At 39.2% G+C, this 56,433-nt stretch overlaps 1 protein-coding gene across 3 annotated transcripts; it reads left to right on the forward strand.

Annotated features, from left to right (window-relative positions):
* The first annotated feature begins 358 nt into the window (after window positions 1-358).
* On the forward strand, window positions 359-20,279 carry VWA3A_1 (von Willebrand factor A domain containing 3A). Of its 3 annotated transcripts, XM_051210708.1 has the most exons (10): window positions 359-1,642; window positions 1,677-1,982; window positions 2,016-2,149; window positions 4,126-4,174; window positions 5,437-5,630; window positions 6,370-6,933; window positions 8,458-8,644; window positions 9,273-9,361; window positions 10,299-10,448; window positions 20,115-20,279. In XM_051210708.1, the coding sequence occupies exons 2-10, from the start codon at window positions 1,757-1,759 to the stop codon at window positions 20,136-20,138; spliced, it is 1,617 nt and encodes a 538-aa protein (XP_051070726.1). In that variant the 5' UTR covers window positions 359-1,642; window positions 1,677-1,756; the 3' UTR covers window positions 20,139-20,279. The 3 variants fall into 3 exon arrangements, with proteins under 3 accessions (XP_051070726.1, XP_051070725.1, XP_051070727.1); XM_051210707.1 differs by lacking the exon at window positions 20,115-20,279 and having other exon boundaries at window positions 359-391; window positions 1,490-1,642; window positions 6,370-8,644; window positions 10,299-19,300; XM_051210709.1 differs by having other exon boundaries at window positions 1,490-2,149; window positions 4,126-5,630.
* The last annotated feature ends 36,154 nt before the right edge of the window (window positions 20,280-56,433 follow it).

The raw sequence follows: 56,433 nt of genomic DNA on the forward strand, positions 1-56,433 counted from the left end.
AATGTTGTGCGAAATTAGGAGTGAAAACACTTTCTACCAAGGGATATTTGATAATGCGTTATCCATCATACTTATACTTCACATCACATCTAAGATGAATGGCCTACCAAGTCATAGAATTAAAAGTTAGTGTAATGTCGTTTGTCCTAATGTGAAGTAGTCTCAGATCCTCATGAAGAAACAAGCAATCGTCATACTACCCAACGCTTTTCATCGTCAGGAAAAAAGAAACTCAGAATACACCTGTGAGACCAAGTCATGTACGCCCATTAAATAGATTGATGACCGCAACACATGCAAGTCAACCTCTTCCTAAGTTTCGAGGAACATGACAAAAAGTTTTAGGTTAGTAGTTTGAGTATGCGTCACAGGCGGGCTTTCTAATATTAATGTGAGGATGTGCCGGTCATCGGTCCAGACGTTATTTCTCCTCTTCGTGTATATTGTTTTCCGTTCTTTGAATATACGATCAAACTTAAGGCCTTTTAGTCCGTGGAGCAGTGACAATGTTTTGTTTATAGTCCAAACTACCGGACATATGAGTTGATGGCTTCAAACTCTTCGAATTCAGGTTAAATGCTTCAGTTTGGCAGTAACGGACCATAATTTGTCTTCAGAACACATTATTTTTAGTTTCTCACAAAGGTTCAGCTCTTCACAAGCTCAGGGAGTGCATATCTAAAGAAGGAAATTTTAATCCCGCAGAGTGTTAAGTACTAGTCCCATGGGTAGATTTGGCTTAAAAATTCTCCTATTGTAGTAATAAAGTACAAAGATAAGAATCTGAATATGTTTGGCCACATGACACTACTTAGTAAGCGTTTTCTCAGTCAGTTCGCGACTTGTTTCTTTGATTGATTTCACCGTGTGGATAGTTCTTTATTACGTTGTCCTAATTAGTTTAATATAACTAGCTAGCTATCATGGCTCTTGTAACTGATTTTTTGCCTGCAGTTGTCTCGCGTGTGTACTTGTAAGACGAGTGGCCATATTTTCCATTTTGTTCTCACGGTTAGTTAGTCGAGATTTTCCCTGTATTGCTCCAGTACGTTGAACTCAGGTTGGTCCATTATTGTATTTTACTTCGAAAATGTTAAGAATGAGGATGCTTCACTGATTTTTAAGCAGTAAACGACAGGTTTCATGTTTATCCACTGAATGTTTCTCTTGACAGACTATAAAAGACTTCGTTACTAGAATATTTAGCTATTTGTGCAAGCAATATGTAGCCTCGAAGTTAATCCCCTGACAATCTAAGACGGTCCCAATGGGCGGTTAGGGTGTATGCATAACATCAACTACGGTGTCATCGGTACTCAATGTTTCTCCATATATATTCATGCCTCGTAATATAATAAAACTTAAGTCTGAACTATCTTGGTGACTCGCTTTTAGTAACTTTCCAAAGTAGTGGATTTTCAACATAAAGTTTGCGGTTTCAAATCTAGTTCCCAGTATTGAGCGTTAAATAGTTTATTTTTATTTCCAGGGAAAACGTGGAGTCACGAATTACTGATAAAAGTAAATACCGGCCAGCTAATTAACTGCCTAATAGAATATGTACTAGATTCTCACTTAAAGCCCGATGAGGCAGAGGAAGGAGAGGTCAACGATTTGTCTGACCAAGAAGATAATGTCTCAGGTATGAGGTTTAATAATGACTTAGTCGTCTTCAGACTTTTCGAGTAATAGCGGTTCATCAAAGTCTTACAACAACCCATCACCAAAGCATGGAGATGAGAGCTGTACGTCAGAAATGTCACAAAACGGGGGATCATCACTTTCTACGCTAAATATACCATCAGTACATCATATCCAGTCCCATAAAAGTAGACCTGTCAAAATAACGGATACTGCCAATGTGTCAAAGAAAACAAATACAAGTCCTGCTAATACCAAATCAGAAGTTCGTGGTCAAACTTCGTCTCATGAAAACCAAACAACTAAGTTGCAGTCTATAGTCAATTGTGCTAGGGCTTCAGGTAAGAATCTACAGCATTCAAAATATCCTTTAGGTCCACAAATATTGTCGGAGCAGGTTGAACCATTTCATACCTCAATGTCTGTTAAGTCAACTAAACATCTTCAGGGTCTACGGGACTTAGAAAAGGTGCAGCTACAGATGCAACTAGAGGTTGCAACTAATCAAGTAAACTGATATCATTTTAAACGTTTCCTGTACTGATATACATCTAGGTTTTACATACGATGTTTTCACCTATTTAATTTATTGCATTGCACTTATAGTATCTTCGCCCTCTGAAGACATTACTCTTCAACCACCTGCGATTTCGTTACATGTGTTTGCTTATCACTAAAGGGATGACAGTTACAAGACCTGGACCTGGTCTCATGAAAATAAACGAAACTAGAAAGGAGCAAGCTACGCAATCATAGTAACATAAAGCAGAATCATTTGGCATAAAACCCGATACTTTAATAGCATCTGTAACGCCTCGCAACAACCTTTAGCACATAAATAAGACCAGTGAATCTTGATGATTCCCTGATTAATGGACGTGTAAAGGTCAATTTCCTCTATATCTGACTCCAATAAATAGTGTCGCGTTAACTGAGTATTTACGCAGGCTAAATCTCCAATAGTATGGATTTACTCGAGATTATTCAAAAGCCCGAAACGCCAGTTGTAGAGATAGTTTATTGTTGATGATTAGTAAACGTCTTCAAGTGCACAGATAGCAAGCACGCAGAGAATAGTGTGTGTTGAAAATCCATATATACTTATGAGTGTTAGTCGATTGTGGAGAATAGATAAAGATTAATGTACAGACATGTGCCCAATTGGACCCCCACAATTTTACACAATGGATTAAATGTCTAAATTACAGCGAGTAGACAAATAATGAAATAATTGAGTGGGCTTACCACAGATGCTTTGAAACTTGTGTGGTCGGATTTAAAACACAGGCGAAGGCAAGTTTGCACTTGATTTTAAGCTTGAGTGATGATCGCTGGTATCCATTCGTAAGGGCACTATCAAGGGGACAATCGTTAACAAGGGAGACCGTTAAGAAGGCACATATTTAAAAGGGCGAGTATTAAAAAGGAAAATAAAATTTCTAAGAGTCTGAAATTTAGTCGGTTTACCATTTGTTCTTTTGACTCTACAATCAACCGTAAATGTAGTTCTCTATACATTCAATAGAGGTCTCAACAAAATTCAATGAAACGTTTACATTCAATGAATAATGTAATCTTTTAAACTTAGTAACAATTCGTTATTCTTATTATCTTAGTCATGCCATCCTATACATCTATTTCAACCAGCGGAGCTGAGAATTTATTGGCCTGCCAAATGAATAATATAAGGTTCATATTCATATACTGTTCATACTAGATAGGAAAATAGCGTTTGACTCCTGTTCGAGCGACCTTGTGACATTGCCCATCATATCAAACCGTGACAAATCGATAAATTACTCCGCTATAGACTTTCTATTCGACCTTACTAAGGTTAACAAATATTTTATGAATAAGAATAGCTTATTCAACAGTTGCTGTGGTATCAGACACTATGTGATCTAATGATACTAACTAGCTACCCAAACCAAATAATTTAGGGCAGAGTTCCTAATTGCGGCCTGTACGTCAAACCCCTCAGTCAAATATTCTACTAGAATTGATACGTTCGTTATCTGATATTTTGTAGACTGACCTATTTTTCCTTGAAAGATTCATCAATAACACAGTCTCTCCTAATAAGCATCCTTTGTAGCAACATAGGGTTCGGGATTCGTGTGTCTTTCCAAACTGCTGATTCCGTACTGTTGCATCAGCGTCCCGATTGAATATATACCATAGAGTAGTTGAGCACGTCAGCTATGTGGTCGGTAACTTTATTTTTGTGTATTGAACTTCTGGCCACCTAGGGAATTCAGTTTTCCTCCACGTGGTTGTACGCAAATCTATAATTTATATGTACTTTTAATTGAATGTTTCATTTTCATATTAAAAAATATTTTAAAGCATTTATTTTGGTGATTACCAGTATTCGGTGTTTTAGATTAAATTTTTAACCATGTGTGACAGGATTTTACGGTGTATTATAACCGAAGGCTACTACACATCCTTCAATTCATCAACTCCATTTTCTATCCATTTCAGAATGAACATAATCATACTTCTACTCCCTATCCCAGTTCCTCTCAACAAGGTATGTGCATTTTTAAGCTTAATTTTTGCGAGCGTTTTATCTTTTCTGCTGTTGTCTTTTATAAAGGCAACTATAAATTTAATTATGTGTACCTGAAGGCAAGAGAAACTCAGTGACAAACTGGCATTTACAACCAGACACAAATTGTTTTTAGCTCATTAATATTCATGTTTAGCTCTTTAGATTTGAAGCTAGATTTGAATACCTACCCGAGATATATGAACTAAACAATTGAAAACCTTTAATATATTTCATCATCTTATCATCATAACAATAGCTTTAGATGCATATATACTGTCATAAATATCGGTAGACTGAAGCCCCATCCAAATTCTCAGTTTATTGCTTCCTTACCCTTTAAGGCATGTACGTGTTAATACATAATAGTTTCTTTCATAACGTTTCTGTTAAGTTTTTACATACATATTTCCTGTTTTTGATAAAATGGACTAGTAACTGATGAAATTGTCGAAGGTATTCGGTTTTAAAACCTTGTCAAACCAGCCTGGATGTTTTTTAAATTCTCTAGTAAGTGAATGAAATTAACTTACGTATCATGTTATTGCCATTTCGAGTGACCATCTTATACCTAGTAAAACTAAAATCTAATTTTGCACAATATTTAAACTGTTGGTTCTAATACACCATAGTTAGGCTTCTACTATAGACCACAATTGCACCGCCGACTACATAGAATATCCGTTGCTAATAGAAAACCTTTTTCCTTTCCTTTCATTTGCCTTTGTTATCTCCATTTCCATAGTTTACACAGCCTTTTACTTTGGAACCATTGTTAGCTTCGCTAAATTGCGTACTGTTGCAAAACGTGATAATTTAATCCTCTACGTCTATGAGTTTTGTATGTTCTGTTCCTCGTGTCTTAAATTATGCCGTCTCCTAGGATTATCGTCGCTTCAATACTCAAACGTTATCGTCGACAGTTTGTTATACTCAAGTATTTAAGTAATAGAAAGTCTTACAGTTCCTTTTTTGAGAGTTAAGTTTCGGGGAATACTGTATACACTGCATGGCTTATTTGTTCCCAAATATTTATTTTATCTCATCACTTATTATTTCTTGATAAAATATAAAATCATGTTGAGTGTTGGTGTTCTTTTTCTTGTTTCATCACCTGGAGAATTTAGGTCTGATAACAAGTTTGCATATGTATTTAAGTGATAAATGAAATTCATTTGTGGGAGCTGTAGTTATTTCAGTATATTGCACTTATAATTAATATTATTTTTATCCATAAAATACAGTACATCAGAGTGTGTTTCCTGGTTTTGTCCCTGGTGGGACATCAAAACTAGCACGAAATTCTGTGCAAAGGGTTGCTTCTGTTAAAGCTGTTTCCGAAAACATTAACGGTGATAATCGTTTTGGTTTGTCCGGCTCTTGGCAGGTAGCCATTCCTCCTTCATCTGCATTAGGTTCTCAACAAGAAATTGAAAAGGTAAGAACCGCTCATCATGTTATGTATATATTTTTGGATTTTTTAAATAAACCATACGTCACTGTTGTTTTTTGTTTTATTACAATAGTGTGTAAAATGGTATTAGGGCTAGATTATCGTTTTAATTTTGTAACTTGATTGGTTCAACATCATAATAAATCAGTTAATTCAACACATAAATTCCAAAACGAAATTTTATGTAAAATTCGATCTGATATGATAAGTTTGACTACAAACTGTTTAAATACTGGGGAGTCAATTAATTTCAATTTATCAGTTTCGATTGTTTGTTTAAACTTGTTGATAAAATTTTAATTTCCAAACTTAAATACATATAAAAATGTTCGAAATTTAAGCATGTGATAGTATTCTAGCATCGATTAGGATAAATCGCTAAAGTTAGTGAGCCTTTTAAAACCTATGTTCTAGTTTGTGATCCAACAATGAATACCTTCAGCTTTATACAGAACCAACCACTAAACGTTCCATTGTCGGTTTGTAGACTGTCAACTCACCATAAAAATAATAAGTCGCCTTTTCACAAACTAGTTAAGCTTTTAAAAATCATGCTACCTAATCAAATAAGTTGTAATTGGGCTATACTCTTACAGATCCAGTTTGTTTATTCTATGCATTTTGTGTGCTACTTTATTTTTCATCTGCCTAATATGTATGTTTACTTCGTTAGCCCTTGGCTATCAGGAGTTATTGAGGGTATATTGTAATTTATTTAATTCAGATGCATATGATGTATCAGAAAGCCTGTCAACTTTATCAGCGTGCTGTAGCTACTATTGGATCAACACCTAATGTCAGCATCCAACCCCCACCTTTCGGCACTCCTATTGGTTCTCCTCCTTCAATATCTCTCCAATCATTTCCACCGACTCTGATGCCTGTTACTGCCGTTGAACGTCCAGCATCTGTGTCTCCGTCCAAATTCATCCCGGCGTCTCAACTTCCTCATGACGTTCTCAGAGATGTACCTAATCAATGCATTGGTCAAAATCCTCATACACCGGCAATTATTCCTAATCACGCACAGTCAGCTAGTATACAGACTGCTTATTCGATGGCATATTCTTCCGCCTATCAAGAGACTTTAAAGTTTATGTCTAATAATACCGGGAGTAACTTAGCCCCTAATACACAGGAATACACATCTCAGTGGCATCGCTATTTTAATCACTATCTGAATTATTATTTACAAGTTCATAATTATACACCTACGCTATCTAGTGAACAACAACCAGTTTTCTTCCCTCCCACTGGATTACCACCTCCCCCTAGCATTGCATCCTCTGTAAGTTGCAGTTTTGTATATAAACGCTGCGTTATTCTACCCGTGATATATATATATATATATAGACCTTGATAATTCATCAGTGTTGTGTCTTAACGATTGATCTATATCATTTGCTAAGTTTGCCAGTCAGAGTTGTGGTATTTTCTCTACCCACGCCTAATATTACGTTAATGACCGTCTTAGGTTTTGACCAACGCTATAATGCGTTCTAACCAACACAATTCGTCTTGAGCTAACGTATTTTAACTCTTACTGATTCTCCAATATGCATCGTTTGCTATCCCTAACCCTAAGTCCAAAGGGAAAACGAGTCAAACTATTATATCATATTCCAACCATCACAACTCAGGAATTATCCCAAGCATTCATTGGCTTATACACACAAGGAATTGGGTTGCAGTGCACCATAAAATAAAAAAAATCGTAGTTTAAACACGTGCCAAAAGTGGCAGTGAAGACGGGCAAATTGTAGGTAGTCGATTGATAACAGTTTAGGAATAATTAGACGTATGGCGATGGTTAGTGAGTCAAATGGAAGTTTACAATAAGCATAATATAGATATGCAATTATACAGTCATCTACTTACTGTACAATAAAAATATGAACAATAATAGTTCGAAAAACAGTCCCGAACCTCATGTTTTAATGTTTACTTCACTGCAAGACTAAGCAACCGACTATAGTTGTTGTTTTCCATCAACTAACATCTTTTGTGCCGTCTTAGGAAGCTTTTCCACATTTGTTCAATTCAAGTTGAACCATCATTTTCCCTCCGTTGCTGCTTCGACTTTAAATAAATGCCATTTTACTTTTAAACATTGATTAACTGCATTTGGTCCTTTTTCTTTAATTTTAGCAAAATATATTTGACAGTTTCGAACTTTCTAGGCGTATGATTTAACATAAAAAATTCTGCCAGATTATAACATCAAAAAGTGTTATTGTTGTGTAATAATTCTGTTATTACTTGTTAAGCGTATAGTACTTTTTGACGTATAACTATGAATTTTTGCTTAATGATAAGTCATAAAATTAGTGATGATTTGGTGATTTATGCACTCAAATTTCAGTCATAAAATCATAGGTCTAAGTCTTATCCCTTCTATTTCGCTACAGTAACCACTTTCTGTTTATAGTTTCCAAAAGCTCCAAGTACAGGAATTGGTAATTGATTACTAAGTTGCATTGCCTTATTTCTTTATTCCTTGTCTACATATGAAAGTTAAAAAACTTTCCATTACGCTTAATATGAAAATGATTTAGTATTTTTCCGTGCCCTATTAATTCAAGACTGAAGCCCAGTTCTTAACCATTTTTTTCCTTTCCAAGTGAGCTCATCTTATTTATAAGATAAATTATTGTTCCTATTACGAAGATGTACTATGTTTATTGATTTTTACATCACCCAGAATACCACCGTTCAAAATAATTAAGATATTGAATTAATTCAACCTATCATATGTACTTGATGGTTCTTTACATTCAGTTGTCACGATTAAGTATATTTTATTTCTTTACAGTGTGCCAATGATCTAGTTTTTCAATCTAAGCGAGATTTTCATAACCATCATGACTCTAAGCGCCTATGTATATCGTCTAACGAGGGTCTTCATCGTATTTCTACTGTACTCCATCCTGAACATTCCAATCGCTCTAGTTCCCCATCTGATTCAAAAAATGTAACAAACGATGGATCAAAAAGCGATCGTAAGTGATTGAAATTGATCCAAATATAGTGCTCTAGCTTTTATATGTATATAATTTTGAAACTGAGTTTACAATGCCAATGAAAACAATATAGCCTTTGGAGTAGATCATTTTACCTAGAAACAGCATAATGGATGATCTTTATTGTATGTAAAGATTATATATTTTCCCAACAATTCTTTATTTTATTGACTCAATTCTCGTGTTGTCTCATTTATCATTATGGAGGTTATTATTACCCACTAGAGTTTACCCATTTTTGCTTGAATAAGACGAAAGTTGTTTCGGCGGTGAAAATATGTGATTGAATTATATCACAAGTTAACTTTTATTGGAATTCGTGTTCATTTAATTCGGACCCTTTAATGCATTGATAATCTTCATTACAAAAGTTGAATACTCTAAATTTGTCGAACAGTTTCAAGTAATAACGAAGTTTTTTTCAAATAAGTTGATGAATAATTATTGTAATTTAACTGCTATTACCTGGGTCACAGACTCTATACATAATATATTATTCTTCAGGGTCTGGTTCACCTAAACCCTTTTCGTGTTAAACTAATACCTCCCAGTCGTTATATATAATCATATATTTGAGTATACTTTCGACTTCCATTTATTTTCGTAGTATCCTCGTCAAAGTATTTATGGATAAGCAATCTCCCTCAAGGTGTTCGAGCAGTAGATATTAAAGAAATGTGTGCACCATACGGAAAAGTAAGTTGTTTGTTGATACTGTAGTCTTATTGACTGCGTCTTTTATCGATAACAATTACTGCTTTCTTAGAATCTAAACTTAGTAACATTTGAACTGCAGTTCTTATTTGAAGTAATTGATAAAACGGAAAAAGAAAACTGCATAATGGTCGTAAATATTCTTTAATTATGTGTTTATCAATTATCTGATTAATATTTCATGTGGTTTAGGTCATTAAAGTCAAACGAGTACGGTTTATTACGTTCAGGATGTTTTATACTTTTAAAATTATCCATCAACCAATGTGTTGTCACACTTTCGTATAGCCAATTAATTTCCCGTAACAAGCATTTTTTTGTTATTGACTCTTACGTTACCCTAAAGACTGTTAATCACACTGTACAGGAGTAGTGGGCTAGTAGTTAAGGCGTTCGATTTTCAGCTATTAAGCCAAGTACTTGGTCACAGCTGTTGCTCCTGCTTCAGTTCAGGCAGCCGAGTGGTATCAATAGCCCTCACAATTAGAGTGTACCTCATACACAAGTGCCTTAGTGAATGAGTTAATTCAAAAATGTTGAGTCGTCAATGGACTTCGCTTTCTAAACTACTAAGTGAGGCTTAAATCTGATGAATAACGGAAGTTATATATATATATATATATATATATATATATATATATATATATATATATATATATATATATATATATATATATAAACACAAGATATTTAAACAGTATTGTTTTGATTGTATAGATCGGTTACACTTACCATCTGATGATAAAAGGCGAATATGATCATTTAATGTCTTGTGCATTTGGCAGCCTGGCTGCTTTTTGCTAACAAGCATCATTTGAAATCATATGATTACAGCCTTACTGATGGTTACTTTTAAACATAATTTTGTTTTATGTACGTTAAAATGTAAATAAGGTTCTCAACGTGGATTTTTTTCTAGGTTCAAACAATAAAAATAGTAGGCAGTAAAAAGAGTAAACCCCCATCTATTTACGCTTATCTCATTATGGAGACTTCGGAGGCCGCAGTCCGTCTTATAAAAGCCTTACAAGGTGTGAGGTTCTCTGGAAATGAATTGAAGATAAAACAAGTATGTACTGTCTTAAATTTAGTATTTGATTTATCCCTTTTTCAACACTAATGGAACATTCATGAATTCATTGGTTATCTTGACCAAACCTAATAATCAGTATTATGATTGAGTCCGTTTCATATCAGGGGCCATTATGGAATTTCTAATAGTCCTTCAAATCTTTTAAAACCAATACAAAGAATTCTGTCAAAGTTGTGAAAACTATTTACAAATCTGATTATACATTAAGCCAATCGGGACTCAATGAAAATTTTTCTGAGATTGTACTATTTCAGATAGTCGCTAAATTCGGTCCTTAGTGAATGTTCGAATATATCTCAAAAAGAAAAGTTTGTGGTGTAAAGTTTCTGTTGATAAAAAACCTATTGAAAGGGAATTTTTCCAGTCTATTCGTCACTTTACTAAATGTCTAAAAGGAAATTTTAACTATACTGAGATCTGAGCAATAGTTTGGGTTAAAGGTTCTTAATGCATATTTGAACTACACCTCAAGGCTCAGTGAAGCGAAAATAAATGTTTATTTTATAAGAGTGTGCGGAAACTAATCTGCATCAAAAGTATATTAGAAATCTTTACTTCGATTTAAAGTTCGATATAATTGACTGACTCAAACGTTATGCGCTAAATCAAATTGATTCTCTAAATTTATATATTAATGAAATTTTTAAAAAATGTCAAGAAAGTTGATGCTATTGAAGAACCTCCTGGTAACTTAAAGGAACGATTTTTGAACCATGTTAAGATGATGGTTTATACAGGAAAAGTAAAACCTAAACAAACAGATTCCAGAAATAAAATTCCCATCTCGGTATATACGCAATTTTTCCACTGTTAATCTCAATAATATTGAGTTAAAAGCGTTATCATTAGGGCCAAAGTTTTGTGACTTAAAAAACAGTTAGTAAAATTGACGTTGAAATTGAAATTGAAAACCTTTATGTCCAAACTGCAGTCAGTAATTCCATCAAAAGATTATTATTTTATTTTTATTTTAACACATAGATATTTGTACAAGGAGGCACCAAATACATATGCACCACACAAATCTCATTTGATTTCTATAAGGGCTGTGATACTCCCCGGGTGCCCAAACCGAAGCAGGTGGTTTTCTTAGGGGGCCACACCCGGAGCCTTCGACCTGAAGGTCTGATCCACAAAACAGTGGAGTATCGTCAGGAGATGCAGTCTTATGGAAGCCGGTGGCCAGCGATTGGTTCTAAGGCCATTTGTTCCTTCAGGGTACTGCAGTCCATGTGCACCATTGGCTTGGAATTAGGGTTTTCCAACTCCTCTAGGTGGACTCTCCATGTCCACCAACCCGGTTAAAGCACCGGACATTCGCTTTTCGTCCTCTCAATTTCGTAAACAACACCCGTGGTGCGAGAAGGCAGTGAGTAGAGGCTATATACGCGTGGCCATGTGAGAGCATTTCGAGAGGGAGAGCGGACTCTCCCCACTCTCGGCCGTACCAGGGCATTTGGGGGCACCTAAATGATAAGCATAATTCGAAGATGATTTTGACAAAAAGTCACAAGCAAAGTTTACGGAAACATGAAACTGGCGTCAAGTTTTTGATCACGAATCCAGACAAAGGTCATGGTTTATTGCTAATGGATAAAAGCGACTGTTTGAACAGAGTGAAGGCCGTTTTAAATGATAAGAGTAAATTTCCGAAACCGGTAATTAAGAGTAGTACGATAAACAGGATTGAAAGATAACCAATAGAATTATTGAAACAAATTAAACAAAAAGGTTTTATTTCAGAAAAGGTGTTGGGAATGTTGAGACCTACAAAAGAAATAACACCAATATTATATAATCTGTCAAAAATATATCGAGGTGACTTGTCCTGTTGTGGCTAATTTCCTCTATATCTGACTCCAATAAATGATATCCCGTTAACTGAGTATTTAAGGTAGGCTAAATCTCCTAGTAGAATTATGGATTTACTCGAGATTATTCAGAAGCCTGAACATCAGTTGTGGAGATATTTTATTATTAAAGATAAATAAAATCCTCAAGCGTACAGCGAGCAAGCACGCTGTGAAACCAAGAGCGTGTGTGTGTGTGTGTGTGTTAAAAATCCATATATATTTTTGAGTGTCAATCAAGTGTGGATAAATCATTGATTATGTGTATGTTACAACCAATACTTACTTACTTACGCCTGTTACTCCCAATGGAGCATAGACCGCAGACCAGCATTCTCCAACCCACTCTGTCCTGGGCCTTCTTTTCTAGTTCCATCCAATTCTTGTTCATGTTTCTCATATCTATTTCCATCTCCCGGCGTAATGTGTTCTTTGGTCTTCCTCTTTTCCTTTGGCCTTGAGGATTCCATGTGAGGGCTTGTCTTGTGACGCAGTTGGGTGCTTTTTTCAATGTGTGTCCTATCCACTTCCAGCGCTTCTTCCTGATTTCTTCCTCCACTGGGATCTGGTTTGTTCTCTCCAACAGTACGTTGTTGCTAATAGTGTCCGGCCAACGGATCCGAAGTATTTTACGTAGACAACTGTCAATAAACACCTATGTCTTCTGGATGATGGCTTTCGTAGTTCTCCAGGTTTCTGCCCCATACAGTAGAACTGTCTTGACATTTGTATTGGAAATCCTGACCTTGGTGTTGGTAGACAGTTGCTTTGAGTTCCAGATGTTCCTCAGTTGTAAATATGCTGCTCTTGCTTTGCCGATCCGCGCCTTCACTTCTGCATCAGATCCACCCTGTTCATCAATGATGCTGCCCAAATATGTAAAGGTTTTTACATCTTCCAAATCTTCTCCGTCAATTGTGATTGGATTGGTGTATTCTGTGTTGTATCGGAGAATCCTGCTTTTCCCTTTGTGTATATTGAGACCTATTGCTGCTGAGGCTGCTGCCACACTGTTCGTCTTCTCCTGCATCTGTTGTTGCGTTTGGGATAGAAGGGCCAGATCGTCTGCGAAGTCTAGATCGTCCAACTACATCCTAGATGTCCATTGTATCCAATGTTTCCCTTCAGACGTTGAAGTCTTCATGATCCAGTCGATCACCAGGAGAAAGAGAAAAGGTGCGAGTAAGCAACCTTGCCTGACACCAGTATTAACTTCGAACGACTCTGTCAACTGTCCTCCATGCACGATTTTACAGTGTAATCCATCATATGAATTCTGTATGATATTGACTATCTTCTGAGGTACGCCGTAGTGTCGAAGAAGCTTCCATAGTGTTGTTCTGTCCACGCTGTCAAATGCTTTTTCGTAGTCAATGAAGTTGATGTGGAGTGATGAGTTCCATTCAAATGATTGTTCCACAATCATCCGTAGAGTTGCGATTTGGTTTGTACACGATCTATCCTTACATAATCCTGCCTGTTGGTCACGAAGTTGGGCGTCTACGCAGCCCTTCATCCTGTTTAACAATACCCTGTTGAAGACTTTTCCCGGTATTGAGAGAAGAGTGATACCCCTGTAGTTATCACAGTTGCTGAGATCGCCTTTCTTCGGCATTTTGATCAGAAGTCCTTCTTTCCAGTCTTTTGGTACTTGTTCCTCATCCCAAATCTTATTGAAAAGAATGTGGAGTATCCTTGCAGTTACCGCTACGTCTGCTTTTAGCGCCTCTTCTGGAATGTTGTCCGGTCCTGCTGCTTTGCCACTCTTTATTTGCCTGATGGCCATGCTGATTTCTTCAATTGTTGGTGGGCCAACATCGATTGGGAGGTCCGTGGGTGCAGTGGTTCTAATTCTCTTTATACCGAAAGTATTTATAAGTTGCTGAAATAGTTTGCTTGCAAACTGAGTTCTACGGTCGGTCGTAATTGTTGTAGGGACACCGAAGTTTGTAATCCAGTGTTTCACCAGTTTCTTCACCACTGTTGATGCCGACGTGTCTTTTAACGGAACATCTATAGGCCATCTCGTAAATCTATCTATACATGTTAGTATTTGCGTGCAACCATTGGAAATTGGTAACGGTCCAACGATGTCGGCATGAATGTGGTCGAACCTAGCGCTAGCGGCGGGAAAAATTCTTGTAGGAGATATGATATGTCTATTTACCTTTGACTTCTGGCATTGGATACATCCCCGTGACCATTTTCGTACATCTTTGTTTATGTTTGGCCATACAAACCTATCTGTGATAAGCTTTACAGTGGCTTTTATACCTGGGTGAGATATGTTGTGTAGTTTATCAAAAATGTTTCGTCTCATATCATTAGGTACAAAGGGGCGAGTTTTACCTGTTGAGATATCACAGGTTAAGGTGTCCTTGTTGTTTATGGGGATGTTCTGGAATAATAATTTCGTTTCTTTACATTGCAAAAGCTTTTGTAGCTCCTATCGAGCTTTTGATGTTTTGCCATGTCTTGATAGTTTATATCAGAGATCGAGAAAGTATTGATATTTAATCTCGATAGTGCGTCTACTGCATCATTTTCATTGCCTTTTATATAGCGTATATCAGCTGCAACTTGTGAAATGAATTCTAGTTGACGAATTTCGCGCGGACTGTATTTATCATGATTGTGCATCAAGGACTTAGAGGTTTGTGATCAGTATATATCGTAAAAGAATTACATTCTAACATATACTGAAAGTGTTTGATGGCTAAGTAGATAACCAACAGTTCTCTACCGAATGTGCTATATTTTGTCTGCGTTGCGTTTAGTCTTTTTGAGAAAAACGCAAGGGGTTGTCATTGTTGATTGACACGTTCCTGAAGTACAGCACCTACTGCTACATTAGAAGCGTCGGTCATTACTGCTAAAGGCGCATCAACCTTTCGTTGTGCAAGTAATGCCTCGGTGCTTAAGGCGCTTTTCAACCGTTCAAATGCTTGAATTGCTTGCGGTGTCATTGCTAATGATTTAGCTCGTCCCCGTAATAAATCAGTTAGCAGTTTTGCTATGTCTGCACATTTCGGGATAAAACGTCTTTAAAAGTTTATCATCCCAAGGAAACGTAGTTTCTCTAATGAATCAGGTAAAGGATAATTTTGATAGCTTGTGTTTCCTCAGGAACTGGTTTGATGTTTTGATTATCAAGTACGTGACCTAAAAAGGTGAAGAATCGTTTTCCCAACTCACATTTGTCAGGGTTGACTGCTAACCCATACTCGTTTAGCTTCTCAAAAAGCATTTTCAGGTGAGTTAGATGTTCATTTTCATCTTTGCTTGCTATAAGTAGGTCATCTATGTAAGCATATACAAACGGTAAGCCGCGTACCACTTGGTCGATAAAACGCTGGAAACTTTGTGCAGCATTCCTTAATCTGAAAGGCATGCGAACAAATTCGTATAGTCCAAATGGGGGCAGTAATGGCTGTTTTAGGAACATCATCCGGATGAATTGGAATGTGATGGTAAGCACGGACGAGATCAACTTTTGAAAAAATCGACACATCCGATAGGCTATGAGTAAAGTCGTGTAAATGTGGGAGAGGGTATCTGTCTAGTATGGTCTGGCTGTTGAGAGCTCTATAGTCACCGCAAGGTCTGACTTCGGAAGAGTTTTTCTTGGGTACCATATGGAACGGTGATGCCGACGGATTATCGGAGGGGCGTATGATACCCAACTCTATCATTTTGTTGAATTCGTTCTTTGCGATAGCCAGACGAGAGGGGTCAAGGCGTCTTGGACGTGCGAACACTGATGGACTCTCTGTCTTTATGTGATGTACAACGGTATGTGTCGGTTTGTCATGTTTGAAACTCGGTCGTAATAAGACTGGAAACTGATTAAGTAAATTGACGTATTTGTCATTCTCATGATGAGGTTTAACTAATAAATGTATGGAAGTCTCATTTGATATAATTCTTCGGATCTCATTCCTCTGTTCGGCAAGGACAAGTTTCCTGTTTCTGACGTCTACCAGTATTTTGTGGAGTTGCAGAAAATCAATGCCGATTTAGGAACGAGGACGTCCGCTATGATGAAACTCCATGAAAAATTAGATTTAGGATTGAAATTTAATTGTAACCGCCTTTTGCCGTACGTCTTTATGTCAGACCTGTTTGCTGCTTGTAGTTTTAGTTTGGGGTCAGGTGTGTTTTTCTCGAGTGTAGTGGGTGGTACTACACTAACCTCTGCCACTGTGTCGACTAAAAACAGTGTGCCCGTTCTTTTGTCTGTAACATATAACAGACGGCTGTCTTGAGAATTGTGGCCAGTGACTGCAGTTGTCATTAGCCGGCGGTCTTGGCGTTCCTTTTTCTATGTGCTTGCAAAGTTACAAGGCGGAGTTCATTTTTTAGATTGTTTGCCGTACGTTCTATGGTGTTAACAAATGTTGTGTCTGGTAGTGCTTGGACTACGACGTCTACGGCTTCTGGATGTTCCTCTACACTTACTGTGGGGAGTATTCAATAATTGGAGCTGGGCTATCTGTTTAGTAAGGGCATCAACTGTTCGTCGTAACTCGGCGATCTCGTCAGTTGAGCTTGATTATATGTGAGATACAGAGTGAGTCGTAGACCGCTCGTAAATTCTGTCGGCTATGTCTGCTAGCCTATCAAAACCGACATCTTCGTCTCCTATCGCAAGTACCTGCTGGATGTTTTGTGGTAGCAATGAGTTTGCGTAACTAAATTTCGTTCTCTGATTTGTGATTCTGTTTGCAACAAAAAAGCTTTCTAAGCGTGCAAACCAGAGTTCGGCCTTTCGCGGATTTAGATGAAAGGCTTAGCGAATTATCAAGTGCCATAATACGATGAAGCAAAAATAATAATAAGCTGAGGATTGTGATATACAATATGAAAAAATCAAAAATAACAAAAAGAAATATATATGACTCACCGGAAAGAAAAACTGTCACTTTGGGTTTAAATATGCGAATATACGGCAATAATTCCAAAGGAACAATGTTATGGGTGGATTTATTATGATTGTCAATGAATTGTTAATAATTGTAATAGTAATTCCAATGTGAAGTTCTTTGTGATACGCTTGGAAAGTATGCAGCAGACTTTGTAGAGAAATGGTGCGTGTTCTAAAAGTGGTTCACCAAATGTTGTGGCTAATTTCCTCTATATCTGACTCCAATAAATGATATCCCGTTAACTGAGTATTTAAGGTAGGCTAAATCTCCTAGTAGAATTATGGATTTACTCGAGATTATTCAGAAGCCTGAACATCAGTTGTGGAGATATTTTATTATTAAAGATAAATAAAATCCTCAAGCGTACAGCGAGCAAGCACGCTGTGAAACCAAGAGCGTGTGTGTGTGTGTGTGTGTGTGTTAAAAATCCATATATATTTTTGAGTGTCAATCAAGTGTGGATAAATCATTGATTATGTGTATGTTACAACCAATAGGAGAATAGATTAAGATTGATGTGCAGACACGCGCTCAATCACACACACACAGAAATTAAAATAGTGAATTAAGCGTCTGAATTACACTGAGTAGACAAATAATACACTAGTTGAATGGGCTTGCTACAGTCCCTTCTGTCCGTTTTAAATATAAGTAATTCAGTCTGTAAGTACAGTAAAATTGTTAGTGCAAATTCTCGAACCGTTGCACAACGAAATTGTTAATCATAGTGTCATGGACTCCTTCAAATTTGTTGTTATACAGGGCGTGCAATTCGGCAAGTCTGTCATCGTATAGCAGAACACCATCCTCCTTAATTGAGCAAAGGACAGGTGAGAGTGGTTAAGAGTTCTGTTCTCGCTCACTTGGTGGACACAACATCAAGTTGACTTGAATAAAGCTTTTGAGGTTATGCACCATATCCCATCTAATTAACCACATGATTTACGAGTTCGTCTGTTACATACTGCTGAATCTATCGGAATCCATGTTCGTAAATCTTACCTTTGCATCCAAAAGAAGTCTGTACAACCACTCTCGCTACCTTTTCCATCGTCAAAGGAGCGAGTTTTTAGCCGAACTTGAATTAAACACTTATTTCAAAGGTATTCAAGCAATTTTTTAGTTTCTTTCATTTTCATGTTGAATATTCTCAATATCCGTCTATTGATTCCTACATAACTACTGCAAAATTGACTTTTTGTTAAATATTTCCCATGTCTCTGGTTCATTGCATTTCTGATAAGTGCTCTGAATATATTCAATGTTTAAATTTCGTTCGACCCCTGTATTTATTTATCTGAACACATGTTGGTACCAATGGGCACGAAAACAATGTGCCACATAATAAGAAGACGGGATTGGGAAGAAATAGAGGAAGGAGAGTATGATCCAAGACAAAAAATGAGTGAAACAGTTTAGTTGATAGTACAACCGATGAGAATACTTTGTCAAAAAGTTCCTTTTCGAAAGAAAATTACATCAGAATCTTTATCGGTTCTTGTCCTAACACATGTTTGATAACATCTCAAGCCACTGAGTAGCACTATCTCTCTGACCCCAACCAAGCAGTCGTTATCGTCAGTTAATTGCCAGTTTTATATAGCTTTCTCACATACTCGGCTCCGTGTTATGATCTGGCCACCTCTTCAATTTTAGTAACTAATCCCAATACCAGTATATAATGCACTATATGGAGGTCTAAGGGATGACATATAATATACGTAAGCCACCGAAACTGGTGTTTGAAGATCGTCAACGTACCCGAACACACTGCCGGATCTGCACCTTACGTAATTTTGCCACTGAACGTCATCTATCCTTTCGAGATGATAATTGAACACAGTCATCTAACATTCCTAACTTGGAGGACGCCAGGTTTCATTAACGAACTGCTCTCACCGATGTGTTGTACACTGAATTTTTTACAACCAAACCAACTGTACGACGGCATCAAATATGGCCCAGATTGGCATAAGTCGCTCTGGATTTTACTAGACTTAGATTGGTCCGATTCATCAAGTAATCTTTTTTTTTCTCTCTCTCTCTCTCTCTCTCTCCATATATATATATATATATATATATATATATATATATATATATATATATATATATATATATATATCTTTAACTGTTTGGATCTCTACAGATCTTAATGAGTTTTAAAGAGAAGCACTTGAAGGTAATATAGTCGAAAATACTTAGCTGCCATATCTACCTATTTACAACGGATTTATAGGGTGGGAAGTTTTGTGAGCTACGTTATCTGTTGTCAGTTAATGTTTGTTACTCGGTGATATAACTTATAATGTGCATCGGATTTTGGAATCTCGTGTTCTTCAGCATGCTGTCTTGTCATTTTTAGTCCCTCGTTCTTCTTTAATGCTGAACTCAACCATAATATGTAATTTTGCTTATGATCTACTGGTTACCGTGTTTATTGTGACTCATTTTTATAAACAATTGCTTAAAATATCACAGTATGCTACATTTCATCTTCGTGAGTTTTAGACATTCAGTAATCACATATTCTTTTCCTCATTGTCAATTTACAAGAATTTGATTGTTGAATAAATAATACTAGTAACAACTTGTATAATGTTACAACAATCCCGGTTATCAGTTCAGTTATTCTGTTTGATTTGGGGATTATGTATATTTTTCTCATCGTAAGTGTGATGGTACATTCTTTCTTTGGTTGTAAACGTTCTACTAAGTATTTGTCGTGCCTTGGCATCAATATATGTATCTCAATCAGTTACACCTAATTGCCGTGCAACAATCCAGCCATGTAGTTTTTCGTTTACTATGCACATGTACTTCGTTTATTCTATTGGTACTGATCGTTGTTTTTTTTCATTTGATTTCAGATCAACCCAATCCGTTTACCATAAAAAATGTGTGAATAGTCTACCATGTATATTTTTGCTGTGCATTTATTTTATATTTTTCAAATGATGTCTATTTTGGAGACTTAAATTAATTGTATATACTGTCCAAAACCAATTGAATCTTTTAATCAATCTATCGAAACTGGTCTTTTGTTTGTTGTCTATATGCACCTTGCGTTCACCAACCATCCTCTTAGAGAGGACAAGCGGTAGGTGACTAGACTTTTGCTTTTCTTAAGCCGAAGTCCCGTATATCAATGTGTCTGTAACATATGTCAACAAACAGTTATCGCTAAATTGACATGGTTCTGGCTAATAGGGGACCCTTGCTGAACATATTTAGCTTGTTGTTCAAGGTAAAATAGACTCACTGCGAACAAAAATTATTCTACCTTTATATGACTTTCGATATTGGTCTGATTTATAAACTCTTGTTTCTATCCATAAACGTGATGACTGTGACGGCCACGTCTGCAAAGCACTAAGGGACTACTCAGATACTGACGTCTAAGTTTCTTCAGTGCTCTGATGCACGTAAACAGACAACTGAAAACCAGACAATGTTTATTATGATTGTGAATTACGTGACCAATATGTAGAGCGGCTACGCTTCTTAAAACAAAATTCCGGCTATGTGACGCATAATAGGGATTCAATTCAAATACATCGGTTTTCACTACATTAATCGTATTTTATATGTAGAAATCGTTATGCAAAAGCTGTTACTAGTAATTGCAATACTGGACGCCGAGATGGGGTGTAATCTGTTGCCTAAATAATCAGAGAGGGATGTAGCAATTCAGCGTGGCGAATTTTATCCAATAATCTTGACCAAAATGTACTTGACTTAAGCTGTACGGTGATCGTAGCACGACATTCCAGTTTAAAAAACCTTGCGGACTTAAAGGCTTTATTGTATATAGTTTGTGGCATTTTATCCAGCCACTAAACACCCCAGAGTTAATTATCCCATCGGTTACATTGCATCCAAGTACATAGACACAACTGATACTTGTTGTTGAACTATAATATCTCAATTCGACGGTGGCCATTCGGATCTATCAACTCTCTAATTAATGCGAATGATGAGATGGTGGACATTTTGATCGTTCTCCGGAACGACATCACCACAAACTTCAGATGAAGTGTTCGAATTTCTCCACATGTGGTTCACAGCTTGTCCTTTAAACCAAAAGATGAAACGACAAAAGAACTCGTACCCTGTGGAAATATGAAATTTATTCTGACTCTAAGCACCTAATTATTTATATTTGATTCAAATCAGTCACGGTGGTGTACCAGTACTTGAGTCCGTTTTAGAGATTTCAGTTGATTGGAACTTGGAGTCCTCATGGATGAGAGCTGAAGACAACGGTCAAAATGTTTGGGTTTGTTGTTTTGTCATGGGCACGTCATTGTCACTGTTATTTGAGCTAGTAGAACTTTGCATCTGGAAACGCGGTATTACTTTTGGAAAAGAAGTCCCATGACGGGAAAGGATTTTTGGATAAGAAACGAATCCACAAGTTAGATTGATGTTGTAGTGGTGTCTAACTTATTCTAGAGCTTTTATGAATTGGTTCTTCTTAGTTTAAGCTGCTTGTATGCGTCGTCGTTTCTGATCCACTTGTCTTCGTTTTGGTTGCGACGTTTTGGTTTCCGCACCTGAGGATCCAATTCTAAAAGAACCTGACTAGTCAGAGACATTTAAGGACTGTTAAATATAAACGTTTCAATGATGAGGTCTTTCATTAACTGCAATATTGCTATTACGAATCGACATAACCTCCGTGTGAATTCTGAAATTTAATGGACACAAAAATTCACAACGATGTCAGGCTACCGTAATTTCCTAGATAACTGTTGACCTGAAGTATTTGGTGTGTGCCACTGTTGTTGATAGATATAGGTAGTATGTATCATCAATCAAAAGAGTGGAATACCCGGAGACAGAATGTTAAGATCTAAGAAAAAAGAATTGTTGGTGTGGAAATGGAGGGGCATCAGAGTATGAGACGTCTTATTGACATTTTGTAAGTGAATTGTCTGTATGGTTCTCAAATTTTACTAATATATTCTTTAACTTCGTGTCCAAATACATGCGACCGTTCCCACTTGTGTCCTCGTTCACTGCTGTATGACTTACAGTTGTCTGCTAGTACTGAAAACTGCCTTCAAATTAGTGCATACCTGTTCTTGTTTTCTTCGGTGACGCTTCTGTATTTTGTTTCCCATGTCGTGAAAATGCCCTTGTGTTGTGATGCCATACAGTTTAGCAAGTTTTTCGTTAACGAATAAAGACAAGAACATGACTTACTCGACTGCTAACGCACTAACAACACGCATAGACCCGGACGTCTAGGGTGACTCGTCCAATTATGTCGAGCTAGTTTATTAGAATATTTTAATAACACGCTTACTTGGCGTGAAAACAAATAAACATCGTAATATTCTACGGGAAGTGAGTTAGTGGTTTCATCTCTTTCATGTACCATTATCAACCAGAAGCCCTTCATTGTTTAGCTATGACATTCTATCACAGTTGATTGATTCCCACTACAATTAATTTCAGTATTGACTACTATCAATGCAAAAAATCACTGCCGAAGTCAAATACTGTTGATCGCGCTTCCACTAACAAGTTGACTAAAAGAAAGCGAATTGAAAAGTCCACGAGAAGGTAACACTATTTAATAATTATTATAAGTCGATTTGTCGACCGAGTTCGTGTTAATGGTTTAATTAATTTTATCAATCATAACACGTAACTGCCAAGATATGACAATGCCTTATCACGATATCTTGTTATAGTGTTGTTTTGAAATCAGCTATTTTCAATGGTCATTGTTATTCTAAGTGATTGTAAAATACCAGAAATTTGTTGTGTAAACTGATCCGGCCGGACTGGTTATATTACGAGTTGTGACCCAGAAATATTTGTTAATTTTGGTGGTAGGCTCCACAGCTTTAATTTCGATCGCCTGTTTGACTGACGAGTACTTAATTTTTTAGTAATTATACCAGTGCAGTACGATATCTTAATGCGGTTTCTTGATTATCCTGACTATGGTAACCGTCTTTCTAGGAAACTAATATGACAGCCCAATTTATAAAGTTAAATACATATAACAATAACGAATATGATGAGTTTAGTGAAAAATGATGTAGATGACTTAAGTAACTATTAAATTCAAATGGTATAGAGATGACATGATGCAATGTATGTACAGATCAGGCTAACATGTAGGCTGGTGAGAAATTTAACAATTAAAAAGGAACTTGGCCAGGAAAATCTTTAAAGCTGAGGTATGAGTTGCGGAACTACATTTAGGAATATTGCGGATGATAATACATAAATTGCCTATCCATGTTTGCTATTGGTTGATGTTTTAACAAGTCCATTTCAGTGAAGCATTTAAATTCTATTAAGGCTTGTCAATGAACCGTAATAGCTTAACATAAATATAGACAATCACATATTAGTATCGATCGAGCTGGTAAGCTATAAGTACTAATAAATATTACAGTACGATAATATACAAGAGCATTAATCAAGAGGCCGATAGAGAAATCGACTAACATAAGTATAAATCAATCAATTAAATTAAAGTGAATATGAGAATCAAGAACAGGCTGTGTTTCTTTGGCCTGTCTCAACAATGTGGAATTATGGTTTAATTTATTATCAGTACTGCTATAGTCACAGACCTAATTTCAAAATTGTAGATTTGCCATGATGTGACTACCTGGTCTATAGGATCTTACGTCAAAGTCATATCATTCGCTACACTGACTCGTCCTATCGTAATGTAACGTCTTACACTTCTGAAGTATACATTTGAGCTGGGAAGAGAGTAATATATTTGACACGAAAACAAGAGGTTACATCGGGCGTCCAAGCCTGAGTTATCAAGCCATGTCATTCCGATCAATTTTTCACGCATTCCCCATTCGCTAAACTTTTCTCGTTAAATGTTGAGAGGTAAAATACTATAAATATAAATGTGATTACATACAACGGAATGCAAAGCAAAATGTGGTTTTTAGTTTGTCATCAAAAATCAATGAATGCATATATCACAAAATACTCCATATTTCCTCCTTACACTAAACGTACGATACCCCACAAACTACCTGTAAAACAATCAAAAACACAAATGTGAATTGTCCGAAAGTTTATTTCCATTCATTATATCAACGTGTACATAACCGAGACGAAGACCATTAGTGTTTGCCTAACCAGGAAGTTCTGAATGATTGGACTGAAAAACTATCTTGCTTTATTGAAGCATTCACAAACTGGATGATCTATGCAGTCAGGTTCGTCTCCAAAATGTAACGATACACATCGTAAACGTATTAATAGAATGTTGTATTGTCCATAAAATAACAATAATAACAACACAAAACTGTACATTGTGTTCAGACTATCAATGCTGATAGAGCTCATGGTAATGATAGTGATAGTGGTAATAGCAATGATGGTAATCGTATTTATATTAGTAGTGTTAATAGCGGTAATAATGGTAATCACGGAAGAATTGGTTAGTGTTTTTCCCCTGTGCATTTACTGTTGTTTTTAGACGGCTTCCAAATGTCGTGTGTTTCAGACTACACAAACTAGGTTTTATTCTGTCAGTTGAAACAGTTTTTCCCATTCTTTTTGATTGTGAAATATTTTGCTTTCTTCTTCACCACTTCATAAGTGTATTGTAAGTGTCGTCTTACGGAATCAGATGCTACGAGATAAGATGGCAAGCTGGTTAGGTATATGACATCCATGGAGTATCGCCGAATACTGATGGGGCGTCGGTCGTCATTGATCGAAAGTCAAACATAGAATGAACTAGTAATCCTCCTTTAGGTTAAGGAAACGTAACTGACAAGTTCAGAAAATGACTCAAGACTGCCATGCTCGATAAGATCGTCAGCAATGTGCTTTGGACTATGCACATTATAAACTAAGTGCTCCTTACAGTAACAGATTTCGTAAATCAACAAAAAGTTGTTGACATAATGCGAACATTGTTTACGAAGGTCGCGCGCAACTTCGGGTGAGATAATAAATACACAGACAACGATAGGCGCTGGAACTTTCTGTACAATGCTAACGGTAACGTATCAAAAAGAACAACCGACATTCAGTTGCTTTTCATACAGAAACTTCATGTAATGAACGACATTTACTTTGAAAGTCGCATGTAGTGTGTTGTCTACGTAAGTCAAGTGATGCACTTATGGATGGAAAATAGATTGATCCATCCGCTTAATAGCTAATTTCTTCCATAAGGAAATCAGTTTCTTGATGATACCTAAGTATATCATAGGTTCTGATGGGAAACATTTTAACATATCAAGTGGCAGATTTTCGAATGAACTTCTACCACGATGGTGGATGGATTGACTTACTACGAAAAGTGACCTCACTTCTCAAGTCGTTTTCACCATTAGGGAAATTCATTCGACCACCCATTTGTTTCCCTAAAACCTGACACTTGTCACGGCCAGTGGTACCGTTGTTTCCTGACGTAACTGCGAGCTGGAGTGTCACAAATAACAGCAACTCATTTTAATGCTAAGTGTACTGACACTTATCTACATTGATTCCTACTGCCAGCAATTCTTATAACTCAATTAAAAGTGCTGCGGACATTTTCTTCGCCACCGTTGATCCCAACTATGAATACATCACTGACTAATGGAGCTAGTACGCGGCCGAGGATAGGCCACAACTGTTAGTTAGAGCTGCTGAACAAACTTAGGCCATCGTAGTTCAATCGCAGCTTCATTTCTGTGGAACGGATTTTACATAGCAAATTTTCTGATATCCTCAGCAAGCTCGTTTTCAATCCAAGATGATAGTACACTCCTGTTTCGAGAAACTTCGGCTGCACGTTGTGACAGCGACGTAGAACACTTCTGATGGATGCGGGGAGTTCGGGAGTGTACACCTGAAAGAGGTCCGGAACTACGTTTGCTTTCTTCACAGTTATGTCACCACCTTACATCATTCCAATTACAACTCTGTCTAGCTGTTGTTTCGTTGAAAGAGGAATCGGTGGAGACATTTCTGAAATTGCACCATCCACAGCTTGTTAATAAATAAAGGTGTACTGTACCATTGGCTGTACAGACTGGACACTGTACGTAACTACATGGGGCAGTGACTCATTGTGAGACAATACTGTTACGCTGCTCTGTAGTTGCGGTGGTCTCTTCTTCTCCAACAACAACTGAACCGCGGTTCTCATAGTCAGTAGTCGCTATAAGATACTTTTTATCGAAGTCAGCTTTTAACTTCCTCAACCTTCTGTAAAAGGTTGATTTGGGACAGCTCATCAACTTTAAGTCTCTAGCGGCTTTAGCCTGCCTTTTAGCAATCTTATCAATCTCTAAATTATTATTCTGAAAAAGACAATTCACTTTAGTCAGACCGAACAAAAGCATAAATCGAAATTAAGGACAGAACAAATAATCCAGCTGCATAGGGTGAGAATTTTGAAAAAGTGGTTTGAAGTCAACGACACATTCAAATGGTTCAAATGGTTCAAATGGTTGTGGACGGAATAGAAGAAGCTTTCGCTTAACAGGCTTCCGTGTCTAGTAGCAGGGGATCACCAAATCCTCCAGGCAGGAACCTAGGTATGTTAACAATAAAAGAGGAAAAGAGATTGGTAAATCATAATGTGATGCTGTTCTTGGTCCTTAAGAATAGGTCAAGTTGCCTCTTGAAGGACTCCTGAGAAGTCGCTTGGACTAGCTCGGCTGGCAGCGAATTCCAGCTTTTGACAACTCTTAAGGAGTAGAAATTGTGTCTACATTCCGTCTTGCTATGTTGTGTTTCCAGTTTCTGGGTGTTACCCCTTAGGTTGTTATTCGAACTAAGCTTAAGTAGGTGTTTAAGAGGATGTCCAGAAGTGTTAAGAATACTATAAGCCATTAATAAATCACCTCTTAGACGCCTATATTCTAATGGGTAAAGGTCTAGTGAACGGAGGCGTTCTTCGTAAGGCTTAGATTTGAGTCCTCGAACTGATTTCGTGGCTCGCCGCTGGATACGCTCCATGTCTCATGTCTATTTAACATACTGAAACAAAACCTGAAAATCGGTAGAGTATTCGTGACAAAAAGTCATTATTTTTTTACAGTTTATGTTTATCAGTTGTAATTTAATCTTCAAAGGTATAATAACGCAATGGTGGTGAAATCTTAATCCGGAAAAATGCGCAACGCACATTTTGGGGATTTCCCCCGAAATTCCCTAAAATTTTCTCAGACTTGGGAGACTGGGGTGAATATTAATGAAGACGACACATGCGTAATGGTGAAATGGTAGTAAGATCGTAGGAGAGATGTAGAATGTTAGTATAGGTTCAGATGTAAAATAGAACAAAAATGTGCACATTGAATAACATCTAATCAAGAGATTACACGGAAAGATATATCTTATACAATAAAGCGATGAAGACTATCAGTGTTCGGTATTAAACAATCAAAACAAGTAGTGAATGTGGTACATATACAAAGCGAAAGCGTGAATTAATTAGAAGTGGAGAGTGCAGAGGTATGTTGTTTTGAAGAGGAATAATACCATCTATATTTAACCTTCTTTTTGATCAAAATATATGAAAAGGTTTTGTAGGTACGAGTACTGGCCCAAATCTATGACAGACTCGATGAAGTGAACGGGTAATTTCAGAAAGTGAGTTATAACATCCGAATACGTTACAAGGAATGACATATCTATTGGTGTGTAAAGTCCAGAATATAATCCTTCGTCATACACGATTACATATTTTTGAGTGTTAGATTGAGGTCCGAATCGAGCCAGTGAATCTAAAAGGTATATTGTTTATAGCATCTAAACACAATGTAAGCTATAATGCGCAAAATTCGAAGTAATCTTCTTCACTACATATAACTGTGTTTTCTGAAAGTGATAGACTGTGACTCTCTCAAATAGTCAAAACGTATATATAGTTATGTGCATATTATCATGTACGTTATGAATATGTTAAACTGAAATATTCTAATACCGTATAAACTATATCGTGTATACGAGGATGTTTCTAAAAGGAGTTGTCTTCCGTAATTATAGGTAAAAATATTTCATCCTACTCTTTGAGAATCCTTGAAAGAACGTATGGACCTCGACCTGAGATTAACATCCAGTTTGACGCGCGTGGAATATGCGTTATGGAAGGACGAATTTTCGTAGACAAGGCCAAACTATCCACAACAAAGTTGTCTCATGTTTTGAAACGCTCGACCTTAACATGACATTGGTCTTGCCATTATACTGCATGCACTTGGTGTGCCTAGGTTTAGTAAGAAAATTAATTAACCTACGGGCGAATTCGTCACGTGAATTGCTGCAAGGAATGGAGGATTATAAAACCTATTCTTGAGTCTCTAACTCGTCTTGCTAAAAGTGACTCCTCAAGCTCTGTTTTCGCTCCGTCTCATAATGTTCTTGGGGTAATGCTGACCCGGGCCCACTACCAGGCGGCCGCAGCTAGCGAATTCAGAACCATCTGGGTATCAAGACGGACATTTACTAAGTCGGATACTAATGTGTTCAGAGCGGGATACACACACACTTATTGAGATTGCAGTTAGCAGCCTGATCACTTGCCTGGAATTGCTGTCTGGGTGAATTACCCGATGAGATGCATATAAATTCATGGCTCGATTAGCTTCTAAATAACGAAACTTGTCAATTAGATGTATGGATACAACCAGATAATAAATAAATAACTTTTAATCAAAATTCGTTTCTCAATTAATGGGTTCAGAACCCGAGGAGTTTTCGGATAGACGAATATGTTTGCTAAAGTCCATGTAACGGAAAGAGAACAGTGAAAATCCCTCTGCAGCTTCTTTGTTGAACAGTATTTTCATTTATTTGTTCCTTCTCCCTTTTGTGTATTCCAACCTTTGTTTCGATCTCGTTTAACCATGTCTTTTGTTCTTCAGTCTTCCCCGTTTGGGCCTTTATTACGTGATTTTGATTAAAGACTTATTTTTGTTACCTAATTTTCTATTGCATGTTGCCGGACCATTGACAGTAAGGTTGTGTTTGACTAAGCTCAAGGTCACGGCGTGGTTTAGTTTGTGACTGTTAACCTTCTGACTGTCTGCTTGGGAGAATTGCTGCAATCCCTGCAGATAGATATTTGATCCCATCTGATTGGGAATATTTGTATTGATTCTCAGGTATCAAACCCTTTAGTATTAACTGTCTCTTTCATTGTTTAGCGCGCTACTTTGCGTTAGAGAAACTTCTGACTGTATAGCACAGGCTGTACCGTTTGAGGTATTTTGTATTTTTGATGTAATTCGTTCTGTTTTCTTAATTAGAACCGTTTATATTGAGCACAGAGTTTGTGTTTTGATATAATATAATACGAGTATCTCAAAGACGCGTTGTGGGCTATACAGAGGAACTTGGTCTGGTCTAATCGAATAAATTTTGGGTTCGTCAGTCCGTAGTTCCAACCGAATATTGGCTGTTCGGTCGTTACAGTTCTCAAACGAACAGTGATCTCAAGTGAAATATACTGGAATGCCTGTAAAGCGCAATAAGATCAACGAAAACTTCGCATTGGGCCACAGAGAAATGCAATCGGATTCACCTCCAGATATACGGCAAGTCAAATTAGATGCATTTTCATGTCATGGCTCTAATGTTAGTTTAGTAAGTAGACATAGCAAAGTTAGCTCTAGGATTACCTTAGCAGAGTTAAAAGAAAGACAATTATTAGAAATGAGAGACTTGAAAGATAGACAGAGGAAGCAACTACTGTGCTTTCAGAGAGAACTTGGGTCGTTAAGGCTGAACGAAAGCACGTGTAGTAAGTTATCTTCTGTTTCTAACTGTGATGACAGAGAAAAGAAGCACGTTCACAGGTTCGTAAGTCCTTCTCATGACCTTAGGATAAAGTCTCTAGAAAAGTCAAAACTGCTAGATTATCCAGGAACGAAGAAGAAGGAAGTGACCTTGGAATCTCTAAGTGTAGGTCTTGAACTTCCAACAGTAGAGCGCGATGCCTACTTCAATGAAAGTTACAATATTGTTCCTTTACCTAGAGGAGTGGCTGAGGAAGACATTGCTGCCCCTGTTATTGGCAATGAGTCTGGTATGTGTAAAGCTGGCTTCACCAAAAATGATGCCCCCAGAGCCGTATTACCCTCTATTGTTGGAAGAACTAGACATCAAGTAGTGACTGTGGGAATGGATGGAAAGAATAGTCATGTGGGAGACGATGCTCGATCGAAACGTGTTATCCTGACACTGAAGTACCGAATTGAACACGGTATTGCGACTAAGTGGGGTGATATGGAGAAGATATGGTACCACACATTCTACAAAGGGTTGCGAGCGGCAACAGAGAAACATCCGGTGTTGTTGAGAGAAGTTTCATTGAACCCGAAGGCAAACCGTGAGATGACAAGGATCATGTCTGAGACTTTTAATACACCAGGTACGTGTGCTGCTACTCAAACGTTGTTGTCACTATGTACATCTGGTCGTACAACTGGTATAGTGTTGAACTTAGGTGACGGTGTGACCCACACAGTTCCGATTTATGAAGATTATGCGTTGCCTTATACTGTTTTGCGATTGGACCTTGCTGGTAGAGTTCTTGCCGACTTTATGATGAAGATCCTGACTAAGACAGGTTGCAGTTCCTCTGTCTATTCGTGGAACATACTCAGGCGCAAACCACCGGACATCGTTTTACTCTATAGTAAGTCTAGAGTGGCACCTATAAAACAGGTAACTGTGCCTAGACTGGAACTAGCAGCGGCAGTATTGAGTGCTAGAATAGGGAAGTTTTAAATAAGAACCTTCCTCATGTGTTTGACAAGACTCACTTCTGGACGGATTCTATGATAGTACTGTACTATATCAAAAATACAGATAGTAGGTATTCCACCTTCGTGGCTAATCGTCTGGCCGCTATTCACCATTTAACATCTGTGGACCAGTGGGGGCACGTAGAATCCAATGAAAATCCTGCTGACTGGACATCACGAGGCATACGGAAGGAGCTAGATTTAAAGAACTGGATTGAGGGTCCTTCCTTCTTAAGGAAGAGGGAGTCGGTAGGAACACTGACGCTTATGTGCGAAAACCCCGGAAAATGTTGAATTTAAAAGATGCCACACGACCAACGCCGTTGCGCTAAAACATAGCTTAAGTCCAATTCTGCTATATCACTCAAATTTGATAAAGCTGATTAAAGCGGTAGCATGGCTCAGAAGATACGTGACCTATATAACCATCATGTACTCCCATCACGATGACAGGTCCCTAAGTGTGGGCTATCTGTCAGTTGATGAATTGGATGCAGCTGAACACAAGGTATTAGCCTTAGTGCAAAAGGAAGTGTATGGGGAAGCAGTAAAAGTGTCTCGATGCAATGGCGAAAGCGCAACTGATATAAAAGAGCTAAAAATCTTTCACCTACGCTAATCGATGGATTGCTTTGTGTCGGCGGACGATTAAATTACTCGGATTATCCACTCTCAATCAGACATCCGGTAATTTTACCCAGTCATCACTTCGTAACAGAACTTATTATTAGACACCACCACCTAGAAGGTCACACCGGGACATCACAAGTGTTAGCTACCATACGACGAAAGTATTGGATTGTTAAAGGAACCAGTGCAGTTAAACGAGTGATAGGTAGATGTGTGAGGTGTATACGCGCGAAAGCCAAATTAGGCCAACAGATGATGACACCTCTCCTCAAGTGTCGAGTGCAGCAAGGCTGGTTTTGCTTCTCCTCCGTCGGGATAGACTATTTTGGGCCGCTGATAGTTCGTCGGGGAAGAAGTGAGGAAAAAGATATGGATGCCTATTTGCGTGTCTCCAAACACGTGCCGTACATTTGGAAGTAGCTTTCAATTTGAGTACTGATGCTTTTATAATGGCTTTAATACGTTTCATAGGAAGGAGAGGAACTCCTAAGGAAATCTATAGCGACAATGGAACTAACTTTGTCGGGGCTACTTCCGAATTACGGGCTAATATGAGTGTGTGGGACAAGCATAAAATAAACGACTTAACAGTATCGAAGGGTATACACTGGCATTTCAACCCCCCACTAGCTAGCCATCGAGGCGGAGTTTGGGAGAGATTAATACGGTCTGTTCGGAGAATCTTACTATATATTTCCAACGGGCAAATATTACACGATGATAGTTTGGCAACTTATTTTGTGGAGGTAGAACGAATTTTAAACAACCGCCCAATCGTTCCTGTGACGTCAGATGAAAAGGATGATTTGGCTCTCACGCCAAACACTTTGTTATTACTTAGAGACCGTGATGGTTTAGGAATGGAGTGTAGTGTTGCGGATAGGTATTCAAAGCGATGGAGACAGGTTAATTGTTTAGCCAATACCTTCTGGCGTCGATGGATAAAAGAGTACATTCCTTTACTGCAAGTGAGGCAGAAATGGTTTTGCAAACACAGAAACTTGAAAGAAGGTGATGTAGTTCTAGTGGCTAACGATGCAACTACTCGGGGCTCATGGTCAATGGGACGGGTTGATAAGTGCGAGACAGACAGAGATGGGTTGGTAAGAACAGTGATGGTGCGAATGAGAGAAGGCGTAGTAAGAAGAGATGTGCGAAAGCTCTGCCTTCTAGAGGGAGCCGAGTAATTGTAGATTGTAGCTTAGATTTATGGATGTACAGGCGTACTGTTGTAAGTCCTGTGCCTCCCATTGATATAGAGCAGTTAGTAAGGAGAGCCATGACTGAAATGTATTCTAAGGTGTCTTTGCGAAGCTGGAGGGATTTTGGGGGCCGGTGTAACGGAAAGAGAACAGTGAAAATCCCTCTGCAGCTTCTTTGTTGAACAGTATTTTCATTTATTTGTTCCTTCTCCCTTTTGTGTATTCCAACCTTTGTTTCGATCTCGTTTAACCATGTCTTTTGTTCTTCAGTCTTCCCCGTTTGGGCCTTTATTACGTGATTTTGATTAAAGACTTATTTTTGTTACCTAATTTTCTATTGCATGTTGCCGGACCATTGACAGTAAGGTTGTGTTTGACTAAGCTCAAGGTCACGGCGTGGTTTAGTTTGTGACTGTTAACCTTCTGACTGTCTGCTTGGGAGAATTGCTGCAATCCCTGCAGATAGATATTTGATCCCATCTGATTGGGAATATTTGTATTGATTCTCAGGTATCAAACCCTTTAGTATTAACTGTCTCTTTCATTGTTTAGCGCGCTACTTTGCGTTAGAGAAACTTCTGACTGTATAGCACAGGCTGTACCGTTTGAGGTATTTTGTATTTTTGATGTAATTCGTTCTGTTTTCTTAATTAGAACCGTTTATATTGAGCACAGAGTTTGTGTTTTGATATAATATAATACGAGTATCTCAAAGACGCGTTGTGGGCTATACAGAGGAACTTGGTCTGGTCTAATCGAATAAATTTTGGGTTCGTCAGTCCGTAGTTCCAACCGAATATTGGCTGTTCGGTCGTTACAGTTCTCAAACGAACAGTGATCTCAAGTGAAATATACTGGAATGCCTGTAAAGCGCAATAAGATCAACGAAAACTTCGCATTGGGCCACAGAGAAATGCAATCGGATTCACCTCCAGATATACGGCAAGTCAAATTAGATGCATTTTCATGTCATGGCTCTAATGTTAGTTTAGTAAGTAGACATAGCAAAGTTAGCTCTAGGATTACCTTAGCAGAGTTAAAAGAAAGACAATTATTAGAAATGAGAGACTTGAAAGATAGACAGAGGAAGCAACTACTGTGCTTTCAGAGAGAACTTGGGTCGTTAAGGCTGAACGAAAGCACGTGTAGTAAGTTATCTTCTGTTTCTAACTGTGATGACAGAGAAAAGAAGCACGTTCACAGGTTCGTAAGTCCTTCTCATGACCTTAGGATAAAGTCTCTAGAAAAGTCAAAACTGCTAGATTATCCAGGAACGAAGAAGAAGGAAGTGACCTTGGAATCTCTAAGTGTAGGTCTTGAACTTCCAACAGTAGAGCGCGATGCCTACTTCAATGAAAGTTACAATATTGTTCCTTTACCTAGAGGAGTGGCTGAGGAAGACATTGCTGCCCCTGTTATTGGCAATGAGTCTGGTATGTGTAAAGCTGGCTTCACCAAAAATGATGCCCCCAGAGCCGTATTACCCTCTATTGTTGGAAGAACTAGACATCAAGTAGTGACTGTGGGAATGGATGGAAAGAATAGTCATGTGGGAGACGATGCTCGATCGAAACGTGTTATCCTGACACTGAAGTACCGAATTGAACACGGTATTGCGACTAAGTGGGGTGATATGGAGAAGATATGGTACCACACATTCTACAAAGGGTTGCGAGCGGCAACAGAGAAACATCCGGTGTTGTTGAGAGAAGTTTCATTGAACCCGAAGGCAAACCGTGAGATGACAAGGATCATGTCTGAGACTTTTAATACACCAGGTACGTGTGCTGCTACTCAAACGTTGTTGTCACTATGTACATCTGGTCGTACAACTGGTATAGTGTTGAACTTAGGTGACGGTGTGACCCACACAGTTCCGATTTATGAAGATTATGCGTTGCCTTATACTGTTTTGCGATTGGACCTTGCTGGTAGAGTTCTTGCCGACTTTATGATGAAGATCCTGACTAAGACAGGTTGCAGTTCCTCTGTCTATTCGTGGAACATACTCAGGCGCAAACCACCGGACATCGTTTTACTCTATAGTAAGTCTAGAGTGGCACCTATAAAACAGGTAACTGTGCCTAGACTGGAACTAGCAGCGGCAGTATTGAGTGCTAGAATAGGGAAGTTTTAAATAAGAACCTTCCTCATGTGTTTGACAAGACTCACTTCTGGACGGATTCTATGATAGTACTGTACTATATCAAAAATACAGATAGTAGGTATTCCACCTTCGTGGCTAATCGTCTGGCCGCTATTCACCATTTAACATCTGTGGACCAGTGGGGGCACGTAGAATCCAATGAAAATCCTGCTGACTGGACATCACGAGGCATACGGAAGGAGCTAGATTTAAAGAACTGGATTGAGGGTCCTTCCTTCTTAAGGAAGAGGGAGTCGGTAGGAACACTGACGCTTATGTGCGAAAACCCCGGAAAATGTTGAATTTAAAAGATGCCACACGACCAACGCCGTTGCGCTAAAACATAGCTTAAGTCCAATTCTGCTATATCACTCAAATTTGATAAAGCTGATTAAAGCGGTAGCATGGCTCAGAAGATACGTGACCTATATAACCATCATGTACTCCCATCACGATGACAGGTCCCTAAGTGTGGGCTATCTGTCAGTTGATGAATTGGATGCAGCTGAACACAAGGTATTAGCCTTAGTGCAAAAGGAAGTGTATGGGGAAGCAGTAAAAGTGTCTCGATGCAATGGCGAAAGCGCAACTGATATAAAAGAGCTAAAAAATCTTTCACCTACGCTAATCGATGGATTGCTTTGTGTCGGCGGACGATTAAATTACTCGGATTATCCACTCTCAATCAGACATCCGGTAATTTTACCCAGTCATCACTTCGTAACAGAACTTATTATTAGACACCACCACCTAGAAGGTCACACCGGGACATCACAAGTGTTAGCTACCATACGACGAAAGTATTGGATTGTTAAAGGAACCAGTGCAGTTAAACGAGTGATAGGTAGATGTGTGAGGTGTATACGCGCGAAAGCCAAATTAGGCCAACAGATGATGACACCTCTCCTCAAGTGTCGAGTGCAGCAAGGCTGGTTTTGCTTCTCCTCCGTCGGGATAGACTATTTTGGGCCGCTGATAGTTCGTCGGGGAAGAAGTGAGGAAAAAGATATGGATGCCTATTTGCGTGTCTCCAAACACGTGCCGTACATTTGGAAGTAGCTTTCAATTTGAGTACTGATGCTTTTATAATGGCTTTAATACGTTTCATAGGAAGGAGAGGAACTCCTAAGGAAATCTATAGCGACAATGGAACTAACTTTGTCGGGGCTACTTCCGAATTACGGGCTAATATGAGTGTGTGGGACAAGCATAAAATAAACGACTTAACAGTATCGAAGGGTATACACTGGCATTTCAACCCCCACTAGCTAGCCATCGAGGCGGAGTTTGGGAGAGATTAATACGGTCTGTTCGGAGAATCTTACTATATATTTCCAACGGGCAAATATTACACGATGATAGTTTGGCAACTTATTTTGTGGAGGTAGAACGAATTTCAAACAACCGCCCAATCGTTCCTGTGACATCAGATGAAAAGGATGATTTGGCGCTCACGCCAAACACTTTGTTATTACTTAGAGACCGTGATGGTTTAGGAATGGAGTGTAGTGTTGCGGATAGGTATTCAAAGCGATGGAGACAGGTTAATTGTTTAGCCAATACCTTCTGGCGTCGATGGATAAAAGAGTACATTCCTTTACTGCAAGTGAGGCAGAAATGGTTTTGCAAACACAGAAACTTGAAAGAAGGTGATGTAGTTCTAGTGGCTAACGATGCAACTACTCGGGGCTCATGGTCAATGGGACGGGTTGATAAGTGCGAGACAGACAGAGATGGGTTGGTAAGAACAGTGATGGTGCGAATGAGAGAAGGCGTAGTAAGAAGAGATGTGCGAAAGCTCTGCCTTCTAGAGGGAGCCGAGTAATTGTAGATTGTAGCTTAGATTTATGGATGTACAGGCGTACTGTTGTAAGTCCTGTGCCTCCCATTGATATAGAGCAGTTAGTAAGGAGAGCCATGACTGAAATGTATTCTAAGGTGTCTTTGCGAAGCTGGAGGGATTTTGGGGGCCGGTGTAACGGAAAGAGAACAGTGAAAATCCCTCTGCAGCTTCTTTGTTGAACAGTATTTTCATTTATTTGTTCCTTCTCCCTTTTGTGTATTCCAACCTTTGTTTCGATCTCGTTTAACCATGTCTTTTGTTCTTCAGTCTTCCCCGTTTGGGCCTTTATTACGTGATTTTGATTAAAGACTTATTTTTGTTACCTAATTTTCTATTGCATGTTGCCGGACCATTGACAGTAAGGTTGTGTTTGACTAAGCTCAAGGTCACGGCGTGGTTTAGTTTGTGACTGTTAACCTTCTGACTGTCTGCTTGGGAGAATTGCTGCAATCCCTGCAGATAGATATTTGATCCCATCTGATTGGGAATATTTGTATTGATTCTCAGGTATCAAACCCTTTAGTATTAACTGTCTCTTTCATTGTTTAGCGCGCTACTTTGCGTTAGAGAAACTTCTGACTGTATAGCACAGGCTGTACCGTTTGAGGTATTTTGTATTTTTGATGTAATTCGTTCTGTTTTCTTAATTAGAACCGTTTATATTGAGCACAGAGTTTGTGTTTTGATATAATATAATACGAGTATCTCAAAGACGCGTTGTGGGCTATACAGAGGAACTTGGTCTGGTCTAATCGAATAAATTTTGGGTTCGTCAGTCCGTAGTTCCAACCGAATATTGGCTGTTCGGTCGTTACAGTTCTCAAACGAACAGTGATCTCAAGTGAAATATACTGGAATGCCTGTAAAGCGCAATAAGATCAACGAAAACTTCGCATTGGGCCACAGAGAAATGCAATCGGATTCACCTCCAGATATACGGCAAGTCAAATTAGATGCATTTTCATGTCATGGCTCTAATGTTAGTTTAGTAAGTAGACATAGCAAAGTTAGCTCTAGGATTACCTTAGCAGAGTTAAAAGAAAGACAATTATTAGAAATGAGAGACTTGAAAGATAGACAGAGGAAGCAACTACTGTGCTTTCAGAGAGAACTTGGGTCGTTAAGGCTGAACGAAAGCACGTGTAGTAAGTTATCTTCTGTTTCTAACTGTGATGACAGAGAAAAGAAGCACGTTCACAGGTTCGTAAGTCCTTCTCATGACCTTAGGATAAAGTCTCTAGAAAAGTCAAAACTGCTAGATTATCCAGGAACGAAGAAGAAGGAAGTGACCTTGGAATCTCTAAGTGTAGGTCTTGAACTTCCAACAGTAGAGCGCGATGCCTACTTCAATGAAAGTTACAATATTGTTCCTTTACCTAGAGGAGTGGCTGAGGAAGACATTGCTGCCCCTGTTATTGGCAATGAGTCTGGTATGTGTAAAGCTGGCTTCACCAAAAATGATGCCCCCAGAGCCGTATTACCCTCTATTGTTGGAAGAACTAGACATCAAGTAGTGACTGTGGGAATGGATGGAAAGAATAGTCATGTGGGAGACGATGCTCGATCGAAACGTGTTATCCTGACACTGAAGTACCGAATTGAACACGGTATTGCGACTAAGTGGGGTGATATGGAGAAGATATGGTACCACACATTCTACAAAGGGTTGCGAGCGGCAACAGAGAAACATCCGGTGTTGTTGAGAGAAGTTTCATTGAACCCGAAGGCAAACCGTGAGATGACAAGGATCATGTCTGAGACTTTTAATACACCAGGTACGTGTGCTGCTACTCAAACGTTGTTGTCACTATGTACATCTGGTCGTACAACTGGTATAGTGTTGAACTTAGGTGACGGTGTGACCCACACAGTTCCGATTTATGAAGATTATGCGTTGCCTTATACTGTTTTGCGATTGGACCTTGCTGGTAGAGTTCTTGCCGACTTTATGATGAAGATCCTGACTAAGACAGGTTGCAGTTCCTCTGTCTATTCGTGGAACATACTCAGGCGCAAACCACCGGACATCGTTTTACTCTATAGTAAGTCTAGAGTGGCACCTATAAAACAGGTAACTGTGCCTAGACTGGAACTAGCAGCGGCAGTATTGAGTGCTAGAATAGGGAAGTTTTAAATAAGAACCTTCCTCATGTGTTTGACAAGACTCACTTCTGGACGGATTCTATGATAGTACTGTACTATATCAAAAATACAGATAGTAGGTATTCCACCTTCGTGGCTAATCGTCTGGCCGCTATTCACCATTTAACATCTGTGGACCAGTGGGGGCACGTAGAATCCAATGAAAATCCTGCTGACTGGACATCACGAGGCATACGGAAGGAGCTAGATTTAAAGAACTGGATTGAGGGTCCTTCCTTCTTAAGGAAGAGGGAGTCGGTAGGAACACTGACGCTTATGTGCGAAAACCCCGGAAAATGTTGAATTTAAAAGATGCCACACGACCAACGCCGTTGCGCTAAAACATAGCTTAAGTCCAATTCTGCTATATCACTCAAATTTGATAAAGCTGATTAAAGCGGTAGCATGGCTCAGAAGATACGTGACCTATATAACCATCATGTACTCCCATCACGATGACAGGTCCCTAAGTGTGGGCTATCTGTCAGTTGATGAATTGGATGCAGCTGAACACAAGGTATTAGCCTTAGTGCAAAAGGAAGTGTATGGGGAAGCAGTAAAAGTGTCTCGATGCAATGGCGAAAGCGCAACTGATATAAAAGAGCTAAAAATCTTTCACCTACGCTAATCGATGGATTGCTTTGTGTCGGCGGACGATTAAATTACTCGGATTATCCACTCTCAATCAGACATCCGGTAATTTTACCCAGTCATCACTTCGTAACAGAACTTATTATTAGACACCACCACCTAGAAGGTCACACCGGGACATCACAAGTGTTAGCTACCATACGACGAAAGTATTGGATTGTTAAAGGAACCAGTGCAGTTAAACGAGTGATAGGTAGATGTGTGAGGTGTATACGCGCGAAAGCCAAATTAGGCCAACAGATGATGACACCTCTCCTCAAGTGTCGAGTGCAGCAAGGCTGGTTTTGCTTCTCCTCCGTCGGGATAGACTATTTTGGGCCGCTGATAGTTCGTCGGGGAAGAAGTGAGGAAAAAGATATGGATGCCTATTTGCGTGTCTCCAAACACGTGCCGTACATTTGGAAGTAGCTTTCAATTTGAGTACTGATGCTTTTATAATGGCTTTAATACGTTTCATAGGAAGGAGAGGAACTCCTAAGGAAATCTATAGCGACAATGGAACTAACTTTGTCGGGGCTACTTCCGAATTACGGGCTAATATGAGTGTGTGGGACAAGCATAAAATAAACGACTTAACAGTATCGAAGGGTATACACTGGCATTTCAACCCCCACTAGCTAGCCATCGAGGCGGAGTTTGGGAGAGATTAATACGGTCTGTTCGGAGAATCTTACTATATATTTCCAACGGGCAAATATTACACGATGATAGTTTGGCAACTTATTTTGTGGAGGTAGAACGAATTTTAAACAACCGCCCAATCGTTCCTGTGACGTCAGATGAAAAGGATGATTTGGCGCTCACGCCAAACACTTTGTTATTACTTAGAGACCGTGATGGTTTAGGAATGGAGTGTAGTGTTGCGGATAGGTATTCAAAGCGATGGAGACAGGTTAATTGTTTAGCCAATACCTTCTGGCGTCGATGGATAAAAGAGTACATTCCTTTACTGCAAGTGAGGCAGAAATGGTTTTGCAAACACAGAAACTTGAAAGAAGGTGATGTAGTTCTAGTGGCTAACGATGCAACTACTCGGGGCTCATGGTCAATGGGACGGGTTGATAAGTGCGAGACAGACAGAGATGGGTTGGTAAGAACAGTGATGGTGCGAATGAGAGAAGGCGTAGTAAGAAGAGATGTGCGAAAGCTCTGCCTTCTAGAGGGAGCCGAGTAATTGTAGATTGTAGCTTAGATTTATGGATGTACAGGCGTACTGTTGTAAGTCCTGTGCCTCCCATTGATATAGAGCAGTTAGTAAGGAGAGCCATGACTGAAATGTATTCTAAGGTGTCTTTGCGAAGCTGGAGGGATTTTGGGGGCCGGTGTAACGGAAAGAGAACAGTGAAAATCCCTCTGCAGCTTCTTTGTTGAACAGTATTTTCATTTATTTGTTCCTTCTCCCTTTTGTGTATTCCAACCTTTGTTTCGATCTCGTTTAACCATGTCTTTTGTTCTTCAGTCTTCCCCGTTTGGGCCTTTATTACGTGATTTTGATTAAAGACTTATTTTTGTTACCTAATTTTCTATTGCATGTTGCCGGACCATTGACAGTAAGGTTGTGTTTGACTAAGCTCAAGGTCACGGCGTGGTTTAGTTTGTGACTGTTAACCTTCTGACTGTCTGCTTGGGAGAATTGCTGCAATCCCTGCAGATAGATATTTGATCCCATCTGATTGGGAATATTTGTATTGATTCTCAGGTATCAAACCCTTTAGTATTAACTGTCTCTTTCATTGTTTAGCGCGCTACTTTGCGTTAGAGAAACTTCTGACTGTATAGCACAGGCTGTACCGTTTGAGGTATTTTGTATTTTTGATGTAATTCGTTCTGTTTTCTTAATTAGAACCGTTTATATTGAGCACAGAGTTTGTGTTTTGATATAATATAATACGAGTATCTCAAAGACGCGTTGTGGGCTATACAGAGGAACTTGGTCTGGTCTAATCGAATAAATTTTGGGTTCGTCAGTCCGTAGTTCCAACCGAATATTGGCTGTTCGGTCGTTACAGTTCTCAAACGAACAGTGATCTCAAGTGAAATATACTGGAATGCCTGTAAAGCGCAATAAGATCAACGAAAACTTCGCATTGGGCCACAGAGAAATGCAATCGGATTCACCTCCAGATATACGGCAAGTCAAATTAGATGCATTTTCATGTCATGGCTCTAATGTTAGTTTAGTAAGTAGACATAGCAAAGTTAGCTCTAGGATTACCTTAGCAGAGTTAAAAGAAAGACAATTATTAGAAATGAGAGACTTGAAAGATAGACAGAGGAAGCAACTACTGTGCTTTCAGAGAGAACTTGGGTCGTTAAGGCTGAACGAAAGCACGTGTAGTAAGTTATCTTCTGTTTCTAACTGTGATGACAGAGAAAAGAAGCACGTTCACAGGTTCGTAAGTCCTTCTCATGACCTTAGGATAAAGTCTCTAGAAAAGTCAAAACTGCTAGATTATCCAGGAACGAAGAAGAAGGAAGTGACCTTGGAATCTCTAAGTGTAGGTCTTGAACTTCCAACAGTAGAGCGCGATGCCTACTTCAATGAAAGTTACAATATTGTTCCTTTACCTAGAGGAGTGGCTGAGGAAGACATTGCTGCCCCTGTTATTGGCAATGAGTCTGGTATGTGTAAAGCTGGCTTCACCAAAAATGATGCCCCCAGAGCCGTATTACCCTCTATTGTTGGAAGAACTAGACATCAAGTAGTGACTGTGGGAATGGATGGAAAGAATAGTCATGTGGGAGACGATGCTCGATCGAAACGTGTTATCCTGACACTGAAGTACCGAATTGAACACGGTATTGCGACTAAGTGGGGTGATATGGAGAAGATATGGTACCACACATTCTACAAAGGGTTGCGAGCGGCAACAGAGAAACATCCGGTGTTGTTGAGAGAAGTTTCATTGAACCCGAAGGCAAACCGTGAGATGACAAGGATCATGTCTGAGACTTTTAATACACCAGGTACGTGTGCTGCTACTCAAACGTTGTTGTCACTATGTACATCTGGTCGTACAACTGGTATAGTGTTGAACTTAGGTGACGGTGTGACCCACACAGTTCCGATTTATGAAGATTATGCGTTGCCTTATACTGTTTTGCGATTGGACCTTGCTGGTAGAGTTCTTGCCGACTTTATGATGAAGATCCTGACTAAGACAGGTTGCAGTTCCTCTGTCTATTCGTGGAACATACTCAGGCGCAAACCACCGGACATCGTTTTACTCTATAGTAAGTCTAGAGTGGCACCTATAAAACAGGTAACTGTGCCTAGACTGGAACTAGCAGCGGCAGTATTGAGTGCTAGAATAGGGAAGTTTTAAATAAGAACCTTCCTCATGTGTTTGACAAGACTCACTTCTGGACGGATTCTATGATAGTACTGTACTATATCAAAAATACAGATAGTAGGTATTCCACCTTCGTGGCTAATCGTCTGGCCGCTATTCACCATTTAACATCTGTGGACCAGTGGGGGCACGTAGAATCCAATGAAAATCCTGCTGACTGGACATCACGAGGCATACGGAAGGAGCTAGATTTAAAGAACTGGATTGAGGGTCCTTCCTTCTTAAGGAAGAGGGAGTCGGTAGGAACACTGACGCTTATGTGCGAAAACCCCGGAAAATGTTGAATTTAAAAGATGCCACACGACCAACGCCGTTGCGCTAAAACATAGCTTAAGTCCAATTCTGCTATATCACTCAAATTTGATAAAGCTGATTAAAGCGGTAGCATGGCTCAGAAGATACGTGACCTATATAACCATCATGTACTCCCATCACGATGACAGGTCCCTAAGTGTGGGCTATCTGTCAGTTGATGAATTGGATGCAGCTGAACACAAGGTATTAGCCTTAGTGCAAAAGGAAGTGTATGGGGAAGCAGTAAAAGTGTCTCGATGCAATGGCGAAAGCGCAACTGATATAAAAGAGCTAAAAATCTTTCACCTACGCTAATCGATGGATTGCTTTGTGTCGGCGGACGATTAAATTACTCGGATTATCCACTCTCAATCAGACATCCGGTAATTTTACCCAGTCATCACTTCGTAACAGAACTTATTATTAGACACCACCACCTAGAAGGTCACACCGGGACATCACAAGTGTTAGCTACCATACGACGAAAGTATTGGATTGTTAAAGGAACCAGTGCAGTTAAACGAGTGATAGGTAGATGTGTGAGGTGTATACGCGCGAAAGCCAAATTAGGCCAACAGATGATGACACCTCTCCTCAAGTGTCGAGTGCAGCAAGGCTGGTTTTGCTTCTCCTCCGTCGGGATAGACTATTTTGGGCCGCTGATAGTTCGTCGGGGAAGAAGTGAGGAAAAAGATATGGATGCCTATTTGCGTGTCTCCAAACACGTGCCGTACATTTGGAAGTAGCTTTCAATTTGAGTACTGATGCTTTTATAATGGCTTTAATACGTTTCATAGGAAGGAGAGGAACTCCTAAGGAAATCTATAGCGACAATGGAACTAACTTTGTCGGGGCTACTTCCGAATTACGGGCTAATATGAGTGTGTGGGACAAGCATAAAATAAACGACTTAACAGTATCGAAGGGTATACACTGGCATTTCAACCCCCACTAGCTAGCCATCGAGGCGGAGTTTGGGAGAGATTAATACGGTCTGTTCGGAGAATCTTACTATATATTTCCAACGGGCAAATATTACACGATGATAGTTTGGCAACTTATTTTGTGGAGGTAGAACGAATTTTAAACAACCGCCCAATCGTTCCTGTGACGTCAGATGAAAAGGATGATTTGGCGCTCACGCCAAACACTTTGTTATTACTTAGAGACCGTGATGGTTTAGGAATGGAGTGTAGTGTTGCGGATAGGTATTCAAAGCGATGGAGACAGGTTAATTGTTTAGCCAATACCTTCTGGCGTCGATGGATAAAAGAGTACATTCCTTTACTGCAAGTGAGGCAGAAATGGTTTTGCAAACACAGAAACTTGAAAGAAGGTGATGTAGTTCTAGTGGCTAACGATGCAACTACTCGGGGCTCATGGTCAATGGGACGGGTTGATAAGTGCGAGACAGACAGAGATGGGTTGGTAAGAACAGTGATGGTGCGAATGAGAGAAGGCGTAGTAAGAAGAGATGTGCGAAAGCTCTGCCTTCTAGAGGGAGCCGAGTAATTGTAGATTGTAGCTTAGATTTATGGATGTACAGGCGTACTGTTGTAAGTCCTGTGCCTCCCATTGATATAGAGCAGTTAGTAAGGAGAGCCATGACTGAAATGTATTCTAAGGTGTCTTTGCGAAGCTGGAGGGATTTTGGGGGCCGGTGTAACGGAAAGAGAACAGTGAAAATCCCTCTGCAGCTTCTTTGTTGAACAGTATTTTCATTTATTTGTTCCTTCTCCCTTTTGTGTATTCCAACCTTTGTTTCGATCTCGTTTAACCATGTCTTTTGTTCTTCAGTCTTCCCCGTTTGGGCCTTTATTACGTGATTTTGATTAAAGACTTATTTTTGTTACCTAATTTTCTATTGCATGTTGCCGGACCATTGACAGTAAGGTTGTGTTTGACTAAGCTCAAGGTCACGGCGTGGTTTAGTTTGTGACTGTTAACCTTCTGACTGTCTGCTTGGGAGAATTGCTGCAATCCCTGCAGATAGATATTTGATCCCATCTGATTGGGAATATTTGTATTGATTCTCAGGTATCAAACCCTTTAGTATTAACTGTCTCTTTCATTGTTTAGCGCGCTACTTTGCGTTAGAGAAACTTCTGACTGTATAGCACAGGCTGTACCGTTTGAGGTATTTTGTATTTTTGATGTAATTCGTTCTGTTTTCTTAATTAGAACCGTTTATATTGAGCACAGAGTTTGTGTTTTGATATAATATAATACGAGTATCTCAAAGACGCGTTGTGGGCTATACAGAGGAACTTGGTCTGGTCTAATCGAATAAATTTTGGGTTCGTCAGTCCGTAGTTCCAACCGAATATTGGCTGTTCGGTCGTTACAGTTCTCAAACGAACAGTGATCTCAAGTGAAATATACTGGAATGCCTGTAAAGCGCAATAAGATCAACGAAAACTTCGCATTGGGCCACAGAGAAATGCAATCGGATTCACCTCCAGATATACGGCAAGTCAAATTAGATGCATTTTCATGTCATGGCTCTAATGTTAGTTTAGTAAGTAGACATAGCAAAGTTAGCTCTAGGATTACCTTAGCAGAGTTAAAAGAAAGACAATTATTAGAAATGAGAGACTTGAAAGATAGACAGAGGAAGCAACTACTGTGCTTTCAGAGAGAACTTGGGTCGTTAAGGCTGAACGAAAGCACGTGTAGTAAGTTATCTTCTGTTTCTAACTGTGATGACAGAGAAAAGAAGCACGTTCACAGGTTCGTAAGTCCTTCTCATGACCTTAGGATAAAGTCTCTAGAAAAGTCAAAACTGCTAGATTATCCAGGAACGAAGAAGAAGGAAGTGACCTTGGAATCTCTAAGTGTAGGTCTTGAACTTCCAACAGTAGAGCGCGATGCCTACTTCAATGAAAGTTACAATATTGTTCCTTTACCTAGAGGAGTGGCTGAGGAAGACATTGCTGCCCCTGTTATTGGCAATGAGTCTGGTATGTGTAAAGCTGGCTTCACCAAAAATGATGCCCCCAGAGCCGTATTACCCTCTATTGTTGGAAGAACTAGACATCAAGTAGTGACTGTGGGAATGGATGGAAAGAATAGTCATGTGGGAGACGATGCTCGATCGAAACGTGTTATCCTGACACTGAAGTACCGAATTGAACACGGTATTGCGACTAAGTGGGGTGATATGGAGAAGATATGGTACCACACATTCTACAAAGGGTTGCGAGCGGCAACAGAGAAACATCCGGTGTTGTTGAGAGAAGTTTCATTGAACCCGAAGGCAAACCGTGAGATGACAAGGATCATGTCTGAGACTTTTAATACACCAGGTACGTGTGCTGCTACTCAAACGTTGTTGTCACTATGTACATCTGGTCGTACAACTGGTATAGTGTTGAACTTAGGTGACGGTGTGACCCACACAGTTCCGATTTATGAAGATTATGCGTTGCCTTATACTGTTTTGCGATTGGACCTTGCTGGTAGAGTTCTTGCCGACTTTATGATGAAGATCCTGACTAAGACAGGTTGCAGTTCCTCTGTCTATTCGTGGAACATACTCAGGCGCAAACCACCGGACATCGTTTTACTCTATAGTAAGTCTAGAGTGGCACCTATAAAACAGGTAACTGTGCCTAGACTGGAACTAGCAGCGGCAGTATTGAGTGCTAGAATAGGGAAGTTTTAAATAAGAACCTTCCTCATGTGTTTGACAAGACTCACTTCTGGACGGATTCTATGATAGTACTGTACTATATCAAAAATACAGATAGTAGGTATTCCACCTTCGTGGCTAATCGTCTGGCCGCTATTCACCATTTAACATCTGTGGACCAGTGGGGCACGTAGAATCCAATGAAAATCCTGCTGACTGGACATCACGAGGCATACGGAAGGAGCTAGATTTAAAGAACTGGATTGAGGGTCCTTCCTTCTTAAGGAAGAGGGAGTCGGTAGGAACACTGACGCTTATGTGCGAAAACCCCGGAAAATGTTGAATTTAAAAGATGCCACACGACCAACGCCGTTGCGCTAAAACATAGCTTAAGTCCAATTCTGCTATATCACTCAAATTTGATAAAGCTGATTAAAGCGGTAGCATGGCTCAGAAGATACGTGACCTATATAACCATCATGTACTCCCATCACGATGACAGGTCCCTAAGTGTGGGCTATCTGTCAGTTGATGAATTGGATGCAGCTGAACACAAGGTATTAGCCTTAGTGCAAAAGGAAGTGTATGGGGAAGCAGTAAAAGTGTCTCGATGCAATGGCGAAAGCGCAACTGATATAAAAGAGCTAAAAAATCTTTCACCTACGCTAATCGATGGATTGCTTTGTGTCGGCGGACGATTAAATTACTCGGATTATCCACTCTCAATCAGACATCCGGTAATTTTACCCAGTCATCACTTCGTAACAGAACTTATTGTTAGACACCACCACCTAGAAGGTCACACCGGGACATCACAAGTGTTAGCTACCATACGACGAAAGTATTGGATTGTTAAAGGAACCAGTGCAGTTAAACGAGTGATAGGTAGATGTGTGAGGTGTATACGCGCGAAAGCCAAATTAGGCCAACAGATGATGACACCTCTCCTCAAGTGTCGAGTGCAGCAAGGCTGGTTTTGCTTCTCCTCCGTCGGGATAGACTATTTTGGGCCGCTGATAGTTCGTCGGGGAAGAAGTGAGGAAAAAGATATGGATGCCTATTTGCGTGTCTCCAAACACGTGCCGTACATTTGGAAGTAGCTTTCAATTTGAGTACTGATGCTTTTATAATGGCTTTAATACGTTTCATAGGAAGGAGAGGAACTCCTAAGGAAATCTATAGCGACAATGGAACTAACTTTGTCGGGGCTACTTCCGAATTACGGGCTAATATGAGTGTGTGGGACAAGCATAAAATAAACGACTTAACAGTATCGAAGGGTATACACTGGCATTTCAACCCCCACTAGCTAGCCATCGAGGCGGAGTTTGGGAGAGATTAATACGGTCTGTTCGGAGAATCTTACTATATATTTCCAACGGGCAAATATTACACGATGATAGTTTGGCAACTTATTTTGTGGAGGTAGAACGAATTTTAAACAACCGCCCAATCGTTCCTGTGACGTCAGATGAAAAGGATGATTTGGCGCTCACGCCAAACACTTTGTTATTACTTAGAGACCGTGATGGTTTAGGAATGGAGTGTAGTGTTGCGGATAGGTATTCAAAGCGATGGAGACAGGTTAATTGTTTAGCCAATACCTTCTGGCGTCGATGGATAAAAGAGTACATTCCTTTACTGCAAGTGAGGCAGAAATGGTTTTGCAAACACAGAAACTTGAAAGAAGGTGATGTAGTTCTAGTGGCTAACGATGCAACTACTCGGGGCTCATGGTCAATGGGACGGGTTGATAAGTGCGAGACAGACAGAGATGGGTTGGTAAGAACAGTGATGGTGCGAATGAGAGAAGGCGTAGTAAGAAGAGATGTGCGAAAGCTCTGCCTTCTAGAGGGAGCCGAGTAATTGTAGATTGTAGCTTAGATTTATGGATGTACAGGCGTACTGTTGTAAGTCCTGTGCCTCCCATTGATATAGAGCAGTTAGTAAGGAGAGCCATGACTGAAATGTATTCTAAGGTGTCTTTGCGAAGCTGGAGGGATTTTGGGGGCCGGTGTAACGGAAAGAGAACAGTGAAAATCCCTCTGCAGCTTCTTTGTTGAACAGTATTTTCATTTATTTGTTCCTTCTCCCTTTTGTGTATTCCAACCTTTGTTTCGATCTCGTTTAACCATGTCTTTTGTTCTTCAGTCTTCCCCGTTTGGGCCTTTATTACGTGATTTTGATTAAAGACTTATTTTTGTTACCTAATTTTCTATTGCATGTTGCCGGACCATTGACAGTAAGGTTGTGTTTGACTAAGCTCAAGGTCACGGCGTGGTTTAGTTTGTGACTGTTAACCTTCTGACTGTCTGCTTGGGAGAATTGCTGCAATCCCTGCAGATAGATATTTGATCCCATCTGATTGGGAATATTTGTATTGATTCTCAGGTATCAAACCCTTTAGTATTAACTGTCTCTTTCATTGTTTAGCGCGCTACTTTGCGTTAGAGAAACTTCTGACTGTATAGCACAGGCTGTACCGTTTGAGGTATTTTGTATTTTTGATGTAATTCGTTCTGTTTTCTTAATTAGAACCGTTTATATTGAGCACAGAGTTTGTGTTTTGATATAATATAATACGAGTATCTCAAAGACGCGTTGTGGGCTATACAGAGGAACTTGGTCTGGTCTAATCGAATAAATTTTGGGTTCGTCAGTCCGTAGTTCCAACCGAATATTGGCTGTTCGGTCGTTACAGTTCTCAAACGAACAGTGATCTCAAGTGAAATATACTGGAATGCCTGTAAAGCGCAATAAGATCAACGAAAACTTCGCATTGGGCCACAGAGAAATGCAATCGGATTCACCTCCAGATATACGGCAAGTCAAATTAGATGCATTTTCATGTCATGGCTCTAATGTTAGTTTAGTAAGTAGACATAGCAAAGTTAGCTCTAGGATTACCTTAGCAGAGTTAAAAGAAAGACAATTATTAGAAATGAGAGACTTGAAAGATAGACAGAGGAAGCAACTACTGTGCTTTCAGAGAGAACTTGGGTCGTTAAGGCTGAACGAAAGCACGTGTAGTAAGTTATCTTCTGTTTCTAACTGTGATGACAGAGAAAAGAAGCACGTTCACAGGTTCGTAAGTCCTTCTCATGACCTTAGGATAAAGTCTCTAGAAAAGTCAAAACTGCTAGATTATCCAGGAACGAAGAAGAAGGAAGTGACCTTGGAATCTCTAAGTGTAGGTCTTGAACTTCCAACAGTAGAGCGCGATGCCTACTTCAATGAAAGTTACAATATTGTTCCTTTACCTAGAGGAGTGGCTGAGGAAGACATTGCTGCCCCTGTTATTGGCAATGAGTCTGGTATGTGTAAAGCTGGCTTCACCAAAAATGATGCCCCCAGAGCCGTATTACCCTCTATTGTTGGAAGAACTAGACATCAAGTAGTGACTGTGGGAATGGATGGAAAGAATAGTCATGTGGGAGACGATGCTCGATCGAAACGTGTTATCCTGACACTGAAGTACCGAATTGAACACGGTATTGCGACTAAGTGGGGTGATATGGAGAAGATATGGTACCACACATTCTACAAAGGGTTGCGAGCGGCAACAGAGAAACATCCGGTGTTGTTGAGAGAAGTTTCATTGAACCCGAAGGCAAACCGTGAGATGACAAGGATCATGTCTGAGACTTTTAATACACCAGGTACGTGTGCTGCTACTCAAACGTTGTTGTCACTATGTACATCTGGTCGTACAACTGGTATAGTGTTGAACTTAGGTGACGGTGTGACCCACACAGTTCCGATTTATGAAGATTATGCGTTGCCTTATACTGTTTTGCGATTGGACCTTGCTGGTAGAGTTCTTGCCGACTTTATGATGAAGATCCTGACTAAGACAGGTTGCAGTTCCTCTGTCTATTCGTGGAACATACTCAGGCGCAAACCACCGGACATCGTTTTACTCTATAGTAAGTCTAGAGTGGCACCTATAAAACAGGTAACTGTGCCTAGACTGGAACTAGCAGCGGCAGTATTGAGTGCTAGAATAGGGAAGTTTTAAATAAGAACCTTCCTCATGTGTTTGACAAGACTCACTTCTGGACGGATTCTATGATAGTACTGTACTATATCAAAAATACAGATAGTAGGTATTCCACCTTCGTGGCTAATCGTCTGGCCGCTATTCACCATTTAACATCTGTGGACCAGTGGGGGCACGTAGAATCCAATGAAAATCCTGCTGACTGGACATCACGAGGCATACGGAAGGAGCTAGATTTAAAGAACTGGATTGAGGGTCCTTCCTTCTTAAGGAAGAGGGAGTCGGTAGGAACACTGACGCTTATGTGCGAAAACCCCGGAAAATGTTGAATTTAAAAGATGCCACACGACCAACGCCGTTGCGCTAAAACATAGCTTAAGTCCAATTCTGCTATATCACTCAAATTTGATAAAGCTGATTAAAGCGGTAGCATGGCTCAGAAGATACGTGACCTATATAACCATCATGTACTCCCATCACGATGACAGGTCCCTAAGTGTGGGCTATCTGTCAGTTGATGAATTGGATGCAGCTGAACACAAGGTATTAGCCTTAGTGCAAAAGGAAGTGTATGGGGAAGCAGTAAAAGTGTCTCGATGCAATGGCGAAAGCGCAACTGATATAAAAGAGCTAAAAATCTTTCACCTACGCTAATCGATGGATTGCTTTGTGTCGGCGGACGATTAAATTACTCGGATTATCCACTCTCAATCAGACATCCGGTAATTTTACCCAGTCATCACTTCGTAACAGAACTTATTATTAGACACCACCACCTAGAAGGTCACACCGGGACATCACAAGTGTTAGCTACCATACGACGAAAGTATTGGATTGTTAAAGGAACCAGTGCAGTTAAACGAGTGATAGGTAGATGTGTGAGGTGTATACGCGCGAAAGCCAAATTAGGCCAACAGATGATGACACCTCTCCTCAAGTGTCGAGTGCAGCAAGGCTGGTTTTGCTTCTCCTCCGTCGGGATAGACTATTTTGGGCCGCTGATAGTTCGTCGGGGAAGAAGTGAGGAAAAAGATATGGATGCCTATTTGCGTGTCTCCAAACACGTGCCGTACATTTGGAAGTAGCTTTCAATTTGAGTACTGATGCTTTTATAATGGCTTTAATACGTTTCATAGGAAGGAGAGGAACTCCTAAGGAAATCTATAGCGACAATGGAACTAACTTTGTCGGGGCTACTTCCGAATTACGGGCTAATATGAGTGTGTGGGACAAGCATAAAATAAACGACTTAACAGTATCGAAGGGTATACACTGGCATTTCAACCCCCCACTAGCTAGCCATCGAGGCGGAGTTTGGGAGAGATTAATACGGTCTGTTCGGAGAATCTTACTATATATTTCCAACGGGCAAATATTACACGATGATAGTTTGGCAACTTATTTTGTGGAGGTAGAACGAATTTTAAACAACCGCCCAATCGTTCCTGTGACGTCAGATGAAAAGGATGATTTGGCGCTCACGCCAAACACTTTGTTATTACTTAGAGACCGTGATGGTTTAGGAATGGAGTGTAGTGTTGCGGATAGGTATTCAAAGCGATGGAGACAGGTTAATTGTTTAGCCAATACCTTCTGGCGTCGATGGATAAAAGAGTACATTCCTTTACTGCAAGTGAGGCAGAAATGGTTTTGCAAACACAGAAACTTGAAAGAAGGTGATGTAGTTCTAGTGGCTAACGATGCAACTACTCGGGGCTCATGGTCAATGGGACGGGTTGATAAGTGCGAGACAGACAGAGATGGGTTGGTAAGAACAGTGATGGTGCGAATGAGAGAAGGCGTAGTAAGAAGAGATGTGCGAAAGCTCTGCCTTCTAGAGGGAGCCGAGTAATTGTAGATTGTAGCTTAGATTTATGGATGTACAGGCGTACTGTTGTAAGTCCTGTGCCTCCCATTGATATAGAGCAGTTAGTAAGGAGAGCCATGACTGAAATGTATTCTAAGGTGTCTTTGCGAAGCTGGAGGGATTTTGGGGGCCGGTGTAACGGAAAGAGAACAGTGAAAATCCCTCTGCAGCTTCTTTGTTGAACAGTATTTTCATTTATTTGTTCCTTCTCCCTTTTGTGTATTCCAACCTTTGTTTCGATCTCGTTTAACCATGTCTTTTGTTCTTCAGTCTTCCCCGTTTGGGCCTTTATTACGTGATTTTGATTAAAGACTTATTTTTGTTACCTAATTTTCTATTGCATGTTGCCGGACCATTGACAGTAAGGTTGTGTTTGACTAAGCTCAAGGTCACGGCGTGGTTTAGTTTGTGACTGTTAACCTTCTGACTGTCTGCTTGGGAGAATTGCTGCAATCCCTGCAGATAGATATTTGATCCCATCTGATTGGGAATATTTGTATTGATTCTCAGGTATCAAACCCTTTAGTATTAACTGTCTCTTTCATTGTTTAGCGCGCTACTTTGCGTTAGAGAAACTTCTGACTGTATAGCACAGGCTGTACCGTTTGAGGTATTTTGTATTTTTGATGTAATTCGTTCTGTTTTCTTAATTAGAACCGTTTATATTGAGCACAGAGTTTGTGTTTTGATATAATATAATACGAGTATCTCAAAGACGCGTTGTGGGCTATACAGAGGAACTTGGTCTGGTCTAATCGAATAAATTTTGGGTTCGTCAGTCCGTAGTTCCAACCGAATATTGGCTGTTCTGTCGTTACAGTCCACAATCTCGATGTGACCCATATTTCAAAACTTTTGTCAAGATGCAAGCATCTTTTTAAACGATGATTCGGATATCTTGAGAAATGTAGAATGAGCAGCTGGTTAAGTAATTCAATTATTCTACAGTTTATCATAGGCAGAGCAGGATGGAAAGCCAGATACGTTTGCTCAGTTCCACCGGAGATTATGAGGTAATCTGATTTGAGCTCATAAAATGGTAAGAAATGACTAAAGACCTGATGCACCTTCTATTTTTCTTCCTACCAGATCAGGAAAATCCAGGGGACATATCAGGCGAGTACGAAAGCTAAGAACGAACAAAATACCGGTAGCATACAGGTTTTCACACTGAGTAACCAAGCTCAAAGGACGTCTGAAATTAGCACGAGTCAATAAAGGTATATCGTTATGAGAGCCGGACGGCTAAAACCAGTACAAAATAAAATGAAACTCAAATAATTAACTAAGTTTCATCTAATGAGATAATCCTACTCCTGTAGCATACTTGAAGAACAGATAGGATCTTTTGGTCTACAAATTTTCTTGGATATTATGAGAACAGGAGTGTCTTGAAAGTGTGCAATTCACAAACGCAACCACTGATATAGGAAATAAATTTCAGTCAGCATGAATTTCGGTGGCGTTAAATTATTCGGCATGAAATCTAATCATGAACCATCAATACATCTTCGCTATGTTAGTGTTAGAGATCTCTTGGTATTGTAATTGACATAAGGTCGGTTAACCACAATATGTTTTCATTATGTTATCTTGAGGTTATTACTAAAACCACCCCTTCAATATAGAATGAATCCTTTAATCCATTTCCTAACGAGAAATCCTACTGCAAACAAGACTGGACAATTGCGATAAATATGAGTCCATTATGATTCTACGGAAGTTATGACTATGAAAACGAGCTAAAATAATGATGACGAAAAAAGCCATTTGGTATTCGAACACCGTATTTTCCTTTCTAAATCTTAAAACCACACATAATCCCAAACTTTCATCTTTCTTTTTCAACCATCTTCATTCAGATAGTTCCTTGTCCTTTTATCGCTATACTGTGGCTTGTTTTCTTTGACCTCATGAAGTGTACTTGCTTGGAAACTGACTTATTAAAAAATGAACGAGTCTAAGAAGTCATACTCTAATTGTGCGTTCACAAATGACTAGATTTCACTAGTCACGACTACTTTCTGTACTGCTTCTCAACCATCTATTGCGTTTGTTTAACTGTAACGAAACTCGATTCACGAATCATGAGTCCTACCAGGTAGGAATATTTTAAGCTTGATGGATAATTTGTCTAGCACTCAGTATTAATTTACTATCTTAACTCATTATTTCTGCACTCCATGACAGCTTCAAACATATTCTGTTAGGTCGGTTAGTAAACCATTGACGTAATGGACGCTAAATTATTGGTTTAAGACAACAATAGTAACCCGAAAACACGGGAACTAAAGCCCAATCAATATACACCACTATCCTTGAAAGAACAGAGTATCAAAGACTGGATACTCGTGTGAAATCTCCGCATCACATGTATATCGATGTGGAATGTTTTCCCAATCCATGTGACAAACGCTTGTAGTGTAAATAGTTTTAAAATTATGCATAAAAACACATATACGGTCAAAGAAAATCCTTCGTCGCCTGACATAGCGATTTAATAGTTACGTCACCAAACGAAAACGTCCATATGTTTGAAGCAACTTCCATATTATTAGAGAGACCGATCCTCATTTTGGACAAACCCATATAGCATGCAACAAAAGAACCCATTCTGCTTTTCTAATGACTGTATTCTTTCTATAAGAAGTTGTATACTTCAGCACATAGTCCTCTCATATGTATGTCATTGTAATTCTGCTGTCATGCATTTTGCATGTGCCTGAGTGTATCTGTACAATTATTATTTAATCCAATCACTATCACCCTGTTGTAGTCACAATCATTTTTTAGAGTTTCATTAACTATCGCAATCAGTGAAACGTTAAGTGGGCACATGCCCTTTTCGAAATGAACGTATTGACTGCAACACACGAAACCCACGTAATCGTTTCCTCAAGTCCGCGAGTTTATTGACGGGATTTGTTAGCACAAAATAAATGATACGAACAGGGTCTACATTCCATCTGCATGATAATTTATTTGTTAATATCGAAATTAGACAACAGTCATCTTTATGCTAAGTCGTTCTGCATTATCATGATACCAAGTCTTCCATCTCTTAAATAATCTGTAAGTGAATTTTTGTTTCACGTATACTGAGAAAAAATCCAAACAGTTTGAAATCATTACACGTGCTTCTTATTTCATTGCTCTTAAGTTTTCAGATTATCAAAGTTAATACTCTGATCCTACGCAATGACCAGACTTCCATTCTAAATGAGGTATTGTATCATTCGCTTTATTTCTTTTTATTATCAACCCATCACACCTTATTTATTCCCCTCTAATTTTATCCATTTCATTATTATTTTGTGCTCATTTACATACTTATTTGGCTTAGCCTTTAATTTTAACCTCCTGCCTCCTTGCATTCTGCTGTTTTCTAACTTTCCAATCCGAACATAAATGACCAGACGACTGTGTGGCAGCAAGATTTTTCTAGTCACTCCAGACTTACTTCTCCGAAACAAGTAAATCCACGGAAATCGAGAAAAGTTGATAAAGTCAGACTAGAAATAAACAATGTTGACCCACATTCTGTCGAACTGTTAACCAGAAGTTCAGCACAACAAAATGATGCACTAGAAAATCAAACCAAACAGAACAATGAAAGCAAATATTAGACTGAGAAAGTTATATGCCACTATTCAAAGGAAAAATAATGCAGTAAAACGTG

The sequence above is a fragment of the Schistosoma haematobium genome, chromosome ZW (assembly GCF_000699445.3).
Source record: "Schistosoma haematobium chromosome ZW, whole genome shotgun sequence".
Classification (NCBI taxonomy): domain Eukaryota; kingdom Metazoa; phylum Platyhelminthes; class Trematoda; order Strigeidida; family Schistosomatidae; genus Schistosoma; species Schistosoma haematobium.

Bases quoted from the DNA above. Each gene is read 5' to 3' on its own strand.
- VWA3A_1 (XM_051210708.1), top strand. From the start codon at position 1,757: ATGTCACAAAACGGGGGATCATCACTTTCTACGCTAAATATACCATCA. The intron at 9,362-10,298 runs GTAAGTTGTTTG...ATTTTTTTCTAG, and splicing joins TGTGTGCACCATACGGAAAA to GTTCAAACAATAAAAATAGT. The intron at 10,449-20,114 runs GTATGTACTGTC...ATTTGATTTCAG, and splicing joins ATGAATTGAAGATAAAACAA to ATCAACCCAATCCGTTTACC.